At 43.1% G+C, this 65,385-nt stretch overlaps 1 protein-coding gene across 3 annotated transcripts; it reads right to left on the bottom strand.

The window, feature by feature from the left end:
* Nucleotides 1-5,436: 5,436 nt before the first annotated feature.
* On the bottom strand, nt 5,437-55,179 carry NARS2 (asparaginyl-tRNA synthetase 2, mitochondrial). 3 transcript variants are annotated; one of them, XM_015852450.2, is made up of 14 exons: nt 54,962-55,178; nt 51,174-51,283; nt 50,391-50,511; nt 49,650-49,790; nt 45,758-45,838; nt 37,117-37,217; nt 25,107-25,239; nt 18,271-18,369; nt 17,816-17,853; nt 16,387-16,453; nt 14,788-14,937; nt 13,971-14,068; nt 11,942-11,968; nt 5,437-6,518 (listed from the first exon to the last, which is right to left on the bottom strand). In XM_015852450.2, the coding sequence occupies exons 1-14, from the start codon at nt 55,100-55,102 to the stop codon at nt 6,374-6,376; spliced, it is 1,452 nt and encodes a 483-aa protein (XP_015707936.1). In that variant the 5' UTR covers nt 55,103-55,178; the 3' UTR covers nt 5,437-6,373. The 3 variants fall into 3 exon arrangements, with proteins under 3 accessions (XP_015707936.1, XP_015707934.1, XP_015707935.1); XM_015852448.2 differs by having other exon boundaries at nt 14,800-14,937; nt 54,962-55,177; XM_015852449.2 differs by lacking the exon at nt 5,437-6,518 and adding an exon at nt 11,346-11,863 and having other exon boundaries at nt 54,962-55,179.
* Between the last annotated feature and the right edge of the window lie 10,206 nt (nt 55,180-65,385).

Below are 65,385 nucleotides of genomic sequence, written 5' to 3'. Positions count from 1 at the left end.
TGCGCCAACCAGTTTATTAATAGTACCTAGCCTAATTTTTAGGAGACGGGAAGGGAAAAGGTAGGCGAGTAGGGAAAGTAGTAATAGTTATAAAGCAAGGAAGTCTTTGCAGATAGCAAAGAGATAATATGCACCACCGTGAAGTCCAAAGCGGAACCGCTACACACAGGTTAGTCCGTTGATCTCGAAGGAGAACTCGATCACTTAGCTCCCACCAAACTGAGGGGAATATGGAGACAGCCAGGATGTGTCTGTCTGGCAGCATAGCCAGGGTCCCCGGGGGTTGGGTTCTTCGCGACAAAGTTTTCCCCTCAGGGAATTCTCCCTCAAAGTGTCTTATGTGAGTTAATCTCCAAAGTCCCCAGTGTTATAGCGAGGTCGCTCTTAATCCCCCTAGTATTCGCTAGCCGGAACTTTTTCCTACTTCAAAGTCTGAAAGTATGCACGCACTGCTTCAGGCATGTTTTTGCGTGCCCGGACCAGGGAAAAATACCAAACTCTGATACAAACAGGCAAGACACTTCTTCAAATAAGGAGTGATTTACAAAGCCAGCCTATTCCCCTCGATAAGTCACCATTTGCTCCATAGGCACACAGAATGAGACCGGAAGCAAACGAAGGAACCGAGGGTCTACCCACTTCTCTATGGGTACGTCTGTGCCTGGGACCAGAAGCTTTTATAGTGCGGCCATTAGCTAGATCGGTAACGTCGCTCCCTTTCGAGGCAGCCCACCCCTGAGAAAGATTGGACCAACATTTGAACCGTTGCTTCTTAATCTCACGCCGGGTATATACACAAAAGAACCTTGCCTCCCTCCTGTAAATTGGAGCGAGACAGTGGTGTTTTATTTACAGTATACAACTGGAGAGGTCACCTCAAGGGCTTCAAAGAGATGCTGCCCTGAGCCTCCAGCCTGGCAAGAACAAGGCCTCAGGAGTTAAAGCAATGCCAGAACCTCCTAGAGCCTGAAGTGTTCAAAGGGTTACAAGGATAGGATCATAGAATGGCCTGGTGGGTTGTAAAGGACCACATTGCTTATCTCATTTCAACCCCTCACTATGTGCAGGGTCGCCAACCACCAGACCAGGCTGCCCAGAGCCACATCCAGCCTGGCCTTGAATGCCTGCAGGTATGGGGCATCCACAGCCTCCTTGGGCAACCTGTTCCAGTGTGTCACCACCCTCTGAGTGAAAACTTCCTCCTAATCTCTAACCTAAACCTCCCCTGTCTCAGTTTTAAACCATCCCCCCTTGACAGCACTGAATTAATGCTCAAAATACTCTGTGAAGAAAGACACCATAGAACTACTATAGAGCCACTGAGTCCATGAAATACAACTATTTTCCCATGTGGCTGGAAATCTGGATCCTCTTTAAAGACAGATAGGACAGAACAATCCAATAAAGAAATGTGTGCAACGTTTGTCAAGGCCACCTCCCAGAACACACAGAGATTCTTTCTGAGCCGTTTGTGTATTCTTTGCCTGTGAGCCCCCTGGTTGGTTGCTTCTGAGAATCCAGGCTTCTGCTGTTACAGAATAATACATTATTACATCGAAGTATCAGTACATGAAGCTGCTGAAGGCAGTGAGGCATATACGGCTCTTGGTGCAAAGCTAAAAAGCTTAGCAGAGAAAATTAAAAATACACCCAGTTGGCTGCCTCAAATCATTCAGGAACAATAAATAAATAAATAATAAAATAAAATCAATTGTAAGAGTAATAAAAATAAACAGCAGCGCTGTGAAATTTGTATTGCCAGATCTGAAAAGCCTGGGGACACGTAGGGATAGATAAAAATCACTGAAGCGAGGTCTGGGATCTTAGAAATGCTAAAAATGCATTTGAAACCAGATGAACTGCAAACGTTCTGGTGTGGGTGCACCCAAAGGTGGAGGGAATTCTCACAGGGAGGTAATGAGCAGGGATTTAGGCCCATGGTTCTGCCATCTACCTTCCATAACCTCGGGCAAGCTGCTTCACTGCTCTGTGCCTCAGCTTTCTTCAGTAAAACAGTGTCAGCACTACCAGCAACAAGGAATCTCGAGTCGTTTCACCCACATTTCACCCATAACTGAGCCCACAATTTCTGCTATTTGTCTTTTAAATGGCCACACAGCTTCGCCTGGTGCTGCCTTTTATGTGAAAGCATCTTTGCGCAACACCTTATGCAGCAGACATTGAGACGCAGCTGTAGGACAGATAATCACACATTTCACAGCAGCCATAAAACAATGGGAGCCATAATTTCTTTGAACTCTGGGTCAAACTTCTTGTTAGCCAAGCCTGTAAGATCTCATACAGTAAATTATATACGTCTCTTTACCAGCAGGATCATAAAATAAAACTTTACAATCCTTCCGAAGGTCACGGCTCTGCAACAAACTATATGATAAAACAATAAATTTACCCCCGAGACCACCATTTTATGGCTTCCGTAGCTTTGCTTAGATCTGAGGAAACTGGGACTTGGACAGTCTTTATACAAAACGTTACTTCTCCTTTGGACCCATCTCCCCCTAAGCGTGAGACAGAGGCTGAAACAACAGTACTAATGAGCGGCACTGCATTCAGCAGCAAAGTCTCATTTATCTCTATACACACATTTAATGGGAACAATGACCAAAGTGTTTCTTGGCAAATTAGTCCCCTTCTTCCCTTTAAGAAAAACACAACTATAAGCTATTTCCAAAACAATCAATATTAGCCCAGCAAACAAAACTGTCTGTTACATTTCCCATCAAACTCCTGGCATTTCCTCAAGGGATGCTCTATAATTTAGAGCTGCTACCGAATAAACTGAAAAGAGGACTGCTGAGCTGAGCACCTTGGTGTTTCTCCCTTGTGTCTTAGGGCTTCAATGCAGGTAAACCCAATTCAATCGCATAGAAACCCTGTGCCAGTCTGCTGACTGAACATTTGGCCCAGGGATGGACATCAAAAAAGACTTACCCAAAGGATGCTAGTGTAGACTGTGATGGTTACCTGGCCTTGAGGGCTGACAGCTTTATAGCACTGAAAATACCCCAGTATGAGCTATTGCGCTGCACGTCCTGCTAAGAGATGGCTCCTGCGTGCAAAGAATAACAGCTTTTTGTTTGAATAAGTTTTTATCTGGCTTCAGCTCTTGCCAGAGTGCAGATTCTAAGTGAAGATGAAGCAAGGAAATGGCTTAAATCTAAAAAACACTGTTTCCCTGCCTGCATCTCCAAGAGGAATGACCTTCCCTATCCTCCTGATTAACTTCTGTTTCATTCTGGGAGAGAAGACTCGAAGGAAATACATGACATTCCACATGGAAATCCCAGAGAAAACATGCTGCATTCCTTAGCCAATGTTTTTTTATACATAACTCGAGGTGAACAATGCAAGACTACGAGGGAATGAGTGGCTGCCACCCTTGCTGGTTATCCATTTAACAAACTTCTTGCAAGAACACCTGTTGGGGTGTTAAGCATAAAAAGTACCATCTTATGCAGGTCTTCCCCTCTAGGCAAAATGATGCACGTTATAGGCTGCTTCCAAGCCTGCACAACCCTTTTTTCCCCCTCTTTTTTCAGTCTGAGCATTCACCTGGTTATTTCTGGTGGGAACAACCCAGCTCTCCTGCCCATTCTGCTGGACTGGGGAACGTTTTGCAATGAGGTTTTTGACCCAAGGGCAATGCCTATCAGGTCAGCCCTGCCCTCCAGATCTGCCAACTCACCGAGAGCCTTGAATCAAACAGAATCACATGCACACGACCAGGGAAGCTGCTCCTCTTGGACACATAGCTGGAATCATAAGAATCACCATCCACAGGTCACTCTTGTTTCATTTTTCTTCAACTTCTGCCTTTCTGCAAGGGCTACAACCAGGAAAACAAAACTGAAAACAAAACCACCTGACATTGCTCTGTATGCCTACCTATCACCAGAGTGAAAGGTTCAACCTTGATCTGTCCTGCAACAATCGCTTTCAAGACAAAGAATGAAGGGTGGATCGTATCAGTCTTCAGTTCTTGCAAGCTGTCAGCTCATGTAAGGCCTCAACAACCACCCCGCAAGCCTGTTTAAAGCTCTCCTTCCATCCTTGCCCTGACTTGTGAATCATCCCCCATCATCTTCTGACTTGCTGTCACCTTCCATTGTCTTCTTTTCTACACCTTGTTTTTCACCTGTCGCTCGTTAGCCCCACCCTGCCCATCAGACCTGGCATTTTGCAGTCTGATCACCCACCTCCTTGCTGACAACAGCCTGCTGATGCCAAAATCAACACTGCCACCCTGCATATACTGTGGGGACAAATGCTAAGTGGACAGGAGGTGGTTTTACCTCTGCTTTTTGTCAGCATGTGAGCTTTTGGTTCAGACTTGTTTATTACAACAGTGACAGACTCGAGGACTAAAGATCTCAATGAGCACACTTGCTGACTGGATGGTATTTAGGAACATTGTATGGACAGGGCTATTGGCAGTTGCACTCTCTCTCTTTCTGCTTAAAGTGTTCCAGCAATGGCATTTAAGATAACTCATTAAAAGAGGAGATAGTTCAAATGCATGAAGATAGTTGGGCGTCCTATGTAGGAAGTGGTGGCTTCAAAGGGAAGGTAGGTGCTGTAACCCATTCGTGGAACCACAGTTAACAACTCTAAGGATTCTATGATGATTCTGTGAACTGAGGCAGTACCAGGAGATACAAACCAGCAAGTGTGCAGTCAAAACCTGCCTAACCAAAAAGAAATATAAAAACAATCTTGATATGCAGGAGATGTCCCAGTGCATGCACCAAGCACCCCAAAGCAATGACCTGGTGGTGTATGACCATGATACCTAAGAGCTCCAGCCACAAACCAAACCAAAACGTGGCAGGTGCCACATAACATAAACATGTATTTCTAGATACTGCATTATAGAGCCCTACTACAGAGAAAACATGCCTGCAACGTTACCAGTGCAATGCTATTTGATGACTATTTTTCAATCTCTTTCATTTACTTGGAAAGAAAAGTCTTCAGGGCTGTTCTGCAGCCACTTCACGTTCTATGTGCCAATTTACATGGGGTTCATTAGCAATAAGGTTGTTACCTTGCTTTTTCTCTTTGTATAAATTGTTTTTACTGCAGACATCTTGGGCTCCAGCGTAGTAAGCACTACGCAAATAACAATTTGTTGGATTGTGATAATTTAGAAGAGGGATGCTGGAAATCCTCAGTTCAAGTCCCAAATAAACCACTGGTTTCCAATTGCCTTGGGCAAGTCACTTGATCTGCCCTTAATCCTGTTTTCAAAACAGAAATGAATATTTCTTTACCTGGCAGGGAGGCTGAGAGCACAAACCCATTAAAGACTGCATGGAGTTCAGATCCTACAACGATAAGCAATTAGTTAATACACATGCAACGGCTGGCAGTGGATGGTGGTTGTTTCAAAATACACACAAAACTGTTTGGGCCAGATGAAACCATCATGTATTTATATTTTTTCCAACAACAACAAGAAAAAGCAAAGAAACAACAACAAACACCAGAAAACTGCATGTTGGCTTCAGAGACATGGATGTAACTGAACATTTCTGCCATGAAAACGTGATTGCTTGGGCACATAGAACAGGTATCTCCTGCAGAAGTTGGGTAACTAATCTGTGTATATGCAGAAAGAAACATCTATTAGAGACCGGAGGAAACGCTACGATGCCGAGTACCATGGTTTTATAACAATATAAGGAACCATGAAGAGTTACAAAACAACCCAGTGTACATCTTTATTGGTGATTCACAAAATCAAACATCATTCACCTAATTCACTCCAGCAGTCCCAGGATGACATTTCTCCTTGCTAGGTTTGGCTGATTTTTTCCAACGTAAACAATATTTGCTTTTAAGTTAGGGTGGGGAGAGCCACGCTTTATACAGCTGTCATTTCGTAAGAGCAAATACATCACAGCAGTGACAATACTGCAATTTTACAATACCCAACCTTCAAAGCACCGTCCAGGCATTTAATTAAAGCCTACTAAAGCCTCACAGCAGCCCCGGCTCTCAGTCCATTTCAGGTCACACCTCCTTATTAATATTTCACATCAAACCCCTACTACTTCCCAACAATACTTACTCAGGACTCCCATTGTTTGTGCTCATGGGAATCTTAACTCTTTGGTTAAATGGGATTTATTAATGCTCCTGAAATGCATCAAAGACATGAACTGCTATCAAATTAACTGCAAGCATGCTTCCATTATCTCACAAGAACATATATTACTTTCAATAAGGCAGTATTAAATTTACTGAGAGTTTGACCAGTACAAAGTTTCTCTCAATTTTCCTATAAAATGCACACAGTCATATGCTAATATTATATACACAAGGACACACCGGCAGTTTTCACACTGCTGAGCTACAGCAGACAGGAGTGAGGAAACCTGGGGAAAGGAATAACATCTTTGATATTGTCAACACCCAGGATGTACTGCAGGTAGCGTTCAAACCCCATCCCGAAGCCTCCATGAGGAACAGAGCCAAATTTTCGCAGGTCTAGGTACCTGTAATTTAAACAGACAGTTACATTTTGCAGCACATTTATGCTGATGTAATTAGAGACAGCTTTTTATCTAGTGTTTTGCTTTCCATCTTAATTACTTCCCTTTGACCCTAAACATTGTGGATTCCTGCCAACGCAGCCAGCATTGAAGAGGGGCATGAAGGGGTGGGGCTCCTTGACAGGCAGAACTGTATTAGCAAGAAGCCTCAGGTGCAAATGTAAACCAGCAGAGCTGTGCCTTGCCAATATGCTACAGCCTGTTTTGTTTAGGCGCAAGAACTCATTTGGGTAGAAAGAACAGCTTTAACATCATAGCACTACTTGTACTGAGAGCACCTAAGTTTTTAACTATATCCCTAATAGAGGCACAAGCCCAGGTTCCTACAGCAGCACAAAACTTTTCCACTGTCAGAGTCCCCTGCTTGGGTTTGTTCAGCTCCTGCCAGGCTGAAATCTGCCCTACAATAAATATTCATCTTTTGTCCAGTCATCTTTTCAACAGGACGAGTCGTTTCATTTCCAGTAATTCCTTAAGAAGCCAATTTCTTGGCTCAAATACATCTTCATGTCTGCTGAAGATTCCTTCTGAGTTTGGGTAATTATAATGGCTTTTTGTCACCTCCTGCCCCCCCCCCCCCAAAATAATAGTCTGATTTATTCACTCCCACAGCAAGTCAGCAAAAAAAAAAACCATACATATCTTCTCCAAAAGTGAAATCTGCAACAAGACATTGCAGTTTGGAGAGCAGTACCTACTGTGCACAGAAAATACAGCCCCCTAGTTTGGAAGCAGCCATTCCAACTATGTGGGTGTCTATAACATTAAGATGGCTCAGTTCCCCCTTTCTCCTTCTGATTCCATCTGATGTGACATGCAAGAACTATGCTATACACTGTCACCAAGTTATGCTTTAATAGGAGTGAAAATCAGCTCAGTGGGTCTGCTCTTTCATGGGGCTGCTTTTGAGCCTTATGAGGCCACAAAGTCACTATGTATGAATGCACTGCGAAGGGACTGCATGACTGCACATCTACTACATGCTTATCATCCTCATGTAGGAGTGTTTCATCAGCTCAGTTTACAAAAAGGAACTACACTCAAATATATATATATGTATAATTCTGTATTGAAGTGCATATAAATATCAGTTCATATAAACACACATCTTGAATTATACACTGTTCCCACAGTTTGACAGTATGCCTTTTGTACCGTAGAATATCACTTTTCTTCTTGCAGTTCATTAACAATAGTTGAAATCTGCGAAGCCACTCATTACAACAGTTTTGGTTTTATTCTTTTTTTTTTCCCCCTCAAGAGCTTTTCTTCCTCCACTCCACTGCCTAAGAAGTAAAATCAAAAGCAGAACTTCTTACCTTTTCCTGGCACTGAGTTTCCTCTACATACTAGGAACTGCCTCCAGGAAACCCTGCTTAGCAGCTTTGCAAACAAGATGACAAGCAAATCTAATGCTGAGGGTGGTGACTTGTAAAATATAAAGGGCCTCCTAAATCAGAGGGATGTGGGTGATATGGGTGCTGCCCATGCCAGGTAAACCTGTACCAACTCAGCAGTTCTAAAATGAACTGGTAAACCAGCTGGTGGCAACTCTAGCAACAACTAGGAGTTGAAGGAATAGCACAGATATTGCAGGTGATGTCAGCGAGTACATCTCAGCCTGTGCAAAGACAGCTGTGTCTAGCACCTTCATTACCTTTTGGTGGCAACACACTTTATGAAGTCATCATAAAGATTAAATAACTCTGCTCCTTCCAGATGAACAATAATAATAAATTCTACCCTTGCTTATCCAGGGCTTTCATCTATAGATCTCAGAGCACTTCGAGAAGCCATTCTGGCAAAAGAACCAAAACAAAGCCCATTAAAGTTAATAGAAAAAGTCCATTGAATTAAATGTGCTGAGGATCAAGCCTGTGCATCCTTCCTAATGACTGCGCTTAGAAAAAAGTGAAGGAATTGAGAAATTTTCTGTTCTTCTCATATGAAAGAATGAATAACTGCCTGCAGATTAACAGAAAGATCCCTTTAGGCTGGAAAATGTTTCCTGAGGTTTCCTTCATTCAATAATCTCCACGTGTTGTATGTTTCTCAACTCAGAAAACACTCACAAACTAATCTAGTAGCTATTTCTCCCAGCAGCTTGTACTTAAGGGAATGGCTGAGACCTCCATTGGCAACTGAGGGAATGTGCAACATTATTCCAATGGGGGTTTCCATGACCCCCGCTATCTTCATTGTTCATGTTCTGGACTTGGAGGACTGGTAGTTCTGAGATTTGAATCTTACTAAAATATGTACTGCAACAACATCCCCTGGCAGTGAATTCCATGAGCTTGTTACGTGCCAAGTTAGAAAAGCATTTCCTTTCATCCCTTTAAACACCTATATCCTTTTGTCACCATCACAAAATCCTGTGATGCACAGCAAGGCACTATGAAGATCAGTGCATTCTTAGTGATCATTTGTAAAGCAGAACGTATGCTTTTCAGTCTCCTTTCAAAACAAATATAATCTTGATCTTTCATACAACCACCTTGCAATACTGAAGCCTCTGCTGCCAGTCAGACAAAAGTAAGGCTAGGGAGAACAAAGCCACTGTCGTCCCCAGAGCTGAATACTTTAGTGGAAGAAAAGAAATACACTAAGGAAAAAAATATGGGCAACAAAAACTAGCAGTGAAATGAGTTAGCATATGAAGAATCGTTTTCATTGAGTGCTTTAGGAAATAAACGTTCAAGTACCACTAATGAGGCACTGGAATTAGTTGCCCAAAGATGTGGTGAATGCCCCATCCCTGGAGACGTTCAAGGTCAGTCTGTAACAGGCTATATGGAAACCGGCTGAGCTGTAGTAAGTGTCCATGTTCTCTGCAGGGGAGTTGGTCTAGATGACCTTTAAAGGTCCCTTCCAACTCAAACAACTCTGCGATTCTAGGTTCTGATGCTGAGTAAAATGCTATCTTTGATATCATGCGAAGTCTGCTTTGCTACAGTGTTTTGGTAATCCACAAAAGAAGGCATTCAGAGGGGTCAGTGGAAACCACTGATATGAGCTGGATTTACAGTCCATTCGTAACACAATGTATTCAATACCCCATGGTCACTGAATTCACAGTCTCTGTCCTCTGGAGCTAACAGCCAACACTGGCAGAGAACAGCAGGAAAGAGGCACAAAGGCAGCAAGTGACTTCCCAGAGTAAACTCTGATCTCCTGACTTTCCCACCTCAGTTTCATAGATCTCTCTCAGTCTAGCCAAAATCAGCATCTACAGCACTGAATTGTCTGCAATTCATAGGAAGGAGTGTGAAAATAAGATAAAATTACTCCAAAGTCAAGCCAAGTATTTCCCCACCTCTTACTATTTATGGAAAGAAACCTACACAACAAGAAAGCTGTACTGAACTGAAGAAGACTGAGAGGAGTTTGGCCATATTCCTTTATCTACACATAGTTGGTTGCCTCTTTGACCAATGACTCCTCTGCAAGTAAATCTTCAAGCCATTCCAGAAATAGTGTGCCCCAAAACATCCTCATGCTTAGAGGGAGAAGAAAACAATTAGAAGCAGAGATACGGCATTATCTAAGGGATTTCAAAAAGGACAACATCGTATATAGCTGTCCATACAAAAGTTAGCAAATATACTTCAAAAGAAATGACTCAGCTGTTCTCCAAAGAGTTTGTGTGCCAGCTTTGGAGCCTAAATTCAATCATTAAAATGGAGGAGATTAATTTCAGTCTCTCTTGCCACCTCCTCTGAGAAGGATGCTGGCAACCCATCTACCTCTTTACTGGCAGAATCTGGACTGGATTCCAGAAGTAACCTGGGATATTCCAATATGGGATAATCCAAACCTTCCTAGTATATCAAGCCCTGTTATGGCAGGGGGCAAAAACAGTTTCAGTCTCCTGTGAGAAACTGCATCACTGTCAATGGAATGGAGAAAGGGAAGAAAAGGGTCTCCCAAATGAGATTACAGGAAGCTACGTATTACATGAAACTGAAAATGGGTGATGGACAATGTCTCTTGTGCGGAGCATAAGGCAGGGCTGAGCTATTTTAGCAATGCTGGAAGGCTCCCTGCTAGTGAGCAACAGACTTCCTAAGGCTATATCACAACATCTAACCATACACCTGATCAGCCTTCGTCACTAACCCTTTCCTCTCCAGAAGACCCAATATTTAATTATTTATGCATGTAAGAGTTGCTGACAATGCTCACCTTGAATATCAGGTGCTGCTCAGTTAGGACAAAAAACAACCATTGCAAGTACCACATGGGATCCTGGGATTCCTCTGAGTATTTCACATAAGCTTCAAAGGGACAACTAAATACAGTAGGCTAAAAGGATTCAGCTTGACTGTTACTCCCTTACACAGGCTGCTTGGTCTATAACATACACTGGGCATGTTTACAGCTTCCTACCAGCAGCTTTAGCTGGGAACACAGACAGTTAAATATTTTTAAATAATATATTTTTAGACTATACCTGTCTACAAATATTTCCTATAAACAGAAAGCACAAGATCAGAGAAATTACAGAAAGAAATCCTGACCCTCTGCTCTGGGTTAGATGAGGTGATACAGTGCATTCTGACCCACAAATGCAAATAATAAAGGAAGACATTTCATTCACCTTGTTTGCAAATGGATCATGTAAAGGACTGCCAGGCACTGGGCTGTTTCAAAGTGAATTCATACTTGAGAAGAGAGGAGTGTAAGAATCCTGCATTACTACTGCGTTTTTCAAGGCAGCCTCCCTAATGGCCAATCCAAATACTAAAGAGCATTTGAATACACTCTTCTAAATATAAAATTCTCTGCACTATCAACCTCTCAGTAGCTTTGACAAAGCACACACCAAGAAACACTTGTCAAGAGAAGCACTAAAGTCTTGTCATTTTAATGGGCTAAGCTGTTAATTCAAAGGTTGTTCTGTCTCCTTAGCAGGACAATTTTAATTGCTTCAATAGCTTTGTTAGGGAAGATTTTTCAAACCAGTTGCTCTGTCAATTGCAAAGGGAGTCATTCACAGAGCTGTTAAAGGTCACAAATTGCTTGTGGTTCTGCAACCTGTTTATCTCATGCGATGGTGGCCAGAATCTATTCAATTTGGAACACGATTTGATGACTTAGTATCGCTGATGAGTTGTAAATTAATCCACTTCATGCAGTCCTGAAAGGAATGACCTGTGCTGTCCGTGGACAAATTGGGAAGATAAAGTAAGTGGCACTAGATTAACTCTGTTGAAATGAACTGGCTGTTCCATTGAGACTGGCAGTGATGGCCATGCAACTGGGCCAAGAAATGTCCCCCTCAAGAACTGCACAAAAAAATGAAACAGTTGTTTAATAAGCCTCAGGAAAAGAAATACTGCTTGCAAAATAAGAAACAGTCTTACCACTGGTAGGCATCTGTGAGTCCTAATCTGTGGAACAAGAAGAAAAAAAACTCATTAATAAAGGAACACAGATCTGCACAAGCAGCCCTTGTGTGGAAAACAATGTTATGAGGAATGGGAGGGTCTTAGAACTAAACTGAGTTGAAAAAGGAAAGGCAGGGAATAAAGGGAAGACATGATCAATGGCTGTCAGCTCTGGCACTTGGTAGAGAATCTCAAACGTGCTTCTTAAAATACAAAGTTTGTTTTGTAAGCACACAGCTCCATGCAAAGACTTGTGCAAATTCTTCTTAACTCCATGGAAATAAGAAAAACCTTCTTTCAAAATAGGCCCAAATATTAAACTTACAACACGCAGCAATCTCATTTATGAATGAGGCAAAATCTCCCCATATGTGTGGCTTCTTAGTTCACAAAAACCACTAAATGGCCACGGATTTAATAACATGTTCAACTATTAAATAAAAGTAGCTTATGTAAAGCAATTTACTAAAGACATCTTTTCCTAATTGCCACCAGTAGATTCTCCACCCTTCTTCAAACCCAGCAGAAACAGAACAAAGTTGATTTTTTTTCTTCTCATTTCTCTCAACATAAACAAAAATTTTTGTAGGCAAAATGAGACCATTTCTCTGATCTCCAGTGCACCACAGCAATCCATGACCAGAACTTTTAGATTTACTGTATAGAATGTGCATAAGGAGACAAGAATCCAGTTATCTCTCTCTGGGTTGTGCTGGGGCTGCAGGAAGTAGAATTTAAAGGCATTAACAAAATATTTTGGTTCAGCAGATCAGATCCTGAGCACTCAAAACAGAGAAGCACGTGGTGTTATTTGTCCAGTTCATCTTAAGTGCAGAGCTATAGTCTGAGGTCACTGAAGATACAACATTCGTAGCTCAAAACACTTCCTGTGATCTTCCTGTCAAACAAAAAAGTCCGGCTGTGACCTTTACTGAGATCCCTCCTCCAGCCCCACACCTGGAAGGCTGTGAACTCTGGATTCTATGGATAGAAATTTCAAGTGCACTTTGCTTCAGCTGAAGCATGGTTCTGTCACGACAGTTCACAGTGAGAGTTAACAGCAAGCACAGCGAGGTCTTGCAGGGTGCGACACCATCCTACACCACAAACTGTGAACCAATCTTGTAGTGATTTTAATTGCCCTATCTTTTTTCATTATGCTGAAATGGATTTTGCATTTCTCCACTGATTAGATACATCTCCGTGACCAATTGGCTGATTTAAGTGATAAATTCATTCCCAGTGTACAAATTACGTTACTCTGGGATTAATTCTCCTCCACAACTGCTTTGTAACAAGTGTACAAATAGTAAAAATGGACTCAGATGAGTTATGAAAAGTTATTTTGAAAATTCAGACTGGATCCACGGAGTAATTATATGGAGATTTACCCCATGTCTAAAGTCAATTATTGTTAATGAAGTAACAGCTTTGATATTCTGACACTGAATTTAGCCTAAAATTACTCTAAGCCTCATGAGTCAGAACAACACAGTAGGGAAAGACTGCCAAAGAGCCCATATGACTTCAGTACAAGGCTCAGCCCTTTCCAATGAAGCATTCCATAAAGCTCTTAGCAAAGAACAGTATTCTATGAAATACACTGAAGTCAACCCTACCACAGCTAAGCAAAGCTTCCCAGCTGCAGTTCCTCAGTTGCACAACACAGTAACAAAAGCTCTGGCCACACAACTTCCACCTTCACAATCAACTCTCAGACACAAAAGCTGTGAAGGAAGAGCCTTGAGGAGAATCTGTATCAGACAGTCCATACAGAGTGGAGAGTGGAGAAATGCAGTGAGCAGAAGCAGAGTGGCACCTCATATGCCTACAACAGAAGCACAGGACCTCCTTCACTGGTTATCAATTGCTTACTCAGATAAACGTGTATCAAAAGACAAAAAACAAACAGTTGCCCTTCCAGTCCTGCCTTGTCTACCAGTGAGGGCTGCCTGAACACACTTGTGGCCAGGCTGGTTTCCTGGCACCCACAGGTTTTCCATACCTTTGTAAGCGTGATTCCAGGAAGGGTAGTCGCTCCTCTCTCAAGCTGCCTCCACACAACTCCCCTATTCCCGGTACTAGAAGATCAACAGCTGCAACCTGAAAAAGGAGAAAACTAACGTAAGTTAGGCCATACAGTCTATAGCAGAAATACAGCAGGCAGTATTGAAGTGCATTAGGAACAGTGTTATCATCCATGCTGTTAAGTTTGGGTTGATTTTCTTCCCTGTTTTGCTCTGTAGGGTTACTTTTGCACAGCTCAACAGATAAGGAAATTAAAGCAAGTGAAGCAAGGGCAACACATGGCAGCAGAAGTCACTCTTTTAATAGAAGCACTGATTCAGACTGGTCTCGGTTTAATTGGAAAAATCAAAGCAAAAGACTTATGGAAAAAGAGTTTATTTCTAGTGTCCATCTGCTATTTGAGGATTACATGATAGATGTGGGTGACTGGGGAATCATGGGCTTCCTGAAACCATACAATTCTAGGCACTTAACCAGCAGTACAAATGCATACCTGGAAAAGAAAAACTATGGCAAATATGCCTTAAAGGATTTAAACAAAATCTTCATGATACCTATCTCCTATATCTTCCTCCTGTTACTCCTGCTCTGGGATTTCTTCTGCAATAGAAAGAAGACTGGGCAGGATTACCCACATGCTAGCCAAGCCTTACCCTGGCCTTCAAGACTAGAGGCCCAGCAGAAAGCCATTTTTGAGCTGGACTCAATGTGATCATTATGAGTCCCCTCCAACTTGGGACGTTCTATGATTCTATTCACTTTTAAACTAAGACGCATGCCATGAAAAGTGTGACCTGTGGACTCACTGTTTGTTGAGGTCCATCTTCATTGTCCCGCATGTAGAAAGGTTTGAGGTCATAGGGGTAGTTAATCACAAATACAGGAACCTCGCCACAGTGCTTCACCAAGTACTTTTCATGCTCTGTTTGGAGGTCACAGCCCCACTGTAAAGAGAAGAAAAGCGACCTAGTATCTTGCTTTGTGTACGTCACCTGCAGCAAGGCACTAAGCAAAATTCCTGCATAGAGAGGCGCACTTTTGACTAACACAAAAACATGAATATTAACTTCTGAGTTCACACAACCTACTGGGAAAATATGCTAAGTACACAGAGTTCCACAGGTTTTAGGGCAGAGCAAAGTAATGAAAATAACATGACTTAACTTCCATGGAACAAGGCCCAATCATCCTTGCATCAAGCCCAAACATCTGATATCAAAACAGAAAACAATACAAAACCAAAACAAACCAACCCCTTGAAGCTCTCTCCACGTAGCTTCAGGGAAATAGGAACCTATCCAAAATTAGCTTACTCAGCCCAGACTGACTTCAGCATTGCCCCAGTACCTCAAGCATCCCTTCCAACCCAAACCATACTGTCATTTTATGATTACTTTTGGTGTGAAGAAAGCAGCTTTGCTAGGATGACTGCTCTCTTCCCTGCTGCGTACTGTTACATACCACATTAATTCTCATATGAAAAAAAGCTCAGCATCCTATCAAACAATTCTATATTGGAAACTTTGGACATTTGCAATGCCTTTTGCTTTTCTTGCTTTCTTCCATGTTATAAATGCTGTGGCTTTTGACTAGAGATCTCCAGACGACCACTGGTTGTGCAAAGAATACAGAGGAAATGGAAAAGATGGAGGGAAATACATCCTGCAGGCTCTCCTCATCTGAAAATACACTGAGTTTGCTGCTTCAGATTTAGATAGTACAGATTTGACTGAGATGGTTCCTTTCAAATCTCTGTTCTTAAGCAGTCAGCTGATAAATCTCCTTTGCATCAGAAAAACAGTAATGATTTGTGGAACAGCACTGCTAGCATGATTTGTAGCTATATTCACAAACAGGATTTAAGGTTTGACACCCACTTGTTCACAAAGATCAGACAGCTACCCAACCAGCTATGAAGATATCTTCAGGCAGAGGGTTATTTTCCTTAAAATAGCAAAGTGAGGTTAAGACTAATTGGTATACTGGAAATAAGCACAACCAGAGACTGTCAACACTTCTATATACATTCAAAATTGGGCAAAACACAGTTTTCATTAAGTCATAATCTAACACTGTTTGCAATACTACTATGTGATTCTCTTTCCCAGCTATATCCTTTGGAAAGGGATTCCCTTTACCTACATGTACATTACATGGTATTCTGATGTGGTTTTGACTTATCAACCCTTGTAAAACTTTTAGTGCTACCTAAATATAATTCCTTTCTTTGAAGACCATTGAAATAAGCTTCTTAAGATGACTGCTAATGAAACTAGAACACACTTAGCACTGCTTGCAGACAGTAAAGAGGGAAAGGTCACTGAGACCTCAAGTGTTCAGACTGGCTGTGTGCACCAATGGGTACAGGGAAAGACATCCAGGCAACCACCTACCTCTGGCTTAAAAGTGAAAGTCTGAGAAGCCTGTTTCAGAATTTCCACCGCTTCATTGTAGGAAATTCTGCAAGAGGAAAAAAAAAAAAAAGTATTTGAGATAACTGTGTAAGGAATAACAAGTAAATGTTCTGGCCAAGTGTTGCACTGGAAAATTAACGAGGCATTTCCCCAGGACCGTGCCAACCTGTTGTGTGATGTCAGACTTCCCAGTAACGCTGCTTGGAATAGAAACCAAAAACTTACATTTCATATGGCAAGAACCCTATGTTTTCCTGTGCTTCAACTACATGCAAAGTGAAAATGCTGAGCTCTCAAAACACTTCTGCATTGCTGCAATATTGCGTTTCAGTCAGAAGGGAGTTTTGTACTAAACTGACCTTATACAAATTTGAGGGTTTTTTTTATGCCTTCACTGGCATAGATCCATCACAGCTCCATTGTTCCAGTATTAAGGAAAAATAACAGCCCAGGACTTGCACCTCGAGTGTTTTCATTTCAATTTGCAAATATCACAATACTTATTTGCAGCAATGTTTCTCTACTCCTATAACAGTTCTGAAATCAGACTTCCCACTAATTTTCACCAGAACTGACACAATAATGGTAATGCTAACAGAAAAAAAAAGTGCAGTTAAAGTTGCTGCAAGCCTGGTAGATGGAAATCAAGACTCGGTGGAAGATATTTTTGCTGACAGGTTTTCCACATACCAAGCAAAATGCTGTAGACAGAAAGGATAACTTGCTCACAATAATTTTTTCTCTCTGTATCATTATCCAAACCCAATTATAAACCAGAATCCCTAAAGAGCATGAGCTCTTCGCATCCAACTACAAGGATTTAGTAACACATGGAAGGCCTCTGGAAAAAATACATCAAGAATGTATTGTTCTATATGTTTGGGCACAGTGAGGTACAGGTTTAACCCACATTACTGGGATGTTTAAGCTAAGAAATGTCCTAGATCTGCCAGTAGTGGAAGAGAGAGGAAGAACTGGAGAGAGAGATGGGCTGACTCAATTTCTTTTTCCACGGGAGAAGCTGGAAGTAACTCTGTCCTCCTGGGAATATTAGTTAAAGGTACAAAGAGAGAAGGATCAAAATGGGGAGATTCACTTCACAGAAGCCCTCTGTGGTGTCTGCACAAATAAGATGCACAAGGAGCATCTTTCATGATCTTGATGTAAAAAGAAGCTGAGCTGCTTAATAGGAAAACCAGTGCTGGGCTGAGCAATTCTGCAATGCTCTGTGGGATAAAGGGAGAGCACCACTATCTATAGAGTCCCAGTTCATCGCAAGGGAGTTGGATTGGACATCATATTAATTCAGAAGGTATTCAGTTAGGGGGGAAAAAAAAAGACATACAGAACAGGAATCCTTTTCCCAAAAGCCCTCCTCCAGATTATTTTGAAATTAAAGTGTACTCACGTTACAAATTTGTTCTTCAGCATTTGTTCCAACCTGCCCTTGTTCAAAACAAGAAAAACAAAACGGTAAAGCTACTCCTAAGGGTTCACAGGTCCAGAGTAAAGAAAGAAAAGTTCTCCCCCACCTCCCTCCAAGATCCCATTTGTAGATCTGTGTTGTGCTCTAAACATATGTCAAAATCTACTTCAAGTCACTCAGTACTAAAAAGGAGCCTAACTTTTGAGCTGAGGATTCAGATGTCACAAGCTGGTATGACAGCTACAGCTGTACCACAAATGCCAACACCAACAGAAAGCTTTGAGTTCTCTCTGTGTTGATCTGAAAAATAACTTAAGCTCAGGCCAGTTCCATGGCTTTTCACAATTTATTAACAGTAGAACACAGTAAAAAGAAAATCAAGCCTCCCTATTGTCAAGAGCCTCCCAAATGCAGCTCTTTCCTGTCACATTTATTACCTTCTGTGCAGGAGCTACGTATTTATGAAAAAGCTCAACATCACGAGGGCATCTGGAGAACACAGTGCTTGTTGCTGTCTTGAAAAGATCTTCCATAACCTAACAGAGAAAACAGAAGTGCATGGAAAATTAACACTGCTTAGACGTCCCAGACTATAAATAAAACACAGTACACATCAACCAAAGGGTACAAAAGGAGCTTCTGTGCTTTTGCATGGTCAGACTGCATGAGAGAGTACCAGCTTGCTAATGCTGCTAATTAGCAGGCTTGCTCACCGGTTGAAGTGGATTAGAACCTGCTTTTCTGCTACAGGTTTCGGGTCTCAGTGTCTGCTGATGGCCTTAGCATCTTCAGACAAGTATTTCCAGTGGAAAAAAAACCACACACCTCAAATATTCAAGGAGCAGCCCAGGTCAACCACAAATGAACACAATACAACCGTCTGTGGTAACTGGTCTCAGATAAATCACTAGTGAGATGCCTTTCCTGTAATGAGCAACTCTGTCCTTCTGCTTTACTGTCACAACAGACAGAACTAAAGGAGAAGAGAATAAATCCACACTGTGTAGAGCCAGACTATTCAACCAATTCCAGTTAGAGACCCTGCACAGTAACTCAAAGAGAACACACTTAGTGATGAGCACTGAGTTAAAGCTGAGGACACATCAATACAGAGATGCCTGAGAAACAAAAAAGAGACCTTCTTTAATTCCCCTAAACTACTGTGGATTAGCTAAACAACACTGGCATCCTGTTTGGATATACTTACCCATTAAAAAGGGCTTAACCTATGCAGAAATTAAATGAAATAAATGCCATTTTGCTTCTCAACAAAAAAAGCTCCCACACTGTCTGTCAGTGCATTTCGCTGCTGTAAGACTCATTTTCATGCTTGGTTAAGCAGAGCAGTCTATCCAGAACACTTGCTGTCATGCTGGCCAGTAGGAGTTCCCATAACTACTTGTAGCCCCCATGCCTGCGCAAAGCAGGGATACCTGTGGAGAACTGACACTCCCAACTCTTCTTCAGAATCACTTTCCTTATTCTCATCTGTGTAAGCAATGCAGCAATGCAGCTGGGCTGCATTTCATCAGCCTGGGTTAAGACCAAGGATTTTGTTGCAACAAAAAGCACTTTGGAAAGCCCTGGCACATCTCTGTGTTTTCTGTAAGCATAACAACTTGTTTCATTAACTGCAGAGCTGACAAAGGCAAAAAAACCACCAATGATATCTAGATCAACAGTGGGCTCTCAACACTGCTAAGCCCAGGGGAGGCACACTGTGAAAAGATGAACCTTACTGTCAGCAAGTCTGAGGAAGAAGCAAGTCGCTGCCCCATAAGGAACCTGATACAGGGCAAGAGGAACTAAACTCAAGAAGAAGAAGCCTGGCTACTGATATAGCTAAGATTAGCTTTTTAAGCATCTTGTTCAGACTCTCATGTTTGATCACCCATTCTATACTGCTTAAAACACAGACTGATGAACAGTCTCTGCACCCCACCTGCCAAGAGAACCTTGTATAACAGCCCATCTTCACTCCTTCAGAGCCTTCATAGTCCTGCATCAATCAGAGCCCCATGCTAAAAAAGGAAGATCCAAATTAAGGCACAGCATTATCATATGCAGATAAACAATTTTACCCCTACTAGTACTCAAAACGCAGAGGAAATGAAAAGCCAGCATTCCTGCTGCTGAGTGGCAAATAACCAAACAGGCAGCTTTGAACTTTCTTCAAAGTAGCTAGAAAAAGCCTTATGCAAATGAAATCAGAGAACTTCTTGGCAATTCATCTGGTTTCACCGAGGCAGAGACGAAGGGAATTTTACATTAAGCTTCCTCTTTCTAGAAAATGAAAGTATCATCTGTTTTTAGAAAAGCATCTTGTTTAATTAGTGCTTTTTTTCCCTCGCTCTGCGATAAAGTAACAATTAGGTTCCCACAGCATTCGACATAAGCAGCTTCCTCTTGTGGAAAGAAAAAAAAAGATGTGGGAGGTATGGGAAAAACAATATGAGAAATATTTCCAGGTTTGAGTGTGAGGTTTTATCCTGGCAAAGAAGACAGACACGTGGGTCACACATTGGCTTTCTTGCCACTCTTATTTATGCCAAATGTGTACCAGGCATGAACAGTGAACAGAAAAAATAAAGGTAAAAAAAAAAAAAAGCTCTCCTACTCAGAAGTTATGGCTTTAAGTAGATAATATAATGAAGGACTTGAAAGCAGGATGTATGAAAAGGGAGTGGAGAACCATAGCCACTGGCTTGCTAGTTGAGGGAGCACATGAGCTGGAGCGATAGATCAAGTGATTGTATGTGAATATGTCCTGAAAGAAGCATGTTTGATAGGAGGCTTTTACATGCAAAACACCAGAGGACTCACAGGTGGCCATCTGTCTTAGAGGTGGGACTCTAGATTTCAAAAGCTTGTTAGTTTGCTTGTTTCATAAGGAAAACATAGGAAATATGCTGGTAGAAGTGTAAGCGAGGTAAATTTTTTCCTTTCTCCCACCTCTCCCCACTTATCCTCTTAATTCTCACCTTTCAAAGAAGTTCAGCAGCATCAGTCCTGACCTGTCCTGGTGCTGTTGTGGAACTTAACAACCATCTCTCTGATTCTATTAGGTCGTGCAACCATATACAATAACTACCAGTAGGATTTTTGCTTCCACATTTACCCAGGCCATGAGTACTGATGCAACGCAGGTGACAGTGAATGTACATACCAAACATTTATCAACCTGATCATTATCTGTTGCCCTCATGCTTGCTCTCACACACACCACTTGCATGTACATATACACACATACACAGAGCAGACTCACAGCTGATCTTGTTGTGAAGACTCTTCTTCTCATCTATACTATGAACAGCTCCAGAGCTAAATTTCTACAGGCTGAAGATCACTCTTCCTTGTCACCTGGTGAAGAAAAAGCTGTTGGACCACTGCTTCCCTGGTCATAGAACTTAATCAGTAACTGCTGATGGAATCCAGGAAACAGAAAAAGGTTCAGCTATGACAGCTGGATGCCACTTTAGAAAGGAAAACTATAACCCTGTAGATACACCCTCCAATGGGTGCCCCAAATCAGTGCTGCTATTGATTTCATTTTGTGCCTGAATTCCTTTCTATCAAAGGGAAATAACAATGCTCCATGTCACTGGGCTACAGCAATGAATGTTTTGACCAAGTATATAACCAGAGAAAGATGATATTTCTGCACCCAGAACAGAGCTCAAATACTGTGTTAAATTATATCTTCCATCTTATGCAGTGAGAGACAGTGGTTCTAAGATCCAATTTTATTAAGAATATCATTATGCACAGACTTTCCAAAGTGTCCTCAAAAAATAATATTCCTTCTGGCATTTCCTATCTTTACAGCCCAAATAATGTTATTTTAGCATGGCTTTGTATGCATGTTTGACACAATTCAATGATGGTGGCATCACGTGAACTCTTTGAGGCTCCCTTCAAAATTCACTGTTGGGACCCTTCAAAATTCACTTCACTGTTAAGTCAGCTGGAACGAAAAACAGAAACCTACAGACATGATGAACACAGCATTGAAGAGAATGGGAAAAGATGGTAGCAGGCATCCCAGAGCACAGATAAGAATGGAGATCTTGGATTTCCCATTTGGGAACTGGAAGAAAGATTATTCTGGTAAGATCAGATGTTTCAATACAAGCTGGACCTCTCCCACCTTCTAACTTGGCCCTCTCTAACTCACTTTGGAGAAGGAGTGCCTTGGGGCAGTTTGACTCAACCTCTTGACTAGACTCTCTTGGGAGGAGGCCTCAAAGGTCTCTCCATAGAAACACTTGCATACACCCTGTACACTAAATTGTAATAGTACCACCCAACCACTCAGCGTGGCACCAAACACTGAGCACAGTGGGACTTTCCACAAGAAGTATTGTGAAACCAGTGCTACAAGAGTTTAGCTTCTTTGGAGCACTAAAACACATCTTGGCACAAAACAGAAATTTCAGACTGTGTGATCAAGGCACTTGAGACTTCATAAGAACTGGGTTGCTAATTTAGGAATAACCGAGCACTGCTCTGTGCAATTACAGTGGGGAGAAAAGGCCCTTTGCTCCCAAGTACATGTGCCTTTGTTATTAAATATTGTTCTTCCTTTTATTTGGTAAAGAGAGCTGCTTTTCTTTTGGAGCAAAGATCTCAAGCCTCATCAGAGAATGGTAAACATGCTAATCTTTGTAGTGAGGCTTTTCTGTACCTTTTAATGGTGTATAAGCAAATACTTGAAGATGTCCCTGAAGAAGCTGAGCATTCCCAGCACACTAACTTACTGAAGTTAGAGGTATTCATTCCAAATCTTGAATGCCAACTTCAAAAATAACTTTTAAACAATCCAGCTATTTATCTAAGGATAAAGCTCAGATGCTAACTCTTGTCAATAGCCCCCAGGGCTTTCAATTGAGCATTCTGCACCAAATGAAGACCTTGCAGATGATGACAAACTGCCCAGTGGGATAACACTGAATTTAGGTCATTAACGTAGGGAAAAAGAAACTTAACTTAGGCTTTAGAGCATCTGTCTTTTCTTTTTTGTTTGTTTTAGTGTGGGTGTTTTTTTTTCTTAAAGAGATTGCCCAATGATCTAAAAATAAACAAAACAGGAACTCCACTTCTGCAAGTGAGAACTTCACTAAAGTAAGCACATGTTGCAATGCAGACTTGTTATGGGGAATGCAAAACCATTACTGCTAGGAGAATTTCTGGGGTAAGAAAGGATGATTCTCATAGTCTTTGGGGCAAGAGTAAAAGGAAAGCACAAGCTGAGACTTCCTAAGATGTTTAGCAGCAATGAAAAACAAGCCAAGGGAGGAATTCTTTCTTTTCCTACAAAGCGAAGATCCTACAAGTTCCAGGACTGTTCTCAAATCTAATTATCTGAAGCCTACAAACTGGCCATATATGCTTCAGAAGACAAGGAATTAGATTTCTCACTGCAACAGTATATGTTCATGCTGTGTTCAAAGGCTTAAACGCCACCTTGCAGAAGAATTGCTTATTGTATGGCAGAATCTGTTAAGGTTTCAATCAGCACCTTATTACCTAGAGAAACTGAAAGGTTGAGGGAACAGGGCTTGTTTAGCTTGGAGAAGAGAAGGTTCTGGGGAAACCTCATTGTGGCCTTCCAGTACTTGAAGGGAGTGCATGAACATGAGGAGATATGACTGTTCACAAGTGAGGACAGAACAAGAGGGAATGGATTTAAACTGAGACAGGGGAGACTTAAGTTAGAGATTAGGAGGAAGTTTTTCAACCAGGGGTTGGTGATACACTGGTACAGGTTGCCCAAGGAGGCTGTGGATGCCCCATCCCTGGAAGCATTCAAGGCCAGGCTGATGTGGCTCTGGGCAGCCTGGTCTGGTGGCTGGCGACCCTGTACACAGCAGGGGGTTGAAACTAGATGAGCATTGTGGTCCTTTTCAACCCAGGCCATTCTATGATTCTAAGAAAGGTGGAAACAGACATGTATGTTATGCTCTAAGAGTATGATAAGGCATTAGGAAGAAAAAAATGCACAGGAAAAGAAAGATTGGGTTCTTATTAATGGAGAAAAGAGATTCCCAGTGGGTCAGTGTGCACAGCCCAGTGCTATTCTGACATACAAGACAAAGCAGCAGCACAGTTCTGTACAGGACAGGACAAACCCACAGAATGGCTTGGGTTGGAAGGACTCTTAATGAACACCCTGTTCCAATCTCTTGCTGTCAGGACAGCTGGTACTTTCTAAATCAGGCTGTCCTTTAGCACCTCCTAGGGATGGGGCACCCACAGCAAACCGGGCAGCCTGTGCCAGGGCATCACCACTCTCTGTGTAAAGACTTATCCTCCTGACATCTAACCTAAATCTCTCCTCTTTAGTTTAAAACCATTCCCCTTTGTCACTATCAGACCATTTAAAAAGTCAGACTCCCTGCTTTTAATGAGTTCCCTTAAAGTACTGGATGTCCACAACAAAGTCTTCCTGGAGCCTTCTTTTCTCCAGACTGCAATACAGTTTTGCTGTTAGGCCAGACTGACTCTGAAGACTGCATATGATTCAGGCTGAATAAAACATCACTTGGATGTTATTTCATGCATATATAACCAGGATCTCAAGCTTTTTTTAGAATATCATTTTTAATATTATATTATTAAGGATATTTTCTCAACAGCCTTCCAAGAAGCTCACCTGCTATATGAGGGCATGTGCCAATATTTGCTGACAAGTCCTACTGAGTACAAAATGGCTCATATGCTGAAAGTAGTAAGATGTATTAGCATCCATCATATGATTAAGAGATCTAACCTGGAATATATAAAGCTAGCTGACTGTAGGGATTTCAGTCTTCACTAAAGTCTTGGTGAGTAGTGTATGTCAGCTGCTGTTGTTTCCACTTTTAATTTCAATGTAGTTTTCGAGGAACTCTTTTCAAAGAGAATAACAAGGGGCCCACTGTGTAAATACAGCTGAGATTCACTGGAGAGATGCAAAAGGCTTTGAAGAGGAGAGTGCCACTTTCCTTAGCACCAGTCACATGCATTTATCCATCTTCTGGCTGTATGCAGCCTCCCATTCAGAGCAGATTTCTGCTTTTCCCTCTGTTCTTTCTTCTATCTTCCCTTCCCAATCCCCTTGTTGGCCCCACCTCTGCTGACCAAACCCTGAACCTTGGGATGTGCCTGTGCAACCCTTCCTCACCTCATGCATGGAGAGAGAAGCTGTGACCTCAGGATGGTGGCAATAAGCACAGCTGAGGGAGGAGCGGGGAGTTTGGACACTGGTTTCCCATAAGCAATTGGAGGTGCCCACCTGCATGATGTCTTGGAGGCTTTCAGTAAAGGACAGCTCAGCCTCCACCATGTAGAACTCTGCCAGGTGCCGGCGACTCTGTGAGTTCTCAGCTCGAAATGTGGGGCCAAAGGTGAACACACGGGTAAAGGCCCTGAAAGGCAAGAACCAAACAGGTCAGGCCCAGCAAACAAGCATAGGAAAATCCCATCTACAAGCTCATTTTTCTTGCAGGATCTAGAAATACTCATGTTTCCGTTTTACCTTTGACCAGCTTAATGATGCTAATGTGTACACTGCAGCTACATTCCTTCAGTGTGGTGGGAAGAGGGGGGATTCACAGCCCTCCATGACTAAGTGAGGTTAAACAAAACCTGTGCAGTTTTCACTGAACAACATTTACACCCATGGTCCATTCTGCAGTATCAGGTGAAGGGAGAAGCACCAGCCATGCTCCCCTCATCCATACCTCTTCACATCAATCTGTCTGCAAGGTCTGACATCTCTAGGTACGACGACATCCCAAAGCATAGCAGAGAAGAGAGGGTCCTGCTGCTGATGTTATAGGACTAATGTTAGCACTGCGAGGGTGCTGGTGAAGCCCAGCAGGATGAACATATGGTGTACAGCTCGCAGTCTCCTCTAGTGGCAAGATCTAGGTTCATCCCTGAAAGGGCCTTTGAGAGAATGGATTGAGCTCCTTTCAATCAGCTGAGAATGGTTCAGCTAAACATGGTTCCTACAGAACACACCTTACGCTGAAGTAACCAATGCATTTCCTATTATGAAGTCTTTCCTCCAGCAACATTTTGGGAAGCCCTCTAGCCTCCCCTCTAGTCATGTTGAGCTGATTACAAAGGACACAAAGGCCTTTTTGATGATCCCTTCCTAAAAATTCTTTGTAACAAAGAGCAACACTCCTTTCAAATCTCACTTCAACTGTGGGGAAACTGCACTCCAAGGAATGTTTTTATATTGCAGGCTACAAGAAAGCAGACTCCTGGACATCTTCAGCTTCCCAATCAGACCCCATGGCAGTTGTCTTTTCTGCCACACCACAGGGGAGGCAAACCATGAATGGGGAAGAGACAGAGATGTTTCAGAAGAAAACATGAACTGGGCAGCAGATCCCTTCAGTACATGCCAAACTTGTCATTATTTTTAAGAGTTGACAATGTTTAGGGGAAAAAGGACATAATCAGTAGAGATCAGGCACAGTTTAATGCCCATGAAAGGACCTAACTGCAGGGGTTGGCATTTGACTTGTATCTTCTGCAAGCTTTCTGCTCAAAAAGGATGTTTACTAGGGATTGTGCACAGGTTAAACTGAAATTTAAACAAAAAATGTTACTAAAATGCTATGCTTTTCCTTTACCCTTTAAGAAGGCATCTGTGTGGCAAACAAAGGTGCACTCATGTTTTGGTTCACTCATCTGTTCCTTCATATCACACAACACATAAAGGTTATGATCAAAAGCAGCAGCACTTTCTTCTTCCTTGAGCTGTTAGCTGCCTACACACTAGAAAACAGTTCCTGGTCAAGATTTCAAGTACATAACCTGCCTGTAAACTTATTCTCCCCACTGGCTGTGCTTTCCCCATTCAAACAAATACAGTTTGTCTGCTTTCAGAACCCTCAGCTCCCACTCCTGGGTTCTGCCATACATGACCACAACACTTCTGATGCTAGCACCAGATTTTGCAGCAAAGCCTTTTATCCAGGATCCCTTTCAGCATGCCTATTTTCCCCATGCTTGATAGAACATTACTGTGAACTTAAGCCCTGCCTTGATCATCCTCCTTCAAACTGCCCTTTGCTGAAGCATCTATAAAACCTTCAGTGATGTCTGAATAAGTGATATTCCAACACCATTGCTCACTGCACTGGTCAGTATTACCTCATCGGTTCTTTGTGCTCTCCCATCTGGAGCCATCTGTTGTCTCAGGTTCTAGAGAAATGCATGTTCTCCCTCACACCACCTCTTTTCTTTTTCCCCTCTCCATGTTCCTACAGCACCTGGGACAACAAAGTCTTGGATCCAAAGCTTAAAAGTCTCAACTGCTATAGCAATACAAACAACAAACACGAAACAATGACTCACTCGGCCAAAATAGTTTAACGCTTAAGCCTGAACTGGTCAAAAACTGTTACTTGCTATGGAGCTTCACAGGACACAGAGCTTGGCCTGCAGTGGGAAACACAAGCTAGACACACATTTCTCAAGGTACAAAGCACTGACATGTAACTTAGCACAGGACACTGTAGCAGATTACAGACTCCAGCAATACAGACTACTATGAGTACTCTGAACTGTCCTTATTTCTTACTCCATAGCAGCCCAAACGTGATGTCTAGTTATTTATCTTCCAAGGGTCTTGCTGACTGCAAGCCATCTGAAAAAATAACAACTACTGCTCCAAGATGTCATGTGTGGTCAAACACTCCACAGCCACAGATGGATTTTGCACTGCTAGAATAAAGCCTCTCTGTGTCAGACATCTGGGGGAGGATGAGCGCAGAACAGCTCCCCCAGGAACTGATGTTCAGCCTCTTCTCAGCTCCTGCCACCCTGCTGGGACCAATCTCCTCCAACACACACACAGAGCAGCACCTACATGGATAAAAAACACAGCCCTGAAGCTTCATGGACTATTCAAGGTGCTCAACAACAGCAACAATAAGGATATAAGACATTACATAGATGCAGGCTATACAAATTTGACCTTTAATTGTTCTTCAGCTGCTATTACAAAACGTGTCTGCAGTATCACACCAAGCATGTATAAGTACATTAGAAAACTGACACTAGAGCTGGTTCTGCTTCAGTCTTATGGTACCAAGGGCACTTTGTTCTGTATGCATTCAACACCTAACTCAATGGAGCCTCAGTCCAGGACTGTGCCTCCCAAGCCAATAATTAATCATTTACATTCCCCAGCCTCTGCAAGATTTCCTCCAGCATTCAAAAATAGCTTGAAAACACTGGCTCAGCATCCAAAACACACCTAGGCCAAAAAAAAAGAACACCACAACAATCTGTCGAACCCTTTGCTTTACCTAGTAAAGGCAGAGCAGTATAACATCTGGAATTCCCGCTGTCCTTTCATCTGCTACGAAAGCACAGAAGAGAGTCTTTGAAATGAGTCCCTTTGCAGCCAACCTCACCCAGAGCTCCAGATCAGAGCTCTCTGGTCAGCAAGTCCAAGTGCATTTATGCAGTTTCCAGATGCTGCTGGCTGGGGTTGAAACCAGAAGGTAGCACAGAGCTGCTTAATTAATCGCTCCCCTTCTGGGACAGCATATTCTCTACCCAGTTTCCTGGGCTAATCTGAGAATTTAAGTAGGAGGCCAAGAGAATATCCACCATGTTCCCCAGGAATATCCAGGGCTCCATCCTGCAGAAAGCTGAGCTTGCAACCCCAGTCCAGCAAAGGGCTCAGGTACCTCTATGTTGCAGGCTGACAGGAGTCCTTCTGAAAGCAGAAATCAGCACATGGACGCATTGCCGGAGCACTGCCCTCCTCTGCACTGAAAGACACTTATGGGAGGCTGTGTTTGTGATCGCCACCTGTAAAATACCCAGGAAGGGAGAAACTTCTTCCTTCTGCAAGCCTATGTATTACCAAAATGCTCTACAGAAGGAGTCTCCCCTCCCATGCAAAGAACTTTACGGTATGCAGAATGAAAACTCATTTGATTCAAGCTAGTTGACAATTCATTAGTAAGGCAGTGATAGAAATCAATGGAGAAGTATAAAGTATCTGTGCCCAAAGCTGCTTGAAATCATCCTTTTAATTAAACTCGCACAATGTTTGTAGGCCTGAGTATCTCTGCCTTCCTGGCAATTTTTACACTGCAGTTCAAATATAATTAATTGTGCTGATGGTTCCCAAGCCAGGAATGGATTGAGCTTCTTCTCCTGAGCCAGGACTTCATGCTGTTTCTGAGGTAATAAAGACTTATTTGTGCTGTCGAACCAAGGGGATCTAACTCTGAGCAAGGCAATTAATCAAAAAGATGCAATTCCTGCACAGTCAGCTTACAGCCTATGTCAAGGTCACACCACACACTAGTGACACAGCTGGAGACAGAAGATGGTTGTTGTGACTCAGGGCTAAGCACTAAACCACACCAGCATGCAGCTATTTATTTCTTCAGTGCCCTCATTCTCACCCCAAAATACTACAGGTGCCTGCTTAACCCAAAATACAGCAATTACTCCAAAGAGGTTTGTGGTCAGGAGTTCAGATGTAGGGTGATTTGCGCCAGTTCTTATCATTGGCCACAGTGAATGACCCTTCTTCTTGTTTGAAGAGGAGCTGGAGACACTGAGCTCCTAAAGATGCTGGGGAAGTACAAGTGCTCAGCAGGTTGAAGAATCTGTGGTTCCAGGACAGTGTTTTACATCGTTGATCTGAGTGGACTATGTTAAAGAGAAACCACAGACACAAGTATGTGTTTTTTAACCTCTATGTAAAACTAATATTCCCATTACTGTTGTTTGGTGGTTTGGATTTTGTGCAGTCAAAATGTTCACAGTTTTGCTGGAAAGTCAGCAGAGGAGAAATGCATTTTATCCAGAAAAAGATGCTGAAAAAGGAGTTTTAAAGGATTCCTCGCAAAATGTGCCACTTCCACCTGCCTATGATGAAAAGCTGCATCTTGACAGGGGCTTTTACAGCAGCCTGTGAAGCTCAGGCCTGGGCAGCAGAGCTGAGGTGCTGAGCTCTACGTTTCCAATTCATGCTGTGACAAGATGGGACTGTACTTCCTTCTGTAGGCAGTCAAAAATAAACACGCACATTAAGAAAAAATTATATTGTCTAAGTTCCCAGACAGGGATTGGGAAGTGCCAGACTTCCACCCCAGCCAGCCAGCAGCAACACAGCAGTTTCCCTTGCTGTGACTTCCAAAGGGCAGAGTCCTACCAGAAGCTTCTCCCCAGCCACGTCATCTGCTTTGGCTTCAGCAGCAAGGCTCCTCTTCAGGCCACCCATCTCTGCTTGACAAAGATCCAGGCACAAATGAATGAACAACAACGTGATCCATACTCCCCAACTATCTGATACAGCACCCCACACTTTCCATATATGAAGCCTCACTGCACACCTAGGCTTCCTATTGTTAGTTTACAGGTGGCAGGATAACAGGGGTAAACTGAGACACAAAGCAGTTAACTTGGAGCCATACAACCTCCTCCACTCCAGGATCAAAGATCCCATCAGTTTGGGCTCTCTGCCCCTTTATGAGTCTCTTTAGTACTTTATTCTCTTGTTTTGTTTGAGTTTGGTTATTATTATTTCTAATTTAAGTCAATAAAGCAACCAATTAGCAACGATAACTTAAGATGGGCTGATGAAAGCCACCAAAGCAGTCCAGCATTTATTCAAATGGTTTTCCATGCCCTAGATAAAAGAGACCCTCCACAAAGAAGTGATACAAAACGTATCACGCATTTAAATGAAACAAGGTCCAAAGGTCTCTTTCAAAATGTATTCATCCCAGTGACTCCAACTCTAAGTAATAAAAATACATCACAACCATGGGAAAAAAAAAAAAAAGAAAGCAACTGTGATAAATCCTTTTTCTTTCAGAGTGGAAAAATCACATGTTGTCTATAAACTGCATTTTAATAACTTTAAAGAGGACTTATTTTTGTCAGCTTTTTCTCAGCTGGACACTGGCTCTCCCAGCTCCACAAATATGAATGACAGCCAGAAACCACATTGGTGGGTGCATCACTGCATAAAGAATAGCATAGCTGGAGCCCCACTTGAAAGTTTGGGTGAGGCTATTTAAAATCTGCAAGGCCTCAAGATCTACAGTGATAAGTAAATAATTGTTTTAAATATAGGTTTTAAAAGTTTAATGCAACAAAGTTCAGTCGACTATGAAATATCCATCTCCATATATTCTGCTTCAGTGCAATGACTGCAAACCTTTGAAGAAATTCAGTGTGCACACTACTGTTGGATTTGTGGACTGACCTTAAGGAAAGCTGAGAGAGCAAAAGGAGATGGAGCTGTCTGCCTTAATGCCTAATACTAGAGCCATTTCCTTGGGCGTAAAATCCTCCCTGGGAAGCAGATGCTGCTGGAACACAGGGCACATTCAGGATACTAGCAAAAATCTCTTCTCCAAAAGAGCAGTAATGCACTGGGACAGGCTGTACAAAGAAGTGGTGGAGTCACCATCCCTGGAGGTGTTCAGGAACCAAGATGTGGCACTGAGGGACATGGTTCAGTGGGCATAGAGGTGATGGGCTGATGGTTGGACTAGATTATCATAGAATCACCCAGGTTGGAAAAGATCTCCAAGATCACGCAGTCCAACCATCCACTTATCACCAGTATTTTCCCCACTAAACTACATCCCACATCTAAATGTTTCCTGAAACACCTCTAAGGATGATAACCCCACCACCTCCCTGGGCCATTCCAGCACCTGACCACTCCTTCAGAGAAGAAATTTTTCCTAACATCCAACGTGAACCTCCCCTGGTGCAAGCTGAGGCTGTTCCCTCTTGTCCTACTGCTAGTTAGGCAGGAGAAGAGGCAGACCTCCATCTCACCACATCCTCATTTCAGGCAGTTGTAGAGAGACAAATCTGGATGTTTGGATCTGCTGACTCGGATCCTGAAGCATCTACCAGTGCTTTCAACAGGGGTGATAAGATGTTCAGAGGGCAAAGGATTCAGGAGAGGTACAGAATAGGTTACCTTAGCTTAGCTAGGAGGACCTGGAATTTTGGATGATGATGCTTTTCACCAGATCAATGCAAAACCTGTTCTGATGCTACCTGCACATTTTTTACAGCCGCACAAGGAAGTAAAGAGCACAGTCCAAGACATTGCTGGGACTACACTCAGCCCTACATGCGTGGATAGCTACAGCCATCTGTCAGCACATTCCCTTTGCTTCCTCTCCCAAAAATGTGGAGATGCAGAAAGGACCAAGGGGGTATCTTTGTAAAGCCCTTATCAGCCATGCAGCCCTAGGCACTCTATAGTACTTTTGCACTGGGCTTCCCAGTGATACAAAGTCATTAACAGTCACTGCAGCAGTCATGTAGCAGACTGAAGCATGCAGTAATTGATTAAAACCAGAGATGTCACAGTTGCTTTTTATAGCTCAAATTAAGTGGCAGCTTAATTAATGGAAGTTAGCGTGCTAATTATAAGAGTCTGTGTTGTGAGTCAGACTCAACTGTTGCACAAGAAATGTCAGAGATTTTTTTTAAGGGATCCAATATAAATAATTACACTTCTATTTGTTAATTTTTAGCAACAGGAATGCTATACAACTGGACATCATTCTCGCAGCTGCATCTGAAAGTATTTCAAATAATACAATGTAGAGCAAATATTTGCTTGAGGTCAATGCAATTTTTTTCCGTAATTATCAAGTCATTTTGGAATCAAATTTTAAGGCTGCATTTGCCAAACTGCCAAAAGAAAAGCCACTTTTATAGGAGTAAGGCTGCATCTTTTTGCAGCTCTGCAATATCTTCTCGAACATCAATCCAAACAGACAGCTCTCTCTCACCGCTGCTATGAAAAGCAGTGAAATGGTGACATTTTTCAAATGAAATCAGTGCAATCTTCTGAAACCAACAGGAAATTCACGCTTTTAGCTCTCTGCAAACTCAGGTAGACACAGCTAACGTGGTCTGAATGACTGAGATTTTCTTTTAGAGTCTCTCTTAAACCAGAAAAGCCAGTTGCAGGATTGCAGATAAAATCTGGAATTAGAAAGAAACCAATAAAATGCACAATCACTTAGAAACCACGAGGATGTGCGTAAGGAGATGAGAGCAAGATTAATTATGTTTCAACTAAACCAAGTTTGATAATGAGATGCTAACAGGCAGATGTCAGTGCAAAAGGCCAAGAATGTGGTTTAGGCAGAAAAATACAACTACTAGGGAGAGATGCTGAACTGAAATTGAACTAGAGGTGGCTCATTTAGATGGTTTTGTGCATGAGATCAGCAAAGAGAAAAATGGGAACAAAGTCAAGAATAAACTTAGAATGACAGAACAATTCAAGCCGGTAGGGATCTCAAGAGGTCACTAGTCCAACCCCCTGCTTAAAGCAGGGTCAGCAAGAAGATCAGACCAAGGTTATCCGGCCTTCCTCCAGCTCTGTCTTGGAAAATCCCTGAGGATGCAAACTGCACAACCTCCCTCAGTAATCTTTTCTGATGCTTGACTGATCTCTTCACGACCTTTTTTCCCTATAACCATTCAGAAGTTCTCACTGCAACTTATGCCCATTTTCTCCTGTCCTTCTGTCACACATTACTGCAAAGATTCTATGATTGTCTGCTTGATAACCTCTTTGCAGGTGTCAGTAGGCTCCTAGAAGTTTGCACCTAAGCCTTCTGCTCATTTGTAGGGAAACAAAAGATAAACAGGAGATGAGAAACCTACTGAGGGACTGAAGAGAGAAGAAACAGATTGAGGGAGAGCGAGAAAGGAGAAAACTTAATCTGAGATTTAGGAAGGGGGTGGCCTCCAGAGCTATCCAGAAGAGCAACTCCAATGAAACTAACGATGCAAAAGGCAGAACAGACAGTGCCTGATACAGAATGAGAGGTCAGGACAACCAGAGCAAAACAATGATGTAAGCTATTAGCAACAAGGCTGGAAAGAAAGGAGCAGGTAGATCTTGTGGGAAGTTCAGATGAGTGAAAGGAGAAATAAATGAGTAAATACAACCAGTGAGCTGTGCTTTTTGGCAACAGTTTGTTTTGGCTGCCTGCAGCGTGCCTCTGAATCATCAGCTCTCACAGACCCTCCAGCCTAGTTCCAATACCCCAAAGGGCCTTTATGCTTACAGGAGGTTGAGGAAATACCACAAGGACCAGTGACTTCACAGCAAACCAGTGACATTTTAAACCAGTTATTGGGACACACACAGTCCTGCAAACCTCTAGCCACAGTGTTTACTGACTCATCTAGGATTTAAAAGGCTACAGAGATGTGTTACTGAATAAAGACTTTTTGGAGACCTCAGTCAGCCTCTAGATTTATAGCAGCTGACAATGATTCAGACACGCTGAGCAGTCAACCTAGATGCCGTCACTGCAAATGAAATGAGAAGTTGTGCCAACTAGGCCATTCTTGTCACGCCGAGAGACAAGACGAACTCCTCTGACCTTGCCTTCAAGTATAACAAGTATACACAGCTTAGTAGATGGTCAATAAATACAAGAATTCCTTTTTTCTCCTTATTCTTTCAGAGGAAAAGGTTCAAAACTCCCAAGTCATAACTGCTAAACTGAGCTCTACTTCTGTCATCAGAAATAGCACCATAAAACAGAGCCCAGGGCTCTGGACAACACACAGACATCATGTCCTAACAGTGACACCCCACAGACTACAAATGAACTCTCAGCAAGGACAGCAGAAGGCTTGGGTCCAGACACATCTGGTAAGTCTTCCCATATGGCCCCTGCCCAGACTTTTCCAACCACAGCTTGCAGCCTGCTTATGAGCTCTGAAAAGCTAAAAGTGAGATCCAAGCAGACATGACTGTCTGCCCAGTTGACTTTCTGATCCCTAGAACACCCCATGGAAAAATTCCTCTCATACCTGTCTTGCACCACCCCTGGTTTCTAATGGGTTTGTGTAGGATCTGCCTCTGCACTCCCATTTCCCACAGCACGTCAGAGCAGGAAACAGGCCAAGACTGGATGAGGAAGGGTCTGCCTCCCAAATATTTCTACCTTGGACTCCTCCCACAAATTCTCATGCACCAGTTGTTCCTGAAAATGGTACGACTGAAGCAAGTCAACACTTGTTTAAGCAAAAGGGAATTACTGAAGAATAGTTCATTTTCTTGGCTATAAGTGAAAGAAAGGGTAAATTTCATTGGATCAAATCTAAAATGCACGATTCTTCACCGTTATCACTGCTTTGTTTACTAGGAGAGCAAGAGTACTTCCATTTTGACCAAGGGACTCTCACATTTTCATGCTTTGAAAGCATCATGAGAACAAGTTTGCCTGCCAAGCAGATTTCGTTACTACTGTTCACTTAATTATTTGATTGTGTAAGAATCCTATTCACAGACTGATAGCTGACTTTCTTCACACAAGAAACCAGAAATAAAAACCTTCTCAGTATCTGAAGGGTTTCACAGAGTTAAGATAGCTCACATCTCAGTTCCACAGCAAAACATCACATGTTTCTGCATCTAGAAGCTTGATCTATTTTTGAAGGCTGAAAGGATACAACAGCACTTGAGTTCTAGGTCTCAAAAACTCCCCATGTTTAAATAAAATAAGAAGAGTGGGTTCACCGAGCAGCTATGCCCCATTACGAATAAACACCACTTATCTACATTTAGACAGCACTGGATCCATTTAAATGCCTGTAAGAACAGCATGTTACTGTCAAACAAGAACACGAAGCTGTAATACAGCGTACTGCATTCAGAAGAGTATTGATTTTTTTTTGCCCATCCTTACAGAGCAAGGTGCACCTGAATGACAGCAATGGAAAAAATAGTTAGCAGGCAGGACCTGCACCTGCCCAACTGAGCCTTCTGCTCAATCCCAGGGCAGGCTGCATACTATTTAAAGGGAATAGACTGATGTACGAGGGTGAGATTGTATTTCAAGTTAATCATTACAATCTATACTTTTTCTTTCTTTGCACTTATCTGATTTGTGGAATTACGTCTTTCAATAAAGGTCACAAGGCATGAAAGCCAATTAAGTCTAACACGTATGAGTGGGTGTCATCCCATCTTCTTTCAGGGATGCAAAACTCTACAGTTAAACAAACCTCATTATCTTGTCTCAGATAATGGCTGAGATGACGCATCAGCCTTTGGCTGCCAAGTGACCTGTGTGCTTCTGTCACAGCAGCCAGGGCACCACATGAGAGCAAGTCAAAAACATCCTGTCCATTGAGAACCTCTGGCTTGAGTATTTTAGCAGATCCCAACTGTCTAGGTGGTCTGAGATACAGCCTGACAGACAGAATAAACAAGGCAGAATACAGATTTCTGAAGAAACTGCTATTTTTATTTGCAGGCAAAACCTGAATGACTTCACTGCAGCTATTTACTTACCAGCAGTCAACTACACTCCACAACACTGATTAAACGGAAAGCAGCTAAACATTTATTATATGGTTCTCAACACTGGAAATGAGACATGGACAACAACTTACATTATGATTATCAGAAATATTCATTGGAGTCTCCATGAAAAGGCAGGTTGTTCAACTTCTAGCCACGTTTCCTAAAGCTAGGGTTTTATTCCCCTTGTTTTCAGGAGACCTGCACCTAATTAGTTACCTAACAGTTACTAATCACTTCCAAAGTAGCTCTGTTTCCCCTGTGAGTGCATGTCAAACCCCCTTGGCAACGCAGAAGAAGACACAGACCTACCTGATCTGTGATAGGCTTTACCAGCAATTCAGCTGGCTGACAGCAACTTGGCTGAAGAACCACATGTGAGAATAACTCACATTGTAAGCATTCAGAGAACTTTGCTTTCAAATAAGGGATGGTTCTGACTCCATGTGCTTGATAAACTAACTTAATTTACTGGGAAAACTTGGTGTAGATGAGCATAACATTCCCTAATCAAAGGGAAAAGTGGCTCTGACAGATTATGTTTAACATACTACAACTACAACTTGTTGAGGAATATGATTTAGCTGGGAAGTATTGGTAATGGTTGGACTAAATGATCTTCTAGGTCTTTTCCAACCTTGATAATTCTGTGATTCTGTGATGATAACAAACCTCTTGTCATTCCTGTAAGGATTATGTCTGCATCCAGCATTCCCAATCCACACCAGATTCCTAGCAACTAAAGCTAATTCACAGACCAGAATCAAAAGGAGCTCAGCTTTCACCTACATACACTGACTGACCTTCACATCATCATCTGGGCACCGCTGCTCATTTTCTTTCTGGTGCACGTTGCAGATATATAACATGTAACAATGGGGGACAACTGCCAAATGAAAAGATATCACAGATCAAAACAAAAACGTGTAATTTTACTCACCCTGCCATCACTTCTAAATGGAGCTGGCCAGAAACTGTAAGGAAGGTGGGCACATTAAAGAAGTGGTTCTTTTCTGCAGATTCCTTTGCCTCGTGTGATGTCTGCAAATCAAAAATCCACACATTAGGCTATCAGTGTTTGAATAAAGATCACAGCCCCCCACTTCTTTTTCTTCCTCCTAAGAACTTACATCAGAGTCCACCCAAACACCTCTGAGAAGGAATCCAACAGTCATACACAATGTCACCCATCTTTGCTCAGACAACTAAAAGGCTCTATAAACAATTCAAACAAAAGGCAGGAAAACAAAAATAACCCATGTGAGACTTCTGTTTGTAGGTGTTTGAAGCACCTAATGTGGCTGCATAGTACCAAGTCATACACTAAGCTGGAAACAAGACAGTTCCCCACTTCCACTTTCAGCGATTTAAGAGGATATGAGTTGTAGGTATCACAGCTTACAGAACAAGTGACCTGTTGCACATTCCACCTGCATCACTATGAAAGCTCAGATATGTCAACACAGAGGAAAAACAAACAGTTCTTTCAGATATGGCTCAAAACAATGGGGATTATAAGTTAGATACAGGACAATTAGTTTTTTCAGTTCAGCTGCAGAGATGTAACTCACTAAGATGACACAACTTCACAGGGTCTGACCACCAGCCCAAAACTTCTCCGTGGCAGTGGTGAGTTCATACCAACTAAAAGAATTTATGACTCTTCCCTTCTCGCCTCTTGCCTTTGCACGTTGGATATACACGTCTGGAGCTCTGAATTTTACTAAAAGTAAACAACTATGTAATGTATGTGTTTAAATTTGCATGAGTCAAAGCAGAAATGGCATTGTAGAAAAGAAGATGATAAAATGTAAAATAAAGTGTCAGGAAGGACATATGTACCATTTAAAAAGCAAGACTGAGAATACAGGTGGTGGAAGATCAGATTTTCTAGGATAGTCTCTGGGTTTGAGCTCCAAGGCAGAGTAAAACATACAGTAGCTAAAGGTTCTGTCCATATAGGAACTTGGGAGAAGGTAGAGAAATGACATACCATGTCTCCAGGAAATAAAAACACACAGAATGAAAATCCCACTGGATCATCTGTTGAGCACCTCCCCTACAAAGACAGGCTGAGGGAACTGAGTTTGTTCAGCATGGAGAAGAGAAGGCTGCAGAGTGACCTCACTGCAGCCTTTCAGTACCTAAAGAGAACCTACAGACAGGAGGGGAGTCAGATCTTTGAAAGGGTAGATAACAGCTGGACAAGGGGAAATGGTTTTAATGTCTTAAAGGAGGGAAGATTTAGGTTGGATGTCAGGGGGAAGTTCTTTACTGTGAGAGGAGTGAGGTGCTGGAACAGCTGCCTAGAGAGGCTGTGGATGCCCCGTTCATCCCTGGAGGTGTTTAAGGCCAGGTTGGATGGGGCCTGGGCAGCCTGGTCTGGTATTGAAAGTGGAGTTTGATGGCACTGCCTGTGACAGGGGTTTGGAGCTTGATGATGCTTGAGGACCCTTCCAACCCAAGCCATTCTATGATTCTATGAGGGACAACTCGCTCATCAATATTCAAAAGAGTGAAACCAATGTATCAACTTTGTCTCTGAAATTAAAAATGCATTTTTCATTCTTTCCTACCAAGAAGGAATAGCGAAAGGGAAGAATCTCTACTATTAGGAAGGTCAATAGCATTGCTTTCAAAACTCAATTTCAAGCCATTTGAAAAAGCAGATGGGTATTTTCCATGCTGTGTACACTATCTTTTAATAACTCTTACAATCAGTGCTATTTCTTGTTCATAGACAGGCGTTATTTTTTTCCTCACTGTTAAAACAAAAACAAACAGCAAAAACGGAATGGAATATCCTCTTAAGGCTCCATTGCTTTTCAGTCTTCAGAAAAGAATAACTACAACAACCTGGAGTTGAAAACATCACAGTAGAGATATCATATAGGCACTGAAAAATGTTTCATTTCAGCTTCTTCCTATTAGTTCTGGTCACCAAATATTTAAGCATAAAACAAGAACTACATGCTATGGAAAAATTAGCAAGTTCAGCAGTTATGAAAGAAGTCTGAAATAAATTCCATTCATGTGAGGCATATTTTCAGGTTTTAATTTCCAGGTGCAGAAGAGAAATTGAAAGACCTCTGCTATGATACCTTCACAAATCACTTAAGAATAATGCTTCGCTATTTCCCTGCTGAAAACCAAGCTTGCCCAAAGACAGCAATAAGCCCTTGGAGCAAAGAAAGATACAGGTGTACTAATAATAGATGATACTGTAGCGAGTCCAGCAAAGGTGATGAAGGAACTGGTGCATCTTTCAGGTGAGGAGAGATAGGGAACTGTGACTGCTCAGCCTGGAGAATAGGAAGGTCAGGGGGAGCTCATCATTGTCCACAAATACTAGAAAGGATAGTGCAAAGAAGACAGTGCCAAGCCCCCTTGTCACTAGTGCCCAACCACAAGAGAAGATAAATTCAACCTGTCTGTGCCTGAGCAGCAGGAGTTGAATTGGATGATGTCTAGAGGTAACAATTCTGTCATTTTATTTATATATATATTTTTTAAACAAAAACATTAAGATAAATGAGATCACATCAGCATCTTCTGTACCTCAACATCAACCCTAAGCTTCAGAGGAGTCAAAGGTTAGGAAAATGAAAGAAAGGTTTGATTGATCTACATTCACTTCAAAACAACTACTTCCTTCTGAGATAAATCTGAAATGCTTTTCAAGGAGTAGATCCTAGAATTTAAGCTAAGTGCTACCAGCTCAACAAAGCACACCACTGCCTCTAGCCACCCTTGCTTTGTCATGGGGAGGTTGCTCAGCTCAGGCTTGTTTGCCAGCCTTTGATATTCTACAACCTGCCATTTTCCTCAATGAGTTGGAAGGTGTTGCTTTTTGTTCTTAAAAAGCTTTGCTGCTCATCATAAAGATAAAAAAAAAACAAAACACAAAAAGAAAGAGTCTGTCAAAGGCCTCAGATCATAGAGCAGTTTTATCTCTTCACATCATCACACTAAAGAAAAGAGCAAGCCTGCCTTGATACACAAAGATCAATGGAAGTAGGACAATTTGTTGCTGCAACCCCAGGACAGCTTCCTTTGTTTCGTAGGTTTTGTAGTTCTAAAAAAGAAAACAAGGATGCAAGAGCAGGCCTCTATTGTTTTCTTCAAATATATCCAGTGTAATTATTCAAAAACAATATGGATATTAATAAACACACAAGCATCCACATACCACAGTTCCAGAGCCATGGCCAGAGAACTAGAGAGAAGAGCGATGTACCACCCCCAGCTTATCCTACTGGAAGTTTAGTTCAGTAACATTCCTTATCCCACCACTGAAGAATCCCACCTAGTCCTGTAGGATGCAACTTCTAAACAATGAGAAAAAGACAGACTAGAAGCAGGAAAAGAACAGAAGAAATCAGCCATGAAATCTCAATACTTCCCCCAAAGCCACAAACAGGATACAGCTGCCTCCAGGAGCTGGGCCCTGGTTTATTTTTGATGACTTTGTGTCATTTTTCATTCTTCGTATCAGATGTAATTACAGTGAGGCAAAGGGAAAATAGACACAACAGCAAGTGACTGAAGGAAAACTGAGACACTGCAGCTAAACTGGACCTATACAAACCTGAAGCTAGCTTGATAGACCCCTTCAGGTCCTGAGATGCACTGCAAGGAGCTGCTAGGCTGCTTCCAACAGAAGGTGGAGAGTGAATATAGCAACTTCAACAAAGTTTTACCAAGGACACCAAGGAGGTGTCCTATAGTTAATAACTTCCCATTTCACACATGCAACTATTGAGCAACCCATCAGAAGTGGTTCCTCCACTCTACACATACAAGAACAGATTCAGGCCAATGTTCTTAAGTGATTATGCCCCAGATCTATGCTCAGCCTGCTTCTGTATAACAAATAACCCCATTCACAGATACAGTGCAAGGTTGTTTTTTCATGTTGATGATGAGCAAAATGAAGCTACAACCTTGTGCTTTTATTTCAATTAGATGACTTTGTTTCCCACTTCCACTCAAAAAAAAAACAACCAAAAAACAACCCACAACAGAACCAGACCTACCAGATACAACTCAGGGAGGGGAAATAATGTGTTTGCTTTCAAGTTCTCTCCATTTCCTAGTCAAAAACTCTACTTACAGTAGAGGGAGGTGGGGGGGAGCCTGTATGAAACATCTCGGTGTTTCAGAGTAAATGCACCATAAACATGCTAGGATTTGACATCAACATCAAAGGCTTTTTATTTTCATTCTAAGTACGAGAACAACTGGATTTAGTACCTGTTTTGTTCTCCTTCTCAAATGTCTAATGATTTAATTTAAAATTATTCACTTTGATGTCGGTCTTGTATTAACTTCTACTTGAGGCAATTTGCTTCAGGAGAGTATAAACTGTTCCATTCTTTTACTCTACGCACACCAAATGCATGAAGGGATCAGACACGACTTCTAAAGCTCACAGAAATCACTGCTTTAGCTCTAGAGCAGGCCCACAACACCACACTGCTGAAGCTTCACAGTAGCACAATTTCAATCCAGACTACCCTCTGTGATGCCCTATTACAAACATGAGTGAGTTTTCCTCTTTAGATAAACCGCACAATTTTTAACTTCAAAGAAGTCCTCCTTTCAATTCCAGCCCCAGTTCTGCTATGGCCCAGTGGGAGTCCAGCTGGTCAGCTATTTCTGCTGAGAGAAACATCTCACACAAATGTACTGGAATTATAAGCAGTGAAGAACCAGGTAGAGAAAAACAGAAACCAGGAGAGGCAGGAAAGATGACAGCAAGCTCTCCCTCAGCTCAGTTCCAGCTTATACTGAGCCCTGCTGAGCAGCTCTCTTGAAGTCCCAAGCTCCCAGGTACTGGCTGCCTCCCAGACTGTGACACATCTCTGAAGGGGAAACACCTGACGGATGCTAATCCTGTTGCATTTCACTGTGCTTCTCTTCCCAGAAGATCCCAACCTTTCTTGGTGCTGACAGGGTTATTTTTCAGAAGCGCTGTAAGTATGGCAGGAGTAAATTTCAGTAGCAGACGCACATCTCTGGTTCCACAGGACAAACAGCCGTGAACTTACACTCTTCAGGGATCCAGAGTTACATTCTTCTCCTTGTGCAAGTGACAAGAAAACCAAACACTAGCATCTCTCTGGATACATTTTGGAGAAGAACAATACTTGGATGGTTCTCAAGTTTTGCAGGAAAATAAATATTCCTTCATTTAATGTATTAGTCTGATCAGTCAAGCACTGAAGTCAAATGCAGTGAGGTATGTGTGTAGGAAGAGATAAGAATGATACAGAGAACATATTACCTCCACTGAAGCCACTAGGTACATTGCATCTCTTCTCAGACATAGAGCATTGCCCAAGAAAAGAATAAGCCCGTGGGCAGTACTAGACACAGGTGAGATACACTTCAAAGAGCTGTGGATGCCAATTGAACTGTCATGCTAAGTGACTGCATGCAAAGTTCTTTTAACAGGCTGTGTGGCAGGGAAGATGGCTGCCCAGGGTTTTATCACAGCATTCCGCATCAATAAAGCTCTTCCAGAGGGGAGAAGAGACAACAACTTCCCCACAGCAGCTGAGGACAGTCAAACAAGGCAACTTTCCAGACAGCAAAGTCAAAAAGACAGAAAAAGAACCAGAATGCACAGCCTTCAACATTGCAGACAGAGTGGGAGGCTGCTGAAAATAGCAGGGAACAGACACACAGCTGGGTCACAAAGACAAAAGGCAGGCAGATTTCCTAGGGAGCAGCCCCAGAAGTAGACTGGGTCAAGTTTCATGCAATATACAAAGCTTTTATGGATTTTAGATTTCAGTAGGAAAAAGAAAGGAAAGACAAGGAAAGGATCTCCCCCTAAGATTCTCAAAGAGATGGTACAGAGAAATTATTCTGATTAAATTAAAAATAAAAAGGTCTATCTCACCTTGTTGATCCTAAATCTTCCTATTTCAAGGATTACCCCGTCCTGCTTTGCATTTCACTAAAGCACAGCCCTCAACATTCAAAACTCTTCTGGACTTCTCAGTAAGTTTCTTTCAAGGAAGGCAGCGCAGCCAAGAAGCTTCCTGCCTTCAGGGTTCCACAGAAAGATGACACGACCAAAGGTGCAGAAATCTGCAAGTTGGTGTTGCTGATGTTCTCTGTGCAGGCTAAGATTTGCCTAGCTGTTTTCACACTTCCAGCAGTTCCTCCTCAAACCTTTTCTCTTTGAGCTGCAGAAAAAAAATCTCAAACACAAAGGATTTCTCTGAAGTTCTTACCATCTCCTGACTTATTTTTAAAGATTTCCTCTGTTTACCACCCTCAATCTTACAGGACTTCATTTGAGAAACGTTTTCTTGAATTGATTTCCCCAGCAGAGGCGAATGGGATTCCCCCCTCACTTTAAATCCTACTATGAGAACATCCCAACCAAAACTATGTACAGACTAATCAGTACACTCAAAAACCAAACAAAGATGATGAGGAAGCCAAATATATAAACAAACACAAATCTTACAGGATTAAGAGGGCTAGGAATCAAAGATCATATGCCTTCAAAAAACTTCTCCCTTTTAACTCAGGATACTGCTTTCCCATCTCTTCAAGTCTCATGTGAAAATAGACTCTTCCTCTCTTCACTTTCCACTGTCTCTCAAGAATTCAGTAGTCCAAACAGCAGTCAGACATTAGTTAGAGGATTAGAATTACTGTGGCCTTAAAGGCTACTCAAAGCTTTCAGCTTATTCCACCCACAGCAGCATAACTAAACTGGTGATACTACCCATCTGCTCAATGGAATTAATTAAAAAGCAGTGCAGAAAAGCCAGCCTTGTCTGCTTGCAGACTGTCAGCAGCAGGTACGTTTTACTGCTAAGAATTCAGGAGCAATAGGACACCAATTTATGTTCTGTTCACAACTGGAGGACTGGTCTTAAAATCCTAAGCCCATGATTTATATGCTCCCAAGGAAGGATTCATGTCCCCCAAGATTTCCACTGCCAAGGAACAGTCTCACTGTTCCTGCAGAGCACAGCAGTCACAGCAGCACAGCCAGCTGTCTTGGATCTCTTCTAGCCAAGACCAACTTTGAGCAGAGCTCTGCAGAAAGGAAACCAAGCCCTAACTAAATTAGGCCACATGATAAAACAGTGCTCAAAGAAGAAGTAACAAAACAGGGAAAGCTTCTCTGAAGGTTCTTCTTCACGGGGCAGACCATTCAATGGTATATTACTCAGTACTTACTCCATACCTTTCAAGCCCAGTTTCCCCAGGACTGGTACTATTTCACACCTAAGCAATCATGCTTGAGAGAGATTAGCAGTTTTTATCTTGAACTATTTGTTAAGATCCAGTTGATACAAGTTTCAGATTCACATTTCACCACCTCAATCTACATTTGCATCAGTGCTTCTGCTACCACCAGCCACCTACGCTCCAGTCCTGCTTTCAAGTGGATACAATTTGTACCGAAGACGTAATATACTGTACAGCTGCAAACTGTATAATGTTCTCATCATTAAGTGTCACTTGTTTTCACATCTTAATTTGCATGCAACAGCCTGGAGGGAACCTTTGGTAGCATTAAGGGATCTCAATTAAACAGTAACAACTTAGTTTAGCTAATCAACTCTATTGTCACAGCAAACAAAAAGCTGAGGCACACGCACTGGTCTAGAAGGGAATCACTAGTAGCACAGGTTAGATAGTGACATCCTGAAGAATGAGTAGATGGAGGCTGTTTGCCATGAGGCTGTGCAGAGAGTAGAAGATGTGATTCTGCAGCAAACAACTGCTACCTCAACAGTTTTTCTTATAGATGATGCACCAGCAAGGCTGAAGCCAATGGGCATAAGTGGCAATAGATGCAATTGTCTGAGATAGAAAAGTACATTTTAAATATATAAGTATAAAAAGCAAATGGAATTTCCTATGATTCATGAATGGGGTGGGGGGGGATGTTAGGAATCACGAGGAATATGTAGTGTTTACAGCTGCATATAAATTTCACAGGCACTTTTGACCCACGATGTCAAGTACTTAAGAAAATGACAGATTGTAGCAGGAGTCTGGTGGACAAACAGAGAGACTTAGCAATATCAGGAGACAAGGCAATTTCAGTAGGAAGAATTCCAATATGCAATAAGAATAACTTGTAGGGAGGCATATATATGTGTGAAAAGCAGTTTGGGATATTGCTGTCATTCTTTTAAGGTGTAATCTCATGGTTACAAATAAGAATCAAGGTGAATTACATTCTTAATTTCAAGAGCTAACAAATATTTTTGTATATTAGGCTGTCCTGAATGTCCCACCCCACCTCTTGCTATCATATCTTTCTGCTCACTAATCTATCTCAGGGCACCAGGGATAAAGTAACTCATCAGTACAAAAGGTACTGATTAACACACTAAACAGGACTTAAAAAGTAATCTAACAGCTTAATTCTGTCTCAATTATTTGTTGAAGGAAAAGACTGCTATATTTAAAGAAATAATCACAGCAGAACATGAAGGTTTTATGCAAACACTTCCCCCAACCTTCAATGATTCCAAATCTATTCTGCAAGTAAAATAAACACATAAATAGATCAAGAAACTCTACCCACTCCAACTTACCTCAATTTGAAAGAGTTCCCCAGCACCTTCACAGTCATTTGATGTAATTATGGGAGTATGAATATGCACATAGCCATTATCCTGGAACAGATAGAACACTCAGAGTTAACTAGCTGAAGATATCAACTATCACCTTCAAAGATGATCTCTACCTGAACAAATCATGACCCAACTAACAGATCCCAGCCAGGACAGTACGTGCAGCCTTTTAGGCAACTTCTGCCTCTCATGGACAAAAACAAGAGGACTGCAAGTCCAAGCGTATCACTTGTGCTTTTCATCCATATTTCCTTAAGATTTATATTACTACTATGTGTTTTTGCAACTGCTCACCTCCACGACACTCCCTCTAAATTGGAAAGACATGAATCTGATGGATGGACCACTTACTGGATAAAGAGAGGGTTGGATGGTCACAAAGAGTTGTGGGCAATAGCTTGATTCCCAGATGGAGATCAGTGACAAGTGGCATTCCCAGGGGTCATTACTGGGACCTGGAGCTGTTTAACATCTTTGTCAGTGGGACTGATTGCACCCTCTGAAAGTTTGCCAATGACACCAAGCTGAGTGTTGCAGTCAACACACTGAAGGAAGAGATGCTATCCAAAGTGACCTGGACAGGATTGGAATGTGGGTCTGTGCGAATCCTGAAACTGACAAAGGCCAAATTCAAGGTCCCACACTTTGGTTGAGGCAAGTCCAAAAACAAATACAACCCGGACAGAGAATGTATTGAAGCAACTCTGTGAAGAAGGACTTAGAGGTGCTGGCTGATGAGAAGTTCAAAATAAGCTGTCAAAGCGTGACCGTGGCTCAAAATGACAACTGTTCTTGGCTGCATCAAGAATAGGGTGGCAGCAAGTCAAGAGAGGTGACTATTCCCCTCTACCTTACTCCTCTGAGGCCACACCTGCAGTACTACATTCAGCTCTAGGGCCTCCAATACAAGAAGGACTTGTTTTCTCTTGCATCACTGTAATGCCCAGTACAGGGGAACCTTTCTAAAAAGGAGGGTGTGCCGACATTACCATGATAAAAGCAATGATGTAGCATAACCCATTATCTGATTTACACAAAATACTAAAAACCACCAAACAAATAAAGAGCGCTCATAAAAGCTGAAGTATCACAGATTCTGCCAGGGTAATACAAATTCAATTCACACCACAAGCTCTGATCCTTATCATCAACTAGTTAAACAACCAGGAAAGCAGGAATAGGACATAATGTTCAAACTGAGAATCAAACTAAAATGAATTAGGGCCAAAAAACTCATATGGACATGCAGTGTATTTTGTGGAAGTAATCTAACACAACCAAGAGCAAAGTCCCCACAGCCAGCTCCAGGCTACCTTGGTTACAGGTGCAAAGACCTCGGTTGGCCAGGTGGCTGCCAGAAGCACCTCACAGAGACCCACTTACTGCACAGAAAGATGTCTGACAGCCAGAACCATTTGCTTTGCCTGGGAAGGACACTTTTAGCCTATCAATATGATGTGCAGCTCTCTCCCGTATTCCCATGCATATTCCAGACACCTGCTGGTCATGGATCCTTTCACTGCCCCATAAGACTTCAAAATATCACCCCTTTTTTTTCCTTTTTCTTTTTTTCCAGCAACTATTAACACCACGTGAGAGATGATACATGTTTCAAATTCCTTTCCAGAGCATGTAAGGGAACTTCTGCACGACCTGTAAAGGTCAGAAAGCCTTTCTACAGCTCTGCAGAGCAAAAAGGCTGCAGTTATATTTCCAAGTGATCACACAGCCTGACAACATCAAGTTTGAAACTGCAGCATTTTTGGGATGACGTAGGTGGTAATTTAAAAAGGATGCTTTCCTTCCACCAGACATGAAAAAAAGCTACAGCCATCCCTGGTGCTAGAAGAGTCGTGACAAAAGCATTTGCAAATAACAGGCCTTCCTCATCACTTTACTGTAGCTGTTGATGATAAAATTCTTCATATTTTGCAATAACTCTGATCAGTTTAAATGCGAATATGTCAGTCTGAGTTGGAATTAACTTGGATAAGTAGAGCCTTTGTCAGAATACGATGCTTTTTGGTATCAGCTGGCTTCCTTGTCAGGTTTGAAACGACAAAGTTTTGTAGCTATTGCCATCTAGTGGCTCAATACCAGCAGAGTCCAATTCCCAGTGTAGTCGTGTTCTGTGTTGTGAGTAGGCACAATGCTGAAAATAACAGCAGCGTTTTATCTGACACGATATTACTATTAAGCTCTTAAAATACAATCTTTAAAATACCACATAGTTTTATACAGACAAGTCTCTGAGTGAGCAAGCATGCTTTCTTCATCACTACAAGCAAAAAGTAAAAGCACACTCAGGACCAGAAATTCAACCTCAATAATTCCAGTCTGTTCTTTGAGACTTCTCATAATAATAGGAATGGTGTGCATGTGATTCTTCACCAGCTAAAACCAGTTTATTTCAACTGAAACATAAAGAATAGCTGTACAAGAAAGAGCTCCAGTGTGTTAGAAGACTTACTTTCTTACTGTATGTACTTACATGGTTTCTGTGCAGCATCTGGAATCAGAGTTAACTCACTGCCTACGCCCTGCCCACAGCTTGAGGGTGGGGACACAATCATGAAATACAGGTGTTTCCAATCCATCAGTTTGAAATGCATTAAAACAGAAGCTTTTTAATCTCAGCCAACAGTATCCACACAGACTTGTATATAGAGATGCAAAGAACCAACAGCAACAACACGAAGATTTGAGTCTGTTTGTCTGTGGCTTTTCAGTATCACAGATATTTCCACGTAGGAGGAGGCTACTATCCAAGGTCACTGCTGAGAGTGAGTTAAATAATTCCTTATTATGCTGTGTTCTACAGACCACACACAGTTGCAGGCAATTATACTGCATAAGTGAAAGGGATAAAATAACTAAAAGGAAAACAGGTGGAAAGACACTAAAAAGACCACCAGTGTGCAAACCTCATAATCAGCAACACTCTGGTCAAGATCTCAGCCTGGCCTGGGCCTGAAAAAAGACCTCCGTGCAGTTAACACATGTGGCCCTTTCCTCTTAACATGTTTATCTGAGGCCTCACTCAGACAGTGGTATACATATAAAGCTCAGGACAGCGAGGACAGGCTGGAGAGCTGGGCAGTAAGAAACCAGATGAGGTTTAACAAAAGCAAGTGTAGAGTCTTGCACCTAGGGAGGAATAATTGCATGCACCAGTACAGGCTGGAGGATGACCTGCTGGAGAGGAACTCTGCAGAGAGGAACCTGGGTGTCCTGGTGGACAACAGGTTGGTCATGAGCCAGTAGTGTGCCCTTGTGGCCAAAAATGCAAATGGCATACTGGGGTGTATTAAAAAGAGCATGTCCAGCAGGTCGAGGGAGGTGATCCTCCCCCTCTACTCTGCCCTGGTAAGGCCTCATCTGGAATACTGTGTCGAGTTCTTTGCTCCCCAGTCCAAAAAAGATAGGGATCTCTTGGAAAGAGTCCAGTGGAGGGCCATAGGGATGGCAAAGGGCCTGGAGCATCTCCTCTATGAAGAAAGGCTAGGGGACCTGATCCAGGTCTATAAATATCTAAGGTGCTGGGGGCCAAAGTGGTGAGGCCAGACTCTTTTCAGCAGTGTGTGGAGACAGGACAAGGGGAAAAGGGCAGAAACTGGACCATAGGAAGTTCTGCATGAATGTGTGCAAGAACTTCTTTATGGTGAGGGTGATGAAGCACTGGAACAGGTTGCCCAGGGGGGTTGTGGAGTCTCCTTCTCTGGAGATATTCAAGACCCGCCTGGACGCCTACCTGTGCAACCTTGTGTAGGGAACCTGCTTTGGCAGGGGGTTTGGACTCAGTGATTTCTGGAGGTCCCTTCCAGCCCCTACAATTCTGCGATTTTGTGACTACCTGGAAGAATGAGTGGATGGCTGCTGTGGCTTCACTGCGGATCCTCAGGAGGGCTCCAAGAGCATTGCTTCTGCATCGCAAGTGTGGGAACTGCCGGACATACTCCAGTGGGTGCCTCTCCTTTACTTTGAAGGGGAATGACTAAAAGCAACAAGCAAAGAAATAAAAGAGGATGAGAAGACGAAGTCAATACATCTCTATTGCCATGCATGGAAACAACAATCTCTGCATTCTAAAACTCAATCATCATTACAGAGCAAAGAGGGAAAAGCATTATTTTTCTCATCTTCTCTAGTACTCTGTGGATTTACACTTGATTATTTTTAATTTTTCTAAGCCATGAAGAGGAAAAAAAAAATAGCAGCACTCAAGTACTTTATCTTTTTGAAGTTGAGCCCCTCTGAAAGCCAATTGTTCAACTCACGAATGCAATAGCAAACTGCTCCCAAACACACTTGCAGCAGATTCTTCTGCCTTCACAATCTGGAGCAGTTAGCCAGATCCACTGCTTCCATGGTTCATCTTCTGGCCAGAGCTACCAGGTAAACCACATAGCCCAGAAAACTGATCTCATCTGATGTACCCTACATACACTGCAGCCAAATCAAAGTCTGCAGGCAAACTGAGTTAGAAAACGAGCAAACAACAGAGTTTGAAGCACACTCTGCTGGACAGTTGGCCATTTTGGCATTTATTCCCAAAGTGCTCCTACCAGTTGGACTTCCTGTTGCAGCAACATACCAAAGTATCACAGGGTCCCACCACATGAATGGCTTCAGCTTGCAGCTCCATGTTTTGCATCTTGTGAGGGCTTTTGACCAGTTTCCCTTGCACTTCCACTGCACTTCCAAAAGTCAGGTCTCTAAGAAACCAAGAGCAACAACAATTAACTAGCTGTTGATACAAATGCAACTACAATTTAACAGCAGTTTAGATTTGGTTTAGATTAGATATTAGGAGGAATTCTTCACCCAGAGGGTGGTGACACAGTGGAACAGGTTGCCCAAGGAGACTGTGGATGCCCCATCCCTGGTGGCATTCAAGGCCAGGCTGGATGTGGCTCTGGGCAGCCTGGTCTAGTGGCTGATGACCCGGCACACAGCAGGGGGTTGGAACTAAATGATCATTGTGGCCCTTTTCAACCCAGGCCATTCTATGATTCTTTGAAATGAGAATAAATTCACACTAGAAGAATTTAGGACACAGGAGTATTGGACAAAAGAGGAAGATGGGCTGTTGTAAGATCACACTGATGTGGATGTTCAGAACACCCACACTACTACAGCTACTAAGAAAGTGAGATCAAAATTGATCTGACAGGACAAGGAGCTGAACCACAAAGCCACAGCACCATCTGAAAAGCACAATAAAAGGGACCTCAAACTGCAGCTGTTTCTTTCCTGTGGTCAGGTGCCAGCTGCTGGAGGCTCCTCCAGCACAGTGGCACAGGAAAGGAGGCCTCAGGAGACCCCTCTGAGCACTCATGAATGCATATATTTCTCCAGGCATCACAAAGTGACCCACCTACACTCCAGACTGGGATCAGCAACCACCTGGAGACTTTCCAGTGAGCTCCCATCATTTATATGCAGGAACAAAACTTCCTTCTGGGATCGGATGGAGCGGACCCAGCCCTACAGGTAAAAGAAAAAGAAATTTGTTATTTCTTGTCATTAGCTCCATAGAATCATGTTTCTTTTTGTTGTTTTCTTCTCCTCACTCAAAGAGCTGGACAAGCCACAGCAGGCCTATTTCAGCTTTTCATTGAAATCAAAGGAAATATTATTCTATGAGGAAGTTAAAAAAAAAAAAAAAAGCACCAACAAAACCCCCAACAATGTCATGTTTTTCTGTTCACTTCAAAGCAAACAGAAACAAAACCTTAGGCAGAGACATTGGCTCTCCCCAGGAGTAAAGCAAGCATAACTCAGATCTACCTGCATCTCTGTGCAGCTTAGAATAACGAAACTGGCACAGTGCTTTGAAGATGAAAAGCATTTTAGCAACGTACACATTTCTATTAGTTATTTCCCTCCAGAACACTTTTATTGCAGCTGTGCAGGAATGCACAGTGCTTTAAGTTAAAACACACAAGGCTATTTTGACAACGTTAGTACCAATCTGTTGCAGCAGCGACAGTGCGAAGGTTCCAACTGGAAATGGTTCACTAGTTCTTTTTGATTACACGCCCAAAGCCATTGGACTGTTGAAACAATAGCACTACAGCCAGCAGACATTCATGCAACGCAAAAATCAAAACTAACACTCTGACACTTCTGCATGTTCCTCTTTATGCCTTAAAAATAAACACTGCCACGCTGTCCCCATTGAAAAAAAACAGAGAAGCATTTTTACCCATTTTGAATTAAGGAGTTAAAATAAATCAGTGGCTCAGTGAGAGATGAATAGAGGTTGCGAGTATGAGGATTATTCCACACAGAGAAGGCTCCAGGGGGATCTTTCTGTGGCCTTCTAATATACAAAAGGGACTTATAAGAAAGACAGAGTGACAGGACAAGGGACAACCTTGTTGTAAACCGAAAGAAGATAGATTTAGATTGGATATAAGGAAATTCTTCCCACTGAAGGTGAGGAGTCTGTGGCTGTGCCATCCCTGGAAGTGTCTGAGGCCAGGATGGATGGGGATCTGGGCAGCCTGGTCTGGTGGGGGGGGAGGGCAGAAGGGACAGGAATGGGATTGTCCCTCTCTGCTCTGCCCTCATGTGGCCCCATGTGGAACACTACATACAGGTCTGGGAATCCCAATAAAAGGAAGACAGGGAGCTGCTGGAGAGGGTCCAGAGGAGGGCCACAAAGATGCTCAGAGGGCTGGAGCACTTCTCCTATGAAGACAGACTGAGAGAGCCAGGCTTGTTCAGCATGGAGAAGAGAAGGCTGCATGGTGACCTCATTGCAGTCTTTCAGTACCTAAATGGAGCCTACGAACAGGAGGGGAATCAGCACTTTGAAATGGTAGATAACAGAAGGACAAGGGGAAATGGTTTTAAGTCAAAGGAGGGAAGATGTAGGTTGAATATACAGGGGGAAGTTCTTTACTATGAGAGCAGTGAGGTGCTGGAACAGCTGCCTAGAGAGGCTGTGGATACCCTGGAGGTGTTCAAGGCCAGGTTGGACGGGGCCCTGGGCAGCCTGGTCTAGTCTGCCTTTGATATTTCTATATCTCCCGCATAGGAAATGCCTACCAAACTGTGGAGGGCAGGTGAATACAAGAAATGTGGAAGATGGTTTAGGCCATAATACTAGGGTTAACCAAAACTTCAGCCTTTCTTCCATCCTCACTAATTCAGATACGCGTTTACCTGAACATCCTCTACAAGAGGTTCCACCTGAAGCAGTGTTAACGCAAAAAAAGTCTTTTACAAAGTCCAAAACTAAAGTCTGATTATCTGGCATGGCATCCTCATACTCTCATAGCTAAAGCAACAGGTGTTTAAAAGGTGTTTTGCACAGTAACATTCCTGAAGCTGTTGTGCCTGTCTTCTATATTCCAATAAAGGCCCAGAACAAGTACATAATGCATAATGGTAATGTTTTTCTTAGTTTCCTTCCAAGCAAGGAAACAAACAAATAAAATACCCTGAGCAAAGAAACATTCTTGATGGCTTTTTTTCCACCTCATCAAGCAGCACCAGGATTTGTTAAATAAAGATGAGTCTTCCAGCCTCCCACAGGAAAATATGAGTGTGCCCTAAGGCTTCTAAACAGCAGCAGAGGCTGTAGCAGAAGCATTTGGACCACTTCACACTCTATCAGAAGCACTGCTAAGTGTCAGTCTCAATTCAGGTCAGACTGCAGCTTCCAGTAACTAAAAACTACTCATAGCAAAGATCGTTTTAAGTCAGATCAATTCTCCAGCCCAGCTTAATGCAAAAGAATGCGTGTCAACACCAGGGAAAAACAACAAAGAATCAAGGAAACAAAAAGGGAGAACTGCCAATATTAGCAGCAGGTTATTTGAGACTGCGTAATTCATAAAACTACAGATGAGAAGCATCTATACTGAGTAAGCGCGTTCCTTCTCTATTAGACTGTACAGCATCATAGAATGATTTGGTTGGGAGGGATAATTCAGTTCCAACTCCCCTGCTATAAGCAGGGACACCTCCCTCTATACCAGGCTGCTCAAAGACCCATCCAGCCTGGCCTGGAGTGCCTCTAAGATGGGCACATCCACAACATCTTTATGCAACCTATGCCAGTGTCTCACTACCCTCACAGTAAAGAACGTCTTCCTAGCATCTAGGCGTATATTTGTCAGCGTAATCTGCCATAGAAACGGCCCCTCCCCGCACACATCCAGGTTAACTTCAAAGCTCTGAACCCCATCTAACAACCACCAAGCGATTGTGGATGGGCAGAGCCAGAAAGAGACAGTAAAAGGGACCAGACAGCTTTACAGAATCACGGATCACAGAATGACCCAGGTTGGAAGGGACCTCAAGGATCATGTAGTTCCAACCCCCCTGCCTAGCAGGGCCACCAAACAAACACATTTACTAGATCAGGTTGCCCAGGGCCCCGTCCAACCTGGTCTTGAACACCTCCAAGGACGGGGCATCCACAACCTCCCTGGGCAGCCTGTTCCAGGGCCTAACCACTCTCCTAGTAAAGAACTTCCCCCTAACATCCAACCTAAATCTTCCCTCTTTTAACTTAAAACCATTTCCCCGTGTCCTGCTATTATCAGCCCTTTCCAAGAGTTTACTCCCCTCCTAGCAGTAAGTTCCCTTCAGGTATTGAAAGGCTGCAATGAGGTCACCCCGCAACCTTCTCTTCTCCAGGCTGAACAAACCCAACTCCCTCAGCCTGTCCTCATAGGGGAGGTGCTCCAGCCCCCTGATCATCTTCCTGTCCCTCCTCTGGACCCTTTCCAAAATCTCCGTCTTTTTTGTACTGAGGGCTCCACACCTGGACACAGTATGAGAGATGGGGCCTCACAAGAGCAGAGTAGAGAGGGACGATCACCTCCCTATCCCTGCTGACCACCCCTCTCCTGACGGAGCCCAGGATCCCATTTGCTTTCCAGGCTGCCAGAGCGCACTGCTGGCTCATGTTAAGTTTCTCCTCTATCAGGACCTCTAGGTCTTTTTCTGCCGAGCTGCTATCAAGGACCACTCCTCCCAGCCTGTACAGGTGCCTGGGACCAAGTGCAAAACCCTGCACTTTGCTGAAGCGAAGTTTTATACGCTATAACTAAAGCCCTCAATTCCAAAGCTGAGGACCTGAGGGCTCCTCTCCCATTCTCTCACGTTACCACCTACGAGTCGCTCCGCCACCATCGCCACACACACCTGCACCTTCACCTCGCCCGCCGCTTCCCGGGCCCCCAGAGCCTCCCGGACCCGCAGCCGTGCCGCTGGAACCCGTTGCTCCTTCGGTAATGAGGAGGAGCAGTAACGGAGAACTCTCCACCCGCCCCGGGCCCCCAACATGGCGCCAGCCCGGTAGGCCCGATCCCCTCCAAGGATCCCAACCTCAGCCCGCCGCCATCTTAAGGCCTCACTGAGGCGATGAAACCTCACGTGACTTCCACAGCCAATGGCCGCTCGGCGAGTTCACCCAGAGAACCAATCGGAGGGGAGAGCGCCATCTTGCAAGAACCGCCTCTTCCGCCGAGAGGGCGCAAGGCCTTCTGGGAAATGTAGTTCACTCTATTGGGTGGCTCACTGCCTCTCTTTAACGAAGGAAGAGGTTGTAAATATTATAGGCTCATAGAACAGCTTGGATTGGAAGGGACTTTAAAGATCTTTGAGTTCTACCCCTCTGCCCTGGGCTGAAGGGCTGAGGTGAGGGCAGGGAGATGACTCCCTAATTACCACAGCAGGCAGAACAGACTGAGCATAGGGAAATTAATGTGATTTATTGCTTATTCCTAACAAACCAGAGCAGCAAGAACTAAAAGATATTGGAATATTGTGTCCAGTTCTGGGCTCCCCAGTACAAAAAAGACAGGGTTCTCTTGGAAAGAGTCCAGCGGAGGGCCACTAAGATGGTGAAGGGCCTGGAGCATCTCCCCTATGAGGAGAGACTTAGGGAACTGGGTCTGTTTAGCCTTGAGAAAAGAAGGCTGAGAGGGGACAGGATCCAGGTTAATAAATACTTGAGGTGTGGGGGTCATAGTGGTGAGTCTGGTCTCTTTTCAGTAGTGTGTGGGGATAGGACTAGGGGTAATGGGATGAAACTACAGCATAGGAAGTTCCCCACGAATGTGCGGAAGAACTTCTTTACAGTGAGGGTGACGGAGCACTGGAACAGGCTGCCCAGGGAGGTGGTGGAGTCTCCTTCTCTAGAGATATTCAAGACCCGCCTGGACGCCTACCTGTGTGACATGGTGTAGGGAGCCTGCTTTGGCAGGGGTTTGGACTCGATGATCTCTAGAGGTCCCTTCCAACCCCTACAATTCTGTGATTCTGTGAAAAGCAAAAAAGGGGAAACCTTATTGCTCTCTTGCAATACCTGAAAGGTGATTGCAACCAGAGTGGGGTTGGTCTCTTCTCACTGGTGACAGAATGAGGGGAAATGGCCTCAAATTGAACCAGGTTAGGCTGGATATCAGGAAAAGCTTCTTTACAGGAAGGGTGGTTAAGCACTGGAATAGGCTCCCGAGGGAGGTGGTTGAGTCACCATCCCAGAATGTGTTTAAGACCGTTTGGATGTGGTGCTCGGGGACATGATTTAGTGGAGGGCTGTTAGTTAGGGTTAGTATGCTTAGGTTGCAATTGGACTTGATGAACCCAAAAGTCTCCATGTTGTTCCTTTGAGAACTGCCTGTCACCACAGAGCCCCCCTGCTCTCTATGAGGAGCTGCAGCTGCCATGAGGCCTACCCTCATCCTCTTCTCTGGAACGAACAACATGGGAAAGAGAAGAGGAAAGCTTTGTAGATACTTGTTTTTTACTTTCCCCTGTGGTGCTTTTTTATCTGTGAATAAGAAGCTTGTCCTCAAAGTCCTCACACAGCTTGCTGGGGCCTTCCTTCACCTCTCTCTTTTCTTCCAGTCTGTGATGTCCCCACCCATGGCTCTCAGTCTAGACCTGAGTTCTGAGCTCCCTTAGAAGGCCATCCTGAGGAATTAGAGGTGCTGATCAGGGGAACAGGAATAGCCTGAGGAGAAAGAAAGTCACAAAAAGGACAGGAGACCACAAAAAGGGACACAGAAAGGGTGGGCGAAAGCTGGGCCAGAACCAATGTGGAGAACTTGATAGCTGGTTTCATCTGTACCCTGTGCTATTTCAAGGGATCAGGTCACAGATGGTACATTTATTACTTCTCATCTATAGATTTTGCCTCTGGTGTTTGGCCCATAGTGTCCCAGAATATTTTGTTCCAGGATAACTTGACTCATAGAACTATCTCCAAACTGGATAAACTATTTATTTCAGAATAACTTGGGACTAATGTCAATGCCAGCAGCTGATTGCATGAGATAAGAGGTAAGGTTCTTCCTTCAGATCCCTATGCACCAGGGCCACCTATGGATCTTTGAGAGAACTGAATAACTTGGCAAATCTGGCCTCAGATTTCTAACGCTTGTTATGATCTTTTCCCATCCATCTGAATAACTTCCTTCTGAAGATGGAGTGGTGTCACCGGAGAGAGCAGGACTTCGGTCCATCATCCTTGAAAGAAAATGAGGATGAAGCATTAGTAATTTTTCTGTGAGCTGCTCCAGGCTACTGGACTGCAGATAACATTTGTGTGCTAATGGGTACAGTTCCAACTCACCTTTTAAGAGGACAGAGGGACAGACAGGTGTTAGTATATTCCCAAAGCTCTCCAACAAATGTTTGTTCCTCTCAAAGCTAATCATCCTCTTGTCACTGCTGGCTGCTGTCCTTACTGGACAGATGTTCTGTAGTGTTGATAACATGAATCAAAGTCTCAGTGACAAGCACAGGTTGCAGTTGTTTCACTTCATCCTTATGGGTCTGTATGGTGCTAGAGCCAGCCCACATGTCTATTCCCTTTCTGGTACCTGAACTGGGTGTTCAGGAGCCAGTTTGAGTGTCTAAAAAGGATGTGGCAGTGCCTGTATTTCTGTTCTTCTCCCTTCCCTGCAGAAAAGAGTTCTTCTAAAATCTCTTCAGAGAACACTAGTGTTGTTTGTGCATCAGTTTAATAATGTAAGTCTGAGCTGGGAAGCAGAAAGCCAATTGTCAGAGTGTCTGCAGGGAGAGAAGCTTAAAGAATGGTGAGTAATAATCATTCTCTTACACTCCAGCTGGGCATAGGGTCTGCTGAGAAAGTTTGGAACAATGGTGGAGAAGAGCTTCCAAACAAGGAACATCGGTTTTGGATGGGAGTGGACAATTAGTGATGTACTTGTAGGTCATCACCTCGTTGGCATGGTGTAAAGAACACTCAGCCTTCACCTGGCAGGAAAAATTAGGCTGAAAAGCCTCTTCTGTGCGTGTTTCATCCTGGTGCTTTTACTCTGCCTCAACATTCAGCCTCCTCATCCACGCACTCTACAGCTTTCTGTTCCCTCATTTCATCTTGTCTAGTGGGTGGAGGAGGAATAGCTCCATGCAGTTCTGCTTTTGAAGTAAACCTGTCCTTGTTTCCTTTTGATGCTGAGATTTAGCTAGCACATTCCCATGATGATTGTCTGGACTTGTGACCTCTTTCAGGCAGACCTCTGACCCCAACCCTAAGAAAGTCTTGCATCCCTTTCAGTGCGTCATCAGATCAGCCTTTGCCTTCCAGTTGCAGTTCAGTATAGCGTCTTCTAAACAGATAAAAGACTGTGTGTGCAAGGTATTAGCATGTTTTCCCCAAAAGAAGAGGAGCAAGGCAGATAAATATCCTTGTTAACCTGTGGTTAATATGCAGTTCTTCAACCTGACACACTTCCCACTTTATGGAGACATTTCAGTGTATCAGATGCCCTCTGGTGCCCCCAAAGGTGAAACCGAGATGCACCAGGTAGGAAGCATCCTGCTATGCATCAGCAAGAGCAGTGGGGACACAGTGATTAGAAAGTGCTGTTCTTTTCCATTTCTTTCTTTCTTTCTTTCTTTCTTTCTTTCTTTTTTTCCAGTAGTATCCTGGTAACCCAAAATGAAGCACATTTGTCTTTATTCCAAAGTAAAGAATTTGTATTTCTTTGTTTCACAGCAGTAACTTTCCAATGAAATGAGATACAATAAAAAGAACATTTCTTCCAATAAATAAAGATGATTTTCCCTAAACAAATCACTGGTTTAGATAATTCATTCTTTCTATCTCAGCTTCCCTTTTTCTTTTCTCTTTCTTAACCCTTCACTGAAAAGAAACACAAGCAGACACAAAAACTGCTTCCTACATAGTCCTTCATTCTTTTTTCCTTCATATTCCCAGCAGATAAAGAAAAGGAAAGAACGCATCCTTCTGTCAGAGGGTAATATGTGGCTTGACCTGCATGACTTTGGGGCTGTATTCATGGTACCATGCTCCACTCAGGTTGATGGGTGAGTAAATGCAATGTTCAGAGATGTTGCAAGTTCCCTGTGCTTGGCTTAGGGTCTATCCGTGGTCCCAGAAAGGATCCAGATCAGAGATAAAACCCCAGGGAGCCAGGGAGATGCACAACAGTATGTGAGCACCTCTGATAATTGTCCTGTTCTAATGTTCTTTGATTTCCTCCACTTAGAGCTCTACTGAGAACTTCGTACTGTGGAAAGAGACATGGTTATTGCCAGCTGTCTCTCTCTTAAAACTATTTTATTTTCCCCACCTTCTCAACAAGGGCCTCTGTGGCAATTCCTAGCTTCAAGTCCTCTCTGTGCTGGGGCTCTGGCAGTGAGACTCAAGAGAAAACTGGCTCTTCGCACAGGTCCTCCAGCTGAGCAGAGATCCTGGCTATTGGAGAACAGGAGGGAACTGCAGCAAAATGCCCACCCTGAACTTGTTCTGTGTGTCTCCCCCTTGAGCATTTCCTACCACTTCCAAAACAAGAGTGTTACTACATGAATAACCCTCAGCAAGCAAGGCATCTGGACAGATTCCTCTGGGACAAAGCAGAACTGCTCCTGTAACAGTGATGTGGGTATGTATCCCATGTGGATTGGAGACAGACAGTCACAAAGTACTAGAACAGAATGGAGTGGCTCAGCTATCAGTATGATTCAAGGGAGAAATAATGCAGCCTGGGATAACATTTGTTCTCATCTGCCACCTCTCTGTTTGGCATCCACTTGACATCAGAAGTTGAGTGGATGGTGGGAGGTAGGTCTGAATTCAGTAGTGCAGGGGAGGAGTGAAATGGATTGGAGTAGTTAACATCTTTACTATGAATCTAAGACTGAAGAAAATGACCTATGGGAACCTCGCAGAAAATAGTGGGGAAAGACTCTGAAAACTAACAAATGCACGTGCCCTCCTGCCAATTTCTAGAGCAATGAACTCACCTCAGAGGTGGAGAAGTCATGAAATGCTCCTACTAGGTGCATCTTCCATGATGGTCTTTCATTGAAGGAGGATTAAAAGGGGATTAGAAATGATCCCCATGGCCTGGAGAAAGAGACTGAAAACTGAGGGATCAGAAAATCTTGGGAAAGGTCACTCCCAGCAATATGGGAACAGCAGGAAACTGGAAAAGATTTTAGGAAGAAATGATGTCTAGCCTGAACCTTAATTCTCTGAACTGCTCTTCCAATAGACGTGCGTACTGGATCTGCTATGGGGAAAATGGAAACTGGAATGCTGGATTTTAAGATGGAGTTAGGCTTCATCGTGGGACTCATCATCTATCAACAGAAAAAGAAAGGTGAATTATTCATGAGCTAAGTGGAAACCTATTCTTAATGGGACTGCGGAGAGATGTTTTAAAGCCTGTAAGACTTCACTAGAAGTTAGATTTACCATGAAAATTTCCTTGGGTTCCCAGCATTCGAGTGGGTTTTTATGTGGTCTAATCCAGTATTCGCAGAAGCCACTGATAGCTTTTAATTTATTTTAACTGAAGTTAGATTGGGCTTTCAGTGATGAGAAGCCATTTTAGGCCTAGCATCAGCTGCTGAAAGGTCAGCCCTGTCCTCTGAGATACAATCCTCAGCTATGGTTATGGTTCCTTATGAGAGTCAAATTAGCTGCTTAATTCCCAAATGTTTCTACACTGCTTCATTGCAGACATATTTTGTAGACTCCGAAAGCAAATACGTTCATACTTCTTTATAAAAAGATTAAATACCTCTCTTTCAAAACTGTGCAGGGGGAAAAAAAACAATAGGAATGTTATCTTCCATAAGGCTGCATTCTCATTCCCAAAATTCACTTTGCTCTGTAACAATGTCTTCTCACAGACTTTGTTTTCTCCTTTCTAATTGTTTAGGATTATCAGAACCACAGAGAAGTACTGGGTGAATCCTTACTGCGTGATATCTTTCACGGCACAGCGGGAGATATCCCTCAGCTTAATCTGGTACTGTCTTATTTTTTCTAAGCAAGTCATGTCCAAGATAGCCCTTTGTCCCATTAATTTTCTGTTTAAGGGTTGAGGTCACCAGCAAGAGGAGGACCTGAGTTCTGTACCCATTATCACATATGCTAATAAGCAGGAATGGGGAGGCTTGATGCTGAAGATGCTGAAACTCCCTTTCTTAGACCCAAACCTACAGATTTAACTCCATGGAAATGGCGTTTCACAGCCTGCCCAGAGCCTGTGTTTTTCAGGGCCTTACAGCGCCCCCATGATAAATACTTTGGGTGGTTTTCCAAGGTTGTCTGAGAAACTGGATTCTCCTGCTGTAAATAAATCCCCTCCGTCAATGCTGCAGTGGTGGTCTGTGAAGCCCCATGAGTCTCTGTAGCTCTTTGGCTGGGTGAGCAAGGGACCACCATGCTCTTAAATATGATGCATGAAGATATAGGAAGAAAGCTAAGGCTTCCCAGCCCTGCACACACCTGGAGAGAGAAGAGCAGGAAAAAATAACAGCATTTCTGAGGAATGTTTTGTACTTTGAGCAATTTATCTGAGGGTCTGAAAAGGATTTAATAACTGAGAGCTAATTAAATGTACTAATTAACCCAGTGTTTAATCTTAGTTCTTCTCTAGTTTTCTGTGCTGCTGAAGCGGAGACGTCACCCCATACATCGTGACATTGAACCACTTTGCTTAACTGTGATTCCTCAGCACATGGTGCAGGCACTCAGCTGCTAAGGTGATGAGAGGAACATGAAAGCTCACATACAGGAGAAAATTAGAGGGGCAAAGACAGCTCTGTGTGACTAACAATCCATGAGATTATTTCCACCAAGAGGATATTGACAGTCTAATTTGCTCCCTGCTATTAGCACTGGTTTGTTCTCCTCACTGCTGTTTTGCTAAAGGGGATGAGAAGCATCTGTTTCTGGACACAGTGACAAAATGGTCACTCCTTGGTCCTGTCCTTGTCACCACGGCACTGAACAGCTCTGCTACAGCCAGGAGGATTTATTTATGAGGGTCTAGGCCAGTGCTTCTCATGCTGTTTTGGTACACAGCCCACACATCCAACTCGCCTTCTTCCTACATGAGCTGGTTCCTCTGTGCCCTTGAAGAAGGGACATCCAAAATGACATTCAAGATCAGACTGGATGGGGCTCCGAGCAACCTGATCAAGCTGTAGGTGTCCCTGTTCACTGCATCCTAATTGGACTAGATGACCTTCAGAGGTGCCTTCCAACTCAAATTCTTCTATGATTCTATGAAAATGACTGCTGAGAGCCAGCACAGTCCAGCAGTGGATGAGGAGCAATGACCTCCCTGCTTCCAGGCTAAATAATTCCTCCAGCCTTTCAAGAAATGGGGAACCCTGGAGCAGGTTTCTGGCTAGTGGTGGGCCCACAAGAACATGTGCTCCATTGGAGAAAGTAAGGCAAAGAGCCAAATAGATCCCAAATTCTGGAACACTGTCAGGATAATCATCCCAAGATACGTGTGCAGTATTTCTTGGAGGACATCTGAAATCCATTCACTGCTTTTTCTTGCAGCTGGCATGGAAACTATGCTCAGGCCGCTACCCAAAACAACAGTCTGCCCAACAGCACTAGGTAAGTCAGGTGTTTCAGTTTGCTCCCAGCTTTGACATCATCTATGGATTAATCATTTATTACTACTAGAATAAATACGGGATGGAAATGAGCTTCTCTCATCCTTATGGCCTCAACATAGGGCTACCACTCGTTTAGGAACTACTAAGTCAAGTGTGGATGGAAATGCATCTGTGTGAACCTGGGTCGTTAAATTAGCCAGGGAAACAGGCTGCTATGGATAGATGCAGACATTGCTGTCACTGGAAATCTCTAAGGGGAAGCCAGGCATGGATTTCTCTGGGATGCCTTTGGAGAATGAATCAGACCTGCCAAGATGTGGGAAGAAGGGGGAGGAGACCCACCGGGGGCCTTTTTCTGAACTGAATAGACAAATGCTTTTACGAAATCACCAATCCCCCAGTGTCTCCTTGCACAACCCTATGCAGCCAGCGGAGGAAATTGGTAACTGTACCCAGCAAGCCTGTTTTTAATTAACAAATAATTATCTACAAATTGCTGTAATTATTGCCTTGGATTCCAGAGGATGGAGACGTTAGTGTGAGATGAGCACAGTTTCCTTGCAAGTGAAATATTTTCCCTGCCTTATCTCCAGCGCCCTGCTGCTGTGAGGTTTGGGGACTCGGCTGCACGTTCCTTTTTAGAAAGGGATAAAGGCAGCTCAGGCTTCCTGCAAGGGGAAATACTATGTAAAAGGCACTGAAAAGAGGGCATATTCTTGCATTTATCACACTGTCTGCCTTTGTGCTGAAGGGGTTTGGGGGATGCCAATTAAGACATAAACCCCAATATAAATGCCAGGAGCAAGATGCATGCACACCACTGGAGCAAAATCAGCATTCTGAGTGGTGATCTTCCCACACCTGGTGGAACCAGGTTTGGAAAATGTGGAGTTCATTTTCAAAATGTTAGTATTAATTCAGATCAAATGAGCAGCATGGAGTTGTCCTGTGCTCCAGCACTGTGGGATGTTGATTTGGAGGACTGCAGGATCACCTATGAGCTTCTGGACCATGGTACAGAGGGAATTCAAAGCCATTCTGCTGTTAAAGAATCATAGAATCGTAGAATTACCCAGGTTGGAAAAGACCTTGAAGATCATCAAGTCCAACTGCAGCCTAACCAGTACCCTAACTCTAAAAACCCTACACTAAATCCCTGAGTACCACATCCAAACGGCTCTTAAACACAACCAGGGATGGCGATTCAACCACCTCTCTGGGGAGCCTATTCCAGTACCTAACTACCCTTTCTGTAAAGAAGTTCTTCTTAATATCCAACCTAAACTTGCCCTGATGCAACTTGATGCCATTTCCCCTCGTCCTGTCACTTATTCCTTCAGGCTCTACTGCCAAACCTCATGGTGTATACCAACACCAAACCTTTCTGGTTACAGAGAGGTTCCCTATGGTAGACTACATACAACTTCTTTGCCAACACAGAGGGATGTTCCTTGTTCTAAAGAATGTAGACCCTCTCAACAGCCCCAGTGACTCATAGTAGGTGAAAATCCCCCTTGTTGACAAGAAAGGCAATGAAAGACTGGGTTGATGGGCAACCTGTAGAACTGCCCACCCCTCAGCCTTGCTCAGTGTTTAATCCCAGAGTACTTCTGCCCTTTTTTCTATCACTCCTAAGAGAATCTGCTAAATGCCACCACTTGCTGCCAGGGTTTCCATGACAGCCTCTCCTTATAACAGCCTGGGCACTTTTTATTATTCAACTGTGGCATATTTACCTGAGGTGAGCTGTACTGTATGCTGTGGTGAAATGTTGACTTTGTTTACTGTGTGCCACCTCCCCTCTGCAGGCAGAGAGGTATCAGCATTTGCCATCCCTTTGTTTGTAAGAAAACCTCCTCTTGGCTGAGAGATGTGGCTTCTTGCTGTGGAAGAGCGTTCAAGCCAACCTAAGGCAAGCTTAGATGCTGGCTCTGCCCTCATACTCAGCTTGCTTTTACTGGCAGGAGAATATAAGAACTCTTAATCCTGTTCAGAAGTATCCCACTTATCCTGAAATGCAGAGAGGGCAGCTGGTTTTCTGCTGTTTTTCAGGTAGAAGGAAGAATTTGCTTGGATGCGTGAAGGTGTATCACTGCTAATACCCAACCTGCCTTCCAACCTTGTCCGATCTTGAGGAGATTCATGCTCTTCACACCACTTCAGGTTAAGCTTCCAGCTGTTGAGCACCCGTAATGCTCCTGCTTTATTCAAGGCACAGCAATATGTGACACCAGCATGAAAACAGTTCAGCATTAGGATTAAGAAGCAGTGGGTTTTTTTTGTCTTTCTTTTTTTGGAATGCCCACCCCTCTCCCACACTCTGTGACGTTTAAATAGATGGTTTCTAATGAATGGAAGCAGTTTATGGACAAAGAAGCTGTCACGGGGAATGATTGATTGTGCTTAATATTTTATTTGCAAGACTTAAAAGAAAATCTCTGAAATATCTTTTGACAGGTCAGCGAACTTAATGAAGTTATTCAGAGGAAACTGAGAGCCTGGAACCAGCAGAGGAGCATTGATAGGCTCCCATTCTGCAGCGTGGCTCAGGAATACTGCGTGGGACATGCAAACAAAGGCAAAATTCAGATTCAACTTCTTCAGCCCTGCTAAAAAGGGGAAAATTAAACCTTTCTAACTACTCTGCGGATGAAGAGCAAGGAGAGGAACCCAGATAGTGACTGCATGGCTGAAACTAAACC

This window comes from Coturnix japonica, chromosome 1, assembly GCF_001577835.2.
Source record: "Coturnix japonica isolate 7356 chromosome 1, Coturnix japonica 2.1, whole genome shotgun sequence".
NCBI lineage: Eukaryota > Metazoa > Chordata > Aves > Galliformes > Phasianidae > Coturnix > Coturnix japonica.
The sequence above is the reverse complement of the archived record's forward strand: the minus strand, read 5'-3'. Positions and strand labels throughout refer to the sequence as shown.

Coding starts and splice junctions, on each gene's coding strand:
- NARS2 (XM_015852450.2), bottom strand. CDS start 55,102: ATGTTGGGGGCCCGGGGCGGGTGGAGAGTTCTCCGTTACTGCTCCTCC. Junction 49,791..50,390: donor TGGGACCCTGTGATACTTTG/GTATGTTGCTGC, acceptor TGTTGCTTTTAG/TCATTCCCCTTCAAAGTAAA. Junction 6,519..11,941: donor CTCACAGATGCCTACCAGTG/GTAAGACTGTTT, acceptor TTTAAATTACAG/GTACCTAGACCTGCGAAAAT.